The sequence below is a fragment of the Pseudophryne corroboree genome, chromosome 8, assembly GCF_028390025.1.
Source record: "Pseudophryne corroboree isolate aPseCor3 chromosome 8, aPseCor3.hap2, whole genome shotgun sequence".
Lineage (NCBI taxonomy): Eukaryota > Metazoa > Chordata > Amphibia > Anura > Myobatrachidae > Pseudophryne > Pseudophryne corroboree.
Window position 1 is genome coordinate 230,270,628 of NC_086451.1, and position 72,089 is coordinate 230,342,716.

The following is a 72,089-nucleotide window of genomic DNA, read 5'->3' on the forward strand; positions in this document are numbered from 1 at the left end:
TTCCAAAAAATACTCCCCAAACAGCACATGACGCAAAGAAAAAAAGAGGCGCAATGAGCTAGCTGTGTGAGTAAGCTAAGCGACCCTAGTGGCCGACACAAACACCTGGCCCATCTAGGAGTGGCACTGCAGTGTCAGGCAGGATGGCCCTTCCAAAAAATACTCCCCAAACAGCACGACGCAAAGAAAAAAAGAGGCGCAATGAGGTAGCTGTGTGAGTAAGCTAAGCGACCCTAGTGGCCGACACAAACACCTGGCCCATCTAGGAGTGGCACTGCAGTGTCAGGCAGGATGGCCCTTCCAAAAAATACTCCCCAAACAGCACATGACGCAAAGGAAAAAAGAGGCGCAATGAGGTAGCTGTGTGAGTAAGCTAAGCGACCCTAGTGGCCGACACAAACACCTGGCCCATCTAGGAGTGGCACTGCAGTGTCAGGCAGGATGGCCCTTCCAAAAAATACTCCCCAAACAGCACATGACGCAAAGAAAAAAAGAGGTGCAATGAGGTAGCTGTGTGAGTAAGCTAAGCGACCCTAGTGGCCGACACAAACACCTGGCCCATCTAGGAGTGGCACTGCAGTGTCAGGCAGGATGGCCCTTCCAAAAAATACTCCCCAAACAGCACATGATGCAAAGAAAAAAAGAGGCGCAATGAGGTAGCTGTGTGAGTAAGCTAAGCGACCCTAGTGGCCGACACAAACACCTGGCCCATCTAGGAGTGGCACTGCAGTGTCAGGCAGGATGGCCCTTCCAAAAAATACTCCCCAAACAGCACATGACGCAAAGAAAAAAAGAAAAAAGAGGTGCAAGATGGAATTGTCCTTGGGCCCTCCCACCCACCCACCCTTATGTTGTATAAACAGGACATGCACACTTTAACCAACCCATCATTTCAGCGACAGGGTCTGCCACACGACTGTGACTGAAATGACTGGTTGGTTTGGGGCCCCACCAAAAAAGAAGCAATCTCTCCTTGCACAAACTGGCTCTACAGAGGCAAGATGTCCACCTCATCATCATCGTCCGATTCATCACCCCTTTCACTGTGTACATCCCCCTCCTCACAGATTATTAATTCGTCCCCACTGGAATCCACCATCTCAGATCCCCGTGTACTTTCTGGAGGCAATTGCTGCTGGTGAATGTCTCCATGGAGTAATTGATTGTAATTCATTTTAATGAACATCATCTTCTCCACATTTTCTGGAAGTAACCTCGTACGCCGATTGCTGACAAGGTGAGCGGCGGCACTAAACACTCTTTCGGAGTACACACTGGAGGGAGGGCAACTTAGGTAGAATAAAGCCAGTTTGTGCAAGGGCCTCCAAATTGCCTCTTTTCCCTGCCAGTATACGTACGGACTGTCTGACGTGCCTACTTGGATGCGGTCACTCATATAATCCTCCACCATTCTTTCAATGGTGAGAGAATCATATGCAGTGACAGTAGACAACATGTCAGTAATCGTTGGCAGGTCCTTCAGTCCGGACCAGATGTCAGCATCAGCAGTCGCTCCAGACTGCCCTGCATCACCGCCAGCGGGTGGGCTCGGAATTCGTAGCCTTTTCCTCGCACCCCCAGATGCGGGAGAATGTGAAGGAGGAGATGTTGACAGGTCGCGTTCCGCTTGACTTGACAATTTTCTCACCAGCAGTTCTTTGAACCCCTGCAGACTTGTGTCTGCCGGAAAGAGAGATCCAACGTAGGTTTTAAATCTAGGATCGAGCACGGTGGCCAAAATGTAGTGCTCTGATTTCAACAGATTGACCACACGTGAATCCTGGTTAAGCGAATGAAGGGCTCCATCCACAAGTCCCACATGCCTAGCGGAATCGCTCTGTTTTAGCTCCTCCTTCAATGCCTCCAGCTTCTTCTGCAAAAGCCTGATGAGGGGAATGACCTGACTCAGGCTGGCAGTGTCTGAACTGACTTCACGTGTGGCAAGTTCAAAGGGCAGCAGAACCTTGCACAACGTTGAAATCATTCTCCACTGCGCTTGAGTCAGGTGCATTCCCCCTCCTTTGCCTATATCGTGGGCAGATGTATAGGCTTGAATGGCCTTTTGCTGCTCCTCCATCCTCTGAAGCATATAGAGGGTTGAATTCCACCTCGTTACCACCTCTTGCTTCAGATGATGGCAGGGCAGGTTCAGGTTTTTTTGGTGGTGCTCCAGTCTTCTGTACGCGGTGCCTGCACGCCGAAAGTGGCCCGCAATTCTTCTGGCCACCGACAGCATCTCTTGCACGCCCCTTTCGTTTTTTAAATAATTCTGCACCACCAAATTCAAGGTATGTGCAAAACATGGGACGTGCTGGAATTTGCCCAGATTTAATGTGCGCACAATATTGCTGGCGTTGTCCGATGCCATAAATCCCCAGGAGAGTCCAATTGGGGTAAGCCATTCTGCGATGTCCCTTCCAAAAAATACTCCCCAAACAGCACATGACGCAAAGAAAAAAAGAGGCGCAATGAGGTAGCTGTGTGAGTAAGCTAAGCGACCCTAGTGGCCGACACAAACACCTGGCCCATCTAGGAGTGGCACTGCAGTGTCAGGCAGGATGGCCCTTCCAAAAAATACTCCCCAAACAGCACATGACGCAAAGAAAAAAAGAGGCGCAATGAGGTAGCTGTGTGAGTAAGCTAAGCGACCCTAGTGGCCGACACAAACACCTGGCCCATCTAGGAGTGGCACTGCAGTGTCAGGCAGGATGGCCCTTCCAAAAAATACTCCCCAAAGAGCACATGACGCAAAGAAAAAAAGAGGCGCAATGAGGTAGCTGTGTGAGTAAGCTAAGCGACCCTAGTGGCCGACACAAACACCTGGCCCATCTAGGAGTGGCACTGCAGTGTCAGGCAGGAAGTCCCTTCCAAAAAATACTCCCCAAACAGCACATGACGCAAAGAAAAAAAGAGGCGCAATGAGGTAGCTGTGTGAGTAAGCTAAGCGACCCTAGTGGCCGACACAAACACCTGGCCCATCTAGGAGTGGCACTGCAGTGTCAGGCAGGATGGCCCTTCCAAAAAATACTCCCCAAACAGCACATGACGCAAAGAAAAAAAGAGGCGCAATGAGGTAGCTGTGTGAGTAAGCTAAGCGACCCTAGTGGCCGACACAAACACCTGGCCCATCTAGGAGTGGCACTGCAGTGTCAGGCAGGATGGCCCTTCCAAAAAATACTCCCCAAACAGCACATGACGCAAAGAAAAAAAGAGGCGCAATGAGGTAGCTCTGTGAGTAAGCTAAGCGACCCTAGTGGCCGACACAAACACCTGGCCCATCTAGGAGTGGCACTGCAGTGTCAGGCAGGATGGCCCTTCCAAAAAATACTCCCCAAACAGCACATGACGCAAAGAAAAAAAGAGGCGCAATGAGGTAGCTGTGTGAGTAAGCTAAGCGACCCTAGTGGCCAACACAAACACCTGGCCCATCTAGGAGTGGCACTGCAGTGTCACGCAGGATGGCCCTTCCAAAAAATACTCCCCAAACAGCACATGACGCAAAGAAAAAAAGAGGCGCCATGAGGTAGCTGTGTGAGTAAGCTAAGCGACCCTAGTGGCCGACACAAACACCTGGCCCATCTAGGAGTGGCACTGCAGTGTCAGGCAGGATGGCCCTTCCAAAAAATACTCCCCAAACAGCACATGACGCAAAGAAAAAAAGAAAAAAGAGGTGCAAGATGGAATTGTCCTTGGGCCCTCCCACCCACCCTTATGTTGTATAAACAGGACATGCACACTTTAACCAACCCATCATTTCAGCGACAGGGTCTGCCACACGACTGTGACTGAAATGACTGGTTGGTTTGGGGCCCCACCAAAAAAGAAGCAATCTCTCCTTGCACAAACTGGCTCTACAGAGGCAAGATGTCCACCTCATCATCATCGTCCGATTCATCACCCCTTTCACTGTGTACATCCCCCTCCTCACAGATTATTAATTCGTCCCCACTGGAATCCACCATCTCAGATCCCCGTGTACTTTCTGGGGGCAATTGCTGCTGGTGAATGTCTCCATGGAGTAATTGATTGTAATTCATTTTAATGAACATCATCTTCTCCACATTTTCTGGAAGCAACCTCGTACGCCGATTGCTGACAAGGTGAGCGGCGGCACTAAACACTCTTTCGGAGTACACACTGGAGGGAGGGCAACTTAGGTAGAATAAAGCCAGTTTGTGCAAGGGCCTCCAAATTGCCTCTTTTCCCTGCCAGTATACGTACGGACTGTCTGACGTGCCTACTTGGATGCGGTCACTCATATAATCCTCCACCATTCTTTCAATGGTGAGAGAATCATATGCAGTGACAGTAGACAACATGTCAGTAATCGTTGGCAGGTCCTTCAGTCCGGACCAGATGTCAGCATCAGCAGTCGCTCCAGACTGCCCTGCATCACCGCCAGCGGGTGGGCTCGGAATTCGTAGCCTTTTCCTCGCACCCCCAGATGCGGGAGAATGTGAAGGAGGAGATGTTGACAGGTCGCGTTCCGCTTGACTTGACAATTTTCTCACCAGCAGTTCTTTGAACCCCTGCAGACTTGTGTCTGCCGGAAAGAGAGATCCAACGTAGGTTTTAAATCTAGGATCGAGCACGGTGGCCAAAATGTAGTGCTCTGATTTCAACAGATTGACCACACGTGAATCCTGGTTAAGCGAATGAAGGGCTCCATCCACAAGTCCCACATGCCTAGCGGAATCGCTCTGTTTTAGCTCCTCCTTCAATGCCTCCAGCTTCTTCTGCAAAAGCCTGATGAGGGGAATGACCTGACTCAGGCTGGCAGTGTCTGAACTGACTTCACGTGTGGCAAGTTCAAAGGGCAGCAGAACCTTGCACAACGTTGAAATCATTCTCCACTGCGCTTGAGTCAGGTGCATACCCCCTCCTTTGCCTATATCGTGGGCAGATGTATAGGCTTGAATGGCCTTTTGCTGCTCCTCCATCCTCTGAAGCATATAGAGGGTTGAATTCCACCTCGTTACCACCTCTTGCTTCAGATGATGGCAGGGCAGGTTCAGGTTTTTTTGGTGGTGCTCCAGTCTTCTGTACGCGGTGCCTGCACGCCGAAAGTGGCCCGCAATTCTTCTGGCCACCGACAGCATCTCTTGCACGCCCCTTTCGTTTTTTAAATAATTCTGCACCACCAAATTCAAGGTATGTGCAAAACATGGGACGTGCTGGAATTTGCCCAGATTTAATGTGCGCACAATATTGCTGGCGTTGTCCGATGCCACAAATCCCCAGGAGAGTCCAATTGGGGTAAGCCATTCTGCGATGATCTTCCTCAGTTGCCGTAAGAGGTTTTCAGCTGTGTGCGTATTCTGGAAAGCGGTGATACAAAGCGTAGCCTGCCTAGGAATGAGTTGGCGTTTGCGAGATCCTGCTACTGGTGCCGCCGCTGCTGTTCTTGCAGCGGGAGGCAATACATCTACCCAGTGGGCTGTCACAGTCATGTAGTCCTGAGTCTGCCCTGCTCCACTTGTCCACATGTCCGTGGTTAAGTGGACATTGGGTACAACTGCATTTTTTAGGACACTGGCGAGTCTTTTTCTGACGTCCGTGTACATTCTCGGTATCGCCTGCCTAGAGAAGTGGAACCTAGATGGCATTTGGTAACGGGGGCACACTGCCTTAATAAATTGTCTAGTTCCCTGTGAACTAACGGCGGATACCGGACGCACGTCTAACACCAACATAGTTGTCAAGGCCTCAGTTATCCGCTTTGCAGCAGGATGACTGATGTGATATTTCATCTTCCTCGCAAAGGACTGTTGGACAGTCAATTGCTTACTGGAAGTAGTACAAGTGGTCTTCCGACTTCCCCTCTGGGATGACGATCGACTCCCAACAGCAACAACAGCAGCGCCAGCAGCAGTAGGTGTTACACTCAAGGATGCATCGGAGGAATCCCAGGCAGGAGAGGACTCGTCAGACTTGCCAGTGACATAGCCTGCAGGACTTTTGGCTTTCCTGGGTAAGGAGAAAATTGACACTGAGGGAGTTGGTGGTATGGTTTGCGCGAGCTTGGTTACAAGAGGAAGGGATTTACTGGTCAGTGGACTGCTTCCGCTGTCGCCCAAAGTTTTTGAACTTGTCACTGACTTATTATGAATGCGCTGCAGGTGACGTATAAGGGAGGATGTTCCGAAGTGGTTAACGTCCTTACCCCTACTTATTACAGCTTGACAAAGGCAACACACGGCTTGACACCTGTTGTCCGCATTTCTGTTGAAATACTTCCACACTGAAGAGCTGATTTTTTTGGTATTTTCACCTGGCATGTCAATGGCCATATTCCTCCCACGGACAACAGGTGTCTCCCCGGGTGCCTGACTTAAACAAACCACCTCACCATCAGAATCCTCATTGTCAATTTCCTCCCCAGCCCAAGCAACACCCATATCCTCATCCTGGTGTACTTCAACACTGACATCTTCAATTTCACTATCAGGAACTGGACTGCGGGTGCTCCTTTCAACACTTGCAGGGGGCGTGCAAATGGTGGAAGGCGCAAGCTCTTCCCGTCCAGTGTTGGGAAGGTCAGGCATCGCAACCGACACAATTGGACTCTCCTTTGGGATTTGTGATTTCGAAGAACGCACAGTTCTTTGCTGTGCTTTTGCCGCAAGTCTTTTCTTTTTTCTAGCGAGAGGATGAGTGCTTCCATCCTCATGTGAAGCTGAACCACTAGCCATCAACATAGGCCAGGGCCTCAGCCGTTCCTTGCCACTCCGTGTCGTAAATGGCATATTGGCAAGTTTACGCTTCTCCTCAGACGCTTTTAATTTTGATTTTTGGGTCATTTTTTTACTTATCTTTTGTGTTTTGGATTTTACATGCTCTGTACTATGACATTGGGCATCGGCCTTGGTAGACGACGTTGATGGCATTTCATCGTCTCGGCCATGACTAGTGGCAGCAGCTTCAGCACGAGGTGGAAGTGGATCTTGATCTTTCCCTATTTTTTAACCTCCACATTTTTGTTCTCCATATTTTGCGCACAACTAAAAGCCACCACAGGTATACAATGTAGATGGATGGATAGTATAGTATTACTTATACTTATGGACGACGAGTGAAGACACAGAGGTAGGTACAGCCGTGGCCTACCGTACTGCTGCTTAGTGCTTATATATAAATATAATATACTGTATAACGGACCTGGTGGACAGTGTCAGCAGCAGACTGCTAAACTAGTATGAAGAAAGAAAAAAAAAACACCACAGGTATACAATGTAGATGGATGGATAGTATTACTTATACTTATGGACGACGAGTGACGAGTCGACACAGAGGTAGGTACAGCCGTGGCCTACCGTACTGCTGCTTAAGTGCTTATATATAAATATAATATACTGTATAACGGACCTGGTGGACAGTGTCAGCAGCAGACTGCTAAACTAGTATGAAGAAAGAAAAAAAAAACACCACAGGTATACAATGTAGATGGATGGATAGTATTACTTATACTTATGGACGACGAGTGACGAGTCGACACAGAGGTAGGTACAGCCGTGGCCTACCGTACTGCTGCTTAGTGCTTATATATAAATATAATATATTGTATAACGGACCTGGTGGACAGTGTCAGCAGCAGACTGCTAAACTAGTATGAAGAAAGAAAAAAAAAACACCACAGGTATACAATGTAGATGGATGGATAGTATTACTTATACTTATGGACGACGAGTGACGAGTCGACACAGAGGTAGGTACAGCCGTGGCCTACCGTACTGCTGCTTAAGTGCTTATATATAAATATAATATACTGTATGACGGACCTGGTGGACAGTGTCAGCAGCAGACTGCTAAACTAGTATGAAGAAAGAAAAAAAAAAACACCACAGGTATACAATGTAGATGGATGGATAGTATTACTTATACTTATGGACGACGAGTGACGAGTCGACACAGAGGTAGGTACAGCCGTGGCCTACCGTACTGCTGCTTAGTGCTTATATATAAATATAATATACTGTATAACGGACCTGGTGGACAGTGTCAGCAGCAGACTGCTAAACTAGTATGAAGAAAGAAAAAAAAAACACCACAGGTATACAATGTAGATGGATGGATAGTATTACTTATACTTATGGACGACGAGTGACGAGTCGACACAGAGGTAGGTACAGCCGTGGCCTACCGTACTGCTGCTTAGTGCTTATATATAAATATAATATACTGTATAACGGACCTGGTGGACAGTGTCAGCAGCAGACTGCTAAACTAGTATGAAGAAAGAAAAAAAAAACACCACAGGTATACAATGTAGATGGATGGATAGTATTACTTATACTTATGGACGACGAGTGACGAGTCGGCACAGAGGTAGGTACAGCCGTGGCCTACCGTACTGCTGCTTAAGTGCTTATATATAAATATAATATACTGTATAACGGACCTGGTGGACAGTGTCAGCAGCAGACTGCTAAACTAGTATGAAGAAAGAAAAAAAAAACACCACAGGTATACAATGTAGATGGATGGATAGTATTACTTATACTTATGGACGACGAGTGACGAGTCGACACAGAGGTAGGTACAGCCGTGGCCTACCGTACTGCTGCTTAAGTGCTTATATATAAATATAATATACTGTATAACGGACCTGGTGGACAGTGTCAGCAGCAGACTGCTAAACTAGTATGAAGAAAGAAAAAAAAAAACACCACAGGTATACAATGTAGATGGATGGATAGTATTACTTATACTTATGGACGACGAGTGACGAGTCGACACAGAGGTAGGTACAGCCGTGGCCTACCGTACTGCTGCTTAGTGCTTATATATAAATATAATATACTGTATTACGGACCTGGTGGACAGTGTCAGCAGACTGGTAAACTAGTATGAAGAAAGAAAAAAAAAACACCACAGTGTTTTTGAGGCAGACAAACGTATACTGGACTGGTGGTCACTGTCAGCAAAACTGTGCAGTGTGCACTGACTGTACTCCTGCTATAACTGCTCCCCAGTCCCCACAATTAGGCAGTGTGAGCAGTGCACTCAGCACAGATATATCATGCAGCAGTGCAGCACACTGAGTGAGCACAGATATGGATTGGTGGAGCATTTTTTTTCAGGCAGAGAAACAACGGATTAAACATAAAACCCTGCACTGTATTCCCTAACAGCTGCTCCCCGTCCCCAATCCTCCCCACAATTTATAACTAACTAAGTTCTACTATAACTGAGAGGACGCCAGCCACGTCCTCTCCCTATCAATCTTAATGCACGTGTGAAAATGGCGGCGACGCGCGGCTCCTTATATAGAATCCGAGTCTCGCGAGAATCCGACAGCGGGATGATGACGTTCGGGTGCGCTCGGGTTAACCGAGCAAGGCGGGAGGGTCCGAGTCTGCTCGGACCCGTGCAAAAAAGGGTGAAGTTCGGGCGGGTTCGGATTCCGAGGAACCGAACCCGCTCATCACTAGTTTAAAGCCTATGTTGTATCTCTCCAGCAGACACAAGTCTGCAGATGTTCAAAGACCTGCTGGTGAGACAATTGTCAAGTCAAGCGGAACGTGACCCGCCAACAGCTCCTCCTTCATTTTCTACCGCCACTGGAGCTACCAGGAAAAGGATAACATTTGCAAAACCACCCGCTGGTGGTGTTGCAGGGCAGTCAGGAGCGATAGCAGACATCTGGTCCGAACTGAAGGACCTGCCAACGATTACTGACATGTCATGTACTGTCACTGCATATGATTCTGAAACCATTGAAAGAATGTTGGAGGATTAAATGAGTGACAGCATCCAAGTAGGCATGTCATACAATCCGTACGTATACTGGCAGGAAAAAGAGGCAATTTGGAGGCCCTTGCACAAACTGGCTTTTTTTTACCTAAATTGCTCCCCCCCTCCCCCCTCCAGTGTGTACTCCTAAAGAGTATTTAGTGCAGCCGGTCACCTTGTCAGCGATCGGCGTAGGTGGTTACTTCCATAAAATGTGGAGAAGATGATGTTCATCAAAATGAATTATAATAAATTCCTCCGTGGAGACATTTACCAGCAATTGCCTCCAGAAAGTACACAGGGACCTGTGATGGTGGATTCCAGTGGGGGGTGGTCTTCAGTATGCCGGCTGTCGGGATCCCAGCGCACAGTATACCGGTGCCGGAATCCCGACAGCCGGCATACCGACACTTATTCTCCCCGTGGGGGTCCACGACCCCCCTGGAGGGAGAATAAAATAGCGTGGCGCGCATAGCACGCCACCGTGCCTGCAGTGTGGCGAGCGCAGTGAGCCTGCAAGGGGCTCATTTGCGCTCGCCACACTGTCAGTAAGCCGGCGGTCGGGCTCCCGGCGCCGGTATGCTGGTCGCCCGGGAGCGCGATCGCCGGCATATCATACCACACCCCCAGTGGGGACGAATTCATAATCTGTGAGGAGGAGGATGTACACAGTGAAAGGGGTGAGGAATCGGGGGATGAGGTGGAAATCTTGCCCCTGTAGAGCCAGTTTGTGCATGGAGAGATTGATTGCTTCTTTTTTGGTGGGGTCCCAAACCAATCAGTTATTTCAGCCACAGTCGTGTTGCAGACCCTGTCGCTGAAATGAATGGTTTGTTAAATTGTGCATGTCCTGTTTATACAACATAAGGGTGGGTGGGAGGGCCCAAGGACAATTCCATCTTGCACCTCTTTTTTTATTTATCTTTGCATCATATGCTGTTTGGGGACTATTTCTTTAAGTGCCATCCTGTCTGACACTGCAGTGCCACTCCTAGATGGGCCAGGTGTTTGTGCCGCCCACTTGGGTCGCTTAGCTTAGTCATCCAGCGACCTCGGGGCAAATTTTGGGACTAAAAATAATATTGTGAGGTGTGAGGTGTTCAGAATAGACTGGAAATGACTGAGTGGAAATTATGGTTATTGCGGTTAATAATACGATAGGATCAAAATTACCCCCAGATTCTATGATTGAAGCTGTTTTTGTTTGTTTGTTTTTAAAAACACCCGAATCCAAAACGCATCTGAATTCGACAAAAATTTGAAAGGGAGGTTTTGCCAAAATGCGTCCGAATCCAAAACACGACCGTGGAACTGAATCCAAAACCAAAACACAAAACCCGAAAAGTGTCCGGTGCACATCTCTACCCAAAACTATATACATGCAATAATTACAATTTTCTTTACATGTAAAAAACTTAGCTATACACATAAACCAATTATAAAAAAACAATCGGGGGCATGGTCTGACTGCTCAAGGAAGCAGTCACACTCTGTGAGAACTCCTGCGGTTTGGGGCACTAAATCCCCCAAACACCCTTCTCCTGGACACCTCTCCTGCATCTTGCGCCTTCCCTGCCTCCCCTGACCCCCTTGGTGTGGCCTGGTGTGGACCGCGGAATTGGGGAGCAGATCTCGGTGCTCCCGTGGATTGCGGCCTACCTGTAGCACCCAGACCGGGACCTCAATTTTGCTCCCAGGCCGGCGGATCCAGGACGTGGACTCCTCCTCTGCCTCTTTGTGCCTACACTACTGCTGGACACTGCAGGGAGGCACCTCCTGCTGCCCGTGCTGTCTTCTATCCCCGAAATCACCGGGGCCTCAGTGGACAGACAGAGCCGCAGGACGCCCGGCGGCCATTTTGGAGGGGACTTGTATGTGCTCCATAATCTCCTGCCTGCTGTCAGTGTTAAAGGTGAGCCTTATTTCGGAGCTGGAAAGCCCTCAGGTTCCTTATACCATAACCCAGGAGCCATCTCTGCCTAGCAACACTGCATTTAATTGCACCACTGAGAATCACATTGTGCTGCTTTTTAGAAACCTTCCCCCTTGCGTTCCTCCTCTCCCCTCAGGCTCTGCTGCACCCAGCTACTACAAAGCCCTTGACAGAAGCTTGCAGGACTACTCTACAGATTTGGTGCTCTGCCACAATATACTATTACTGATTCTGTGGTGCTCTGCATATTTTTCTTTTTTTTTCTTTTACAATTATTCTTTTTTTTTTTCCTTTCACTTTATCACTCTCGTGAGAATGTGTAAATAACTTGAGCACACACTACAGCACTACTATTTTGTTAGTCTTTTTCACTGTTGCTCAATCTCAGTGCAATGTCCCCTTGCTCCAGCTGTGATACTCATGTCTCCTTTGCTGCTCCACCGGGGCTGATGCTGTGTCGATCATTCTAATGCCATGACCCCCTGACTCACCCGTACAATATGGGGCGGGGCGCCCTGTGGCTGTGACCTGGATTTTTCTCTATGTGTTGATGTGCTGATTATAGCTCTCCCTGCAACAAGTCCTGCTGTATTTCACTACGTATGTGGACATTCTCTTTTTGATGGGAAGAACCAGGAAAAGTGGGCAGACGTCTCGCACCAAGCCAACCGGATCTGCAACCTCACAGTCAAATTTACTCCGTTATTTGGTACCTGATGACCAGAACGACGACAATTGTTCTACTGCTGACTCTTCTCCTACTGATACCACTGATATCATGGCATTGTCACCTCAGAGTGGGTCAGATACACCTCCGGAACCCACCATGGCTGCTGTCTTAAAACATCTTAGATCTCTCCCTACCAAAAAAAGATTTCCCTACAAAATCTGATTTTCTGGATTTGGAAAAGAGAATTGGTGCTACAGTCAAAGCGGAAATATCTGCGCTTCAGGCTGATCTATCTCAAATTACACATCGTGTATCCAACGTGGAAGACCACCTCGGTGATTTGGATTCTTACCAGCAACAACTTGGCGATACCGTCCTTACACATGCTCAAGAGCTCAGGGCGCTCCAGCGCCGTATGGATGATTTGGACAATAGAGGGAGAATAAACGATCTTAGGATACGCGGCATCCCTGAGGATGTACAAGGGTCAGGCATCGTAGACGTGCTCACCAAGATTTTCAATGAAATTATTACTGCAAAATCAGACAATGTCATTCTCTTTGATCGTGCGCACCGCGCACTACGTCCAAAAGGCCTTCCCTCTGAAGCTCCCAGAGATATTATTTGCCACCTCCACTACTACCACGTCAAAGAGGATATTCTGGCGAGGGTGAGGAAATTAGACGGAATTGAATTTAGTGGTTCCAAAATCCAGATCTTCCCTGACGTTTCCTGGAACACCCTTCAATACAGACGGCTCCTCAGACCACTTACAGATGCCCTAAAACATAAGAATATTCGCTTTTGCTGGGGCTTCCCTTTGAGTATCCAAGCCTCTCATCAGTGGCGTAACTTTATCCCAGTTGCCCGGAGGCAAGAAAAATGTTTGTGCCCCCCTCTGCCGACTTCAACTTCATAAAACAAATTTAAACCTGACTTATGGTTATGTGAAAAATACAAAAATGCAAGTACACACATAGTCAGGAGGCACACATGGGTAAGGAGACACACACATGGGTACGGGCAGAGGCACACATAGGTTATGGGCAGAGGCACACATGGGTTACGGGAAGAGGCAGACATGAGTAGGGAGAGGCACACATTGGTAGGGAGAGGCACACATTGGTCGGGCAATGATATAGGGGGAAAACAAAGGCAGAGACAGTGAGAGACATCCACAGGCACACTGGGAGCGGGAGGGGGGCAGACACTGACTGTTGGTATGAGAGATAAACATGTAGGGGTAGAAGAAACAGGAGTGGGCTGTGGGGGGAATGCAGTGCAGTTAGGACAATGTGTGGCTAGACTGAAAGTAACTGTGGAGATCACTTACCTATTCATGCTGGTAACCAGCAGCCCCCATCAGAGCAGCATACTGGGCAAGCACAGCAGCAGTGTAAGATTCGTTATGCAGTCTAGCTAATCAGAGAGAGGAGGGGTGGAGTCAATGGCAGGGACTGGGCATCTGAATAAAACAAGTTGATACCGGGGCTGTGTAATGTAATGTGGCTGCGCGCTGCCTAATTACGGTAATAGGTAGTGCGCGGCCAAGTGTGACAGTGTATTTCAGTTGCGGCAGCCGGACCGAGGAGATAAAAGTATGGCCAGCGCGGGGGGGCATTTAACACCCTGCCAGTTCACCACTGACCTGCCACCTTCACCCATTCACAATTGCGGCACTGAATTGCATTGCTGGCTGCTGCCGAGGACTCGGGAGTTGGACAGGCAGGGGCATAGTGAGCCGGGAGAAATGTGTGAGGGCTCCCGGATGGCTGCCCTGTCAGCCCCTGACATATTGTTCACTCTGCATATTGTTCACTCTGCTATGAGACAAAGTATGAACACACTGAGCTTCCGTAGCCCTGCAGGAGATAGGCTGTACTAAGATCACATGCCCGCACTGCTGAATCCTCCACCGGCAAGGAAACCCACCCCCTACAAAAGCTTGCCCTCACCATTGTACTGTGATGGCTCTTCAGTAAAGTAGCAAGGACACGGAATGGGGGGACAATGGAGGCAGTGCCCCTTCAGGCCAGGAGCCCGGCGGCAAATGACTCCATTGTCTCCCAGAGTTCCGCCCCTGCCTCTCATGATGGTCATAATCTTAGTTTACAGTCTCCGGATGAGCTGGATCGATTTTGTTCTGCCCTTTCCATCGACAAGCCGTCCCTCCAGAATGGACACAATTACATAGTAGGTTAAATCCCCCCACACCTCCTCCCGCTCGGACACCTTGGGTACCCGTCTGCAACCACAAGAAATGTCTGACTTCACCACATTCTCGCCCAGAGGCATCTGGTACCTGAAAGCCATTGCTTTCCCATGTGGAATTTCTTTATACCTTTCTACGGTCTGTTCCAGGACTTACTTGCTAGGCCTGACACCATGCCGGCTGTTAACCTAAGTATTCCCTGGACTTGAGTTGTGAGTGTGTTTATGTTCTAGGCGATTAGGCTTTGCTATGTTGCCCTTGCTACATACTGTTTTTCTCTTTAATGCAATGTTGTTTTCATATTGATATTTTTATTGTTCACATACCATTTTCTGCTTGAGTGTTTACCCCCAGCAGGACATTTTGTATCAATATTTGTATTAACTTTCTATTTGCAGGATTGAGTTAAAGTTATGCCAACTAACTTGTTGCTATTTTAGATTATTAGGCCCTGGGTGGTGGCCGTAGACGCCCCACCCCAGTTGGGTCAGTCCACATTTTTTATTGATTCATGGGTGAACAAGCTTCACCTGTGTTATCCAATAGCGGACATTTGTTTTTCCATTTATTCTAATTATTGATGTTTCTTGTATGTTCTTTTGAATTCCACCCTTCTCTATTTTTTCTTTCTGTTTGTGTCTTTGTCTATTCCCCTTTTTTCTATTCCCCTTCTCACGATTGACTGTTTATTGTGATCCCTTTATAGGGTCGATTCTCCATTTTTTGATGTATCCCCTAGTGGGTTCTCCTGCGAATCTTCCGCGCTCCCTCTCAGACTCATTATGGCCTCTTTAACTGCGAGAGCATTGAAACTATGCTCTTACAATGTCAAAGGATTAAATATCCCTAAAAAACACTCTACTCTTCTCAGGGAACTCCACTCGGAAAGGGTTGATGTGGCTTTTGTGCAGGAGACTCATTTTAAACAGATGCTGCCCCTACCCTTAGAAACCATAATTTTCCTCACCGGTTCTGTAGTGATAGCCCTCTGGGTAAATCACTGGGTGTAGCTATACGCTTATCTTGCCTTATTTCAGAAACTGTTAGGGTCTCCTGCCCTGTGCTGCCACGTCGTCATGGCAACCGGGAGACAAGTGCTAGCGGAGTAACCTGAGCGCAGCTGATACTCCGGTTCGGGTCTTGTGCTGTGCAGTGGTTACAGGCTCTGTGCACGGCAGGGGATCCGGTGCTGGTTTTTGTGCTCACAGTCTGTGAGGTCTGAGTGGGGCGTGGACAGCACCTGCTTTATAAGGCCTCTTCTCAGGTTAAGCAGATGCTGCTGAATCTTTGTTGGTTAGTCAGTTCCTGAAAGTTAGCCAGTACTGTGTAGCTTTGTATTTGTTGTTGCTTACTGCAAATAGGCCTGGGGATTTGGTACTACACTCTGCCAATCCAGACCTAGCAGTAAGACTGGAGTCAGTCGTTTAGCTTGCTGGGGTTCTTTTACTACTCTGTGAACTTAGCAAGTTTGCGGCTGTATTCTAAGACTTGCCTGCCTAAATCCTGTCTCACTGTGCAAGGTGTCAGGTGTCAGTTTAGTGGCAGTAAGCTGAACCTGTGCACTGCAAGTGAGAATTAGGATTGTGGAGACTCTCCTTGTGTCTATCATTTTATCTCTGACCAAGGAGTTTACTGCCACACCCGTTGGTAACCCTTTAGGGTTTTGCTGTTGCCCTTAGCAACAGCATTTCGGGTTCTCTACGTATTAAAACACAACATCTTGCTTTTCCCATCTGAGCATTACTAATACTAGGGAGACACCCAGTTCCTTAGCCTCTGGGCTTCTCTGTTCACTTTGTGTGTATTTTGTTACCCTATCACCTTCTGTGTACGTAATGTCATATTCCCCAGTCTGTCTGTGAGTTCATTTGTTTTGCATACCTATCCGTTCAGACACCAGTACATTCCTGCAGGCACTGGTGTGCATAACAGTTCAAACACCAGTGCATTCCTGCAGGCACTGGAGTGCATAACAGTTCTGACACCAGTACATTCCTGCAGGCACTGGTGTGCATAACAGAAACTTCCCACCATGTTTTAGTAGCTGGAAGATGCCAGGTTATAAAGTGTAAGATTTTTAACCAAATATATACCTTGGTGAATGTTTACTCACCAAATCAATCACAAAGGAAATTCATGACCAAGGTTTTAGAGCCTTTGAGAGAGGGTTGTTTAATATTAGGGGGGGATTTCAACTGGACATTAGATCCCACACTTGATTGTTCTACTAGGCCCCTGCAACATTCCTCCAGGGATCACAGTAGGTTATGCCAACTTCTACATGATAGTCAGCTGGTTGATCTATGGAGATTACAAAATCCCACTGTTAAGGACTACACCTTTTATTCTACCCCTCAAGCTTCTTATTCTCGCCTTGATTTTTTCCTAGGCCAGATTACTTGGTCGGATCACACTCCCATATTTGCCTCCATTTGTCTCCCTACTTTTTCTGCAAAACCATGGTCATGGAAATGAAATGAGACTTTACTCCATGATACACGACTTAAGGATGGCCTGCTCCAAACTATTACTGATTACATCTCCCTTAATGACCTGCCTGACACACCCGCGGCTATGATCTGGGAGGCACATAAATGTGTAATTAGGGGTAAATGTATCCAACTGGGATCCCGGCTAAAAAAGGAAAGGGAGGCTCAGCGACGGCTGCTTTTGACTCGGATCCAATCTTTGGAGCTGTCTCACAAGCAGTCGCTTGATGGACAGGTGTTGCATGATCACACTGAGGCGAGATTAGCCTTTAAAAAACGTATTCAAGAGAAATCCAAATTTGAATTACAGAGATATCACCACAAATTCTATCTATGGAGTGATAAACCTGGTTCTATGTTAGCGAAAGCTCTGAAATCTCAACACCAAAGGTCTTATGTCCCCTCAGTTAGAGACCCAGAGGGGCGTAGAGTCCATGCCTTTCCGTAAATAGCAGGGGCCTTTCAATCTTACTTTACAGATCTCTATAACTTAAGGAAGACCCAATCTCCATCTGATGTTCTTTCATCTATGGAGGCAGTGAATGACTATCTCTCATCTGTGGACTATCCTCAGTTGTCAGGAGATGATGTGGAGTTTCTTGAATGACCCTTTGCTATAGAGGAATTGGAATTGGCCCTATCAGCTACTCCTCTTGGGAAGAGTCCGGGCCTGGATGGCTTCCCAGTGAGCTATTATAAATCATTCCAATCATCCCTCATGCCACTGTTCTTGAAAGCATGTAATGCAATAACTGCTGAGAATGCGTTTCCCCCCCAATCCCTGGAGGCGCATATCTCTATAATTCCCAAGGAGGGGAAGGACCCCACTCAATGCTCTAGTTATCGACCTATCGCTTTGTTAAATAATGATATTAAGCTCTATGCTAAAATGCTAGCTAATAGGTTAAATCAGCTCTTGCCGACTCTGATCCATGGGGACCAGGTGGGATTCGTGAGGGGAAGGGAGGCCAAGGATAACACCACAAAAATCACTGAACTTATCCATCACGCTGTTCATAACAGTGAGACTATGATTCTTCTATCCATGGACGTGGAGAAGGCCTTCGATAAGATTAACTGGCAGTTTATGGTAGGTCTCCTCCGCCGTTTAGGATTAGGGCCATATTGCTTGCATAGGATACTTGCTGTGTACCATAAACCTTCTGCGCGAGTACATGTCAGTGGGGCTTTATCGGACCCATTTGCGATTCGGAATGGTACCCATCAGAGATGCCATTTATCTCCCCTTATTTTTGTTTTATGTATGGAGGCAGTGGCGAGGGCGATCCGTGCAAACGGTAATATTAAAGGCCTGCAGCTTGGTGGCTCTGAATATAAGCTGGCTTTATTTGCCGATGATCTTCTGACTACTATAACTGCTCCAGTGACCTCTCTCCCTGCCCTTATGCACAAATTCAACAGATTTCGTCATGTCTCTGATTTTAAAATAAACTATGCAAAGTCTGTAGCAATGAATATTTCGGCGCCCCCCTCCATGGTGAATGGCCTTAAGGGCTTGTTTCCTTTTCTCTGGAATCCGACCCAGCTAAAATATTTAGGGATTCTATTGTCCCCTAATACGGATTCCCTGTTTCAACTTAATTTTCTTCCACTCTTGAAGCAATTCAAGGTGGACTTTCAAAATTGGTCCTTATTGAAGCTATCCTGATTGGGTAGAATGAATGTAATCAAAATTAATATTCTCCTAAAGGTCTTATACTTACTACAATCTATACCAAGTAATATACGGTCTTCCTTTTTTAGGGAATTGCAGAGTATGGTGGGCCGATTTATTTGGGGATCACTTGGACCCCGCATATCTCAAGCCACCCTAATTCGAAGCCGAGTTCAAGGCGGTCTTCAGCTCCCCTGATTTCTGGCGTACTATCATGCTATCCACCTTGCTAGGATTGTCGAGATGTCCAGACCACACATTGTGAAACATTAGCCCACTTATTGTAGACCACTCTGCTCCTGCCCTGACGGGTGTCCTCCCATGGATGTCCAGATGTCCTCATCTCACTCACTCTACCCTGGGCCCTACACTTCAATGCTGGCAAAAATATAAGAATCTTCTGGATTTTAAATCAGGAATTTCTCTATCCACGCCCCTGTTTAATAACCCTGATTTCCCCCCAGGTATGCCCCCATTTAGATTGCCCTCTTGGTCGACTGCGGGTATTTTTCACATCTGCCACTCAAACACTAGCATTTGCTCCTTTGAGGACCTCCAGCGGAAGTATGACCTTCCGGCTAATTCCTTTCAGTTTTATTTACAGGTTAGGCACTTTATTTACTCTTTTGGGAAGCACGCCTTGTCATATACCCCTACTAAATTTGAATCTTTGTGCCTGGCTGCCAACCCTCCTAGACATTTAATCTCACAGCTGTATCGTTTATGCCTCACTGATATGACTGCTGGTCCTCCCTCTGATGTCTCGGCATGGCAAGGTGAGCTACGTAGAGAATTGATGGCGGATCAGTGGACCTGTATTTTTACTCATACTTTTGCAACCTCCTCTTCCCTCCAAGTGCTAGCTACTCAATATAAACTTTTAGCCCGTTGGTATAGATGCCCAGTACAGGTTCACCAGATGCACTCCAACATACCCTCTACCTGTTGGCGGTGTAACCAGGAATTGGGCACCCCTCTCCACATATGGTGGGGATGTCCGGTCCTGACAAGTTTTTGGCTAAATATACGTGATATATGTTCAAAAATTACTGGCCTTACACTACCCAATACACCTGAGTTTTGGTTGTTTAACCTGATGGAGATACCTATCCCAGTTTATAAAACCTAATTTCTTTGACATTCGATGAACACTGCAAAAGCAATAATACCCTGTTATTGGAGAATGACCTCGTGCCCTCCCATTTCTCGCTGGTTTCAGAGGCTTGACCATTATATGGTAATGGACAATCTGTCGTCCTTTATGAAATCCCCCTCATTAAATTCTACTGCTACTTGGAGTGACAGGTTGGCCTTTAAAAATACATCTGATTACCAGGCCCATCTAATCTCCTTCCCTATCTGATGTTTTGCATACGTCATTGTGAACTTCCCATCCCCCTCTTTTTGTCTTATGTCTTTCTACCTTTATCTTTTCTGTCTTTTATTGTTTTTATTTACCTTTATCAGTATTCTCTATATAGTTGTATTGATGATGTCTGATTATATTATGTTTTTACACTGACAACTGTATCTATGATTGTACAGTTATGTTCAATGGAATATTTATTGATTTTGTGTTTATCTGTTTGCAGCCTTGACAGCTTTTGACTGTTTATTTGTTTTTTCTATACTAATAAAAAACAGATTGTACTAAAAAAACAATAATTTTTTATTTTCTATGCTGAATACATGAAGCAGCTAAGTTTCTCTTTACTGATGTAGCAAAAACCTTTTACATCATTAATGCTATGTCTTTGGAACCAGGGCCGGCTCTACCATTAGGCAGCTTTAGGTGACTGCCTAGGGGCGCCAGCTCCTAGAGGGCACCACTGAATTCATCTGGCAAAAAAACTGAAGGATGTCTCTGTATGCGGCCTCCTCCTGTTACACTGCGCTGGCTGCTGCGGGTCTAATCAGGTGCAGCCGCCACTATCAGGCTGTACCACATAATGCCTCAGCACTTCCTCTGTGCCGAAATGAGTAACATCAAATCATGTGAAGATACATAGGAGGCAGATGTAACTATGACTCCTAAGGGGCGCCCCCATGGTCGCTTCTCATAGCCCTGATGCACCTCCTGCAGGAGGTTGCAGGTTAGGGGGCATCAGGTCAGGGCCGGTGATAGGTTGTTCCGCGCCCCCCTGCAAACTATAAATTTGCACCCTCCCATACTCAACAAAGGGTCAGCGAACGCCTTTGGCGGGCATCGGGAAAAGGGGTGTGGTCTCACAAGTGAGGGGCATGGCTACACAATAGTACCCCCATTTAAAATTACGCCACACAGTAGCACAATCTTATTCATCTTATACGTAATGTCCCATCCGTAGTAGTAGCGTCCTTATATGCAATGCACCCCAGTAGTAGTAGCATCCTTATACATAATGCACACACAGTAGTAGTAGCGTCTTTATACTTAGTGCACCCCCAGTAGTAGAAGGCCCTTATACGTAATGCCCCCCCAGCAGTAGTAACATCCTTATACGTAGTGCACCCCCTGTAGCAGAAGCGTCCTTATACGTAATTTCCCCTAGTAGTAGTGTCCTTATACGTAATGCCCCCCAGTAGTAGTAACATCATTATACGTAATGCCCCCCAGTAGTAGCATCCTAATATGTAATCGCCCCCCTGTGGTAGTAGCATACTTACATGTACTTACTTACATGTAATGCCCCCCCCGTAGTAGCGTCATTATACATAATGCCCCCCCCTATAGTAGTAGCATCCTTACGTGTAATGCCCCCCAAGTAGTAGCGTCGTTATACGTAATGCCCCCCCTGTAGTAGTAGCGTACTTACATGTAATGCCCCCACAGTAGTAGCATCGTTAAACGTAATCCCCCCCAGTAGTAGTAGCGTCCTTATATGTAATACCCCCCCAGTAGTAGCATCGTTATACGTAATGCCCCCCCCAGTAGTAGTAGTGTCCTTACATGTAATGGCCCCCCCAGTAGTAGCATCCTTACATGTAATGGCCCCCCAGTAGTAGCGTCCTTACATATAATGGCCCTCCCCAGTAGTAGCATCGTTATACGTAATGCCCCCCCAGTAGTAGTAGCATCCTTACATGTAATGGCCCTCCTTAGTAGTAGCGTCATTATACGTAATGCCCCTTCCCCAGTAGTAGTAGCGTCCTAACATGTAATGGCCCCCCAGTAGTATTGTCCATAATGTGTGCGCACACTGACATACCTCACACACACAAGTCACACATATATACACACATTCACTCCCACCATACACCCCCACCATACACACACACATACATTTCTCTCTCACCCTCCACTTACATAAGTCATTTCTCTGGCCCTGAGCAGGTCCCCCTCACCAGATCCTCTCCAGGGGTGAGGGGGTGGATTTGGATGGGATATGGGGGGCCCAAAGCATTTTGTCGCACCTGGGCCCACCGCTCGCTAGTTCCACCACTGACTATAATGTACTGCCTTCCAATAGATGTGCAATGTAATTATATATTTATAAGAAGATATACTACAGTATATGTATACCAGTATGGAATAAAGGGTTACTGTGGATATCAATGGATACTAGTATTATATTATATATTTTTACATATTTATACCACAAAACTGATATATTTTAATCAGTATTACAATATAATTATCACTTATTATATTTAATATATAATATATGGTTCCATATCCGGAATGCTCCTGAGCATTCCGTACATGGGATACCCAACCTATATATTTGAGCCTGCAAGATGTAATAGTACTATCACAAGCTTCCTCAGGGATAGGAATATATTTATCATTTTTATATCATCCTGGGTGAATAGTGATCCTACACTGAGGTACAGTGTTAAAGATGGATTCAGTATTATTAGTTACAGATCTAATAATATGAATTATATAATTCAGAATATAATTATTCATATCTTATTATATGGAGGGCATTGTGTTTAAATTTTCCTGTGGGGGCCAATATGTTTGTTTTTGTTTTGTGGTGACTAATGTGTGTGTTTTTTTGGGGGGGGATGACTGTCGGGTAAATTTACTAAGGTGGAAGTTCTATTTCTCTAACGTCCTAAGTGGATGCTGGGACTCCGTAAGGACCATGGGGAATAGCGGCTCCGCAGGAGACTGGGCACAAAAGTAAAAGCTTGAACTAGCTGGTGTGCACTGGCTCCTCCCCCTATGACCCTCCTCCAAGCCTCAGTTAGATTTTTGTGCCCGAACGAGATGGGTGCATGCTAGGTGGCTCTCCTGAGCTGCTTAGAGTAAAAGTTTATTTTAGGTTTTTTATTTTCAGTGAGTCCTGCTGGCAACAGGCTCACTGCATCGTGGGACTAAGGGGAGAAGAAACGAACTCACCTGCGTGTAGAGTGGATTGGGTTTCTTAGGCTACTGGACATTAGCTCCAGAGGGACGATCACAGGTTCAGCCTGGATGGGTCCCGGAGCCGCGCCGCCGGCCCCCTTACAGAGCCAGAAGAACGAAGAGGTCCGGTGAAATCGGCGGCAGAAGACGTTCCTGTCTTTAACTAAGGTAGCGCACAGCACTGCAGCTGTGCGCCATTGCTCTCAGCACACTTCACACTCCGGTCACTGAGGGTGCAGGGCGCTGGGGGGGAGCGCCCTGAGACGCAATAAAAAAACAGAAATACCTTAGGATGGCAAAAGAAATACATCACATATAGCTCCTGGGCTATATGGATGTATTTAACCCCTGCCAGTTTTCCAGAAAAAAGCGGGAGACAAGGCCGTCGTGAAGGGGCGGAGCCTATCTCCTCAGCACACAAGCGCCATTTTCCCTCACAGTTCCGCTGGAAGGACGGCTCCCTGACTCTCCCCTGCAGTCCCTACAGAATCAGGGTAAAAACGAGAGAGGGGGGGCACTATTGGCAGCTAAATTATAAACAGCAGCTATAAAAGGGAGTAACACTTATATAAGGTTATCCCTATATATATATAGCGCTCTGGTGTGTGCTGGCAAACTCTCCCTCTGTCTCCCCAAAGGGCTAGTGGGGTCCTGTCCTCTATCAGAGCATTCCCTGTGTGTGTGCTGGGTGTCGGTACGATTGTGTCGACATGTATGAGGAGGAAAATGATGTGGAAGCAGAGCAATTGCCTGTATTAGTGATGTCACCCCCTAGGGAGTCGACACCTGACTGGATGGTTGTATTTAAAGAACTACGTGACAATGTCAGCACTTTACAAAAAACTGTTGACGACATGAGACAGCCGACAAATCAATTAGTGCCTGTCCAGGCGTCTCAGACACCGTCAGGGGCGATAAAACGCCCGTTACCTCAGTGGGTCGACACAGACCCAGACACGGATACTGAGTCCAGTGTCGACGGTGAGGAGACAAACGTTATGTCCAGTAGGGCCACACGTTACATGATCACGGCAATGAAGGAGGCATTGAACATTTCTGACACTACAAGTACCACAAAGAAGGGTATTATGTGGGGAGTGAAAAAACTACCAGTAGCTTTTCCTGAGTCAGATGAATTAAATGAGGTGTGTGATAAAGCGTGGGTTTCCCCCGATAAAAAAGTGCTAATCTCTAATAAATTATTGGCACTATACCCTTTCCCGCCAGAGGTTAGGGCGCGTTGGGAAACACCCCCTAAAGTAGATAAAGCGCTCACACGTTTATCTAAACAAGTAGCGTTACCGTCTCCTGATACGGCCGCCCTCAAAGAACCAGCGGATAGAAGGCTGGAAAATATCCTGAAGGGTATATACACACATACTGGTGTTATACTGCGACCAGCAATCGCATCAGCCTGGATGTGCAGTGCTGGAGTGGCGTGGTCTGATTCCCTGACTGAAAATATTGATATAGAGCATTTGAAGGATGCATTACTATATATGCGTGATGCACAGAGGGATATTTGCACCCTGGCATCAAGAGTGAGTGCTATGTCCATTTCTGCCAGAAGAGCGTTATGGACGCGACAGTGGTCAGGGGATGCGGATTCCAAACGACATATGGAAGTATTGCCGTTTAAAGGAGAGGAGTTATTTGGGGCCGGTCTATCGGACCTGGTGGCCACGGCAACGGCCGGAAAGTCCACCTTTTTACCCCAGGTCACCTCTCAGCAGAAAAAGACACCGTCTTTTCAAACTCAGTCCTTTCGTTCCCATAAGTACAGGCGGGCAAAAGGCCACTCATTTCTGCCCCGGGGCAGAGGAAGAGGAAAAAGACTACACCAGGCAGCCTCTTCCCAGGAGCAGAAGCCCTCCTCTGCTTCTGCCAAGTCTTCAGCATGACGCTGGGGCTTTACAAGCGGACTCGGACACGGTGGGGGCCCGTCTCAAAAATTTCAACGCGCAGTGGGCTCACTCGCAAGTGGACCCCTGGATTCTGCAGGTAGTATCACAGGGGTACAAACTGGAATTTGAGACGTCTCCCCCTCGCCGGTTCCTGAAGTCTGCTCTACCAAAGTCTCCCTCCGACAGGGAGGCAGTTTTGGAAGCCATTCACAAGCTGTATTCCCAGCAGGTGATAATCAAGGTACCTCTCCTACAACAGGGAAAGGGGTATTATTCCACGCTGTTTGTGGTACCGAAGCCGGACGGCTCGGTGAGACCAATTTTAAATCTAAAATCCTTGAACACTTACATAAAGAGGTTCAAATTCAAGATGGAGTCACTCAGAGCAGTGATAGCAAACCTGGAAGAAGGGGACTATATGGTGTCTCTGGACATCAAAGATGCTTATCTCCACGTCCCAATCTACCCTTCTCACCAAGGGTACCTCAGGTTTGTAGTACAAAACTGTCATTATCAGTTTCAGACGCTGCCGTTTGGGTTGTCCACGGCACCTCGGGTCTTTACCAAGGTAATGGCTGAAATGATGATTCTTCTTCGAAGAAAAGGCGTTTTAATTATCCCTTACTTGGACGATCTCCTGATAAGGGCAAGGTCCAGGGAACAGTTAGAAGTCGGAGTAGCACTATCTCAGTTAGTGTTACGTCAGCACGGGTGGATCCTAAATATTCCAAAATCGCAGCTGATTCCAACGAAACGTCTCCTGTTCCTAGGAATGATTCTGGACACAGTCCAGAAAAAGGTGTTTCTCCCAGAGGAGAAGGCCAGGGAGTTATCCGAGCTAGTCAGGAATCTCCTAAAACCAGGCCAGGTGTCAGTGCATCAGTGCACGAGGGTCCTTGGAAAAATGGTGGCTTCTTACGAAGCGATTCCATTTGGAAGATTCCGTGCAAGAACGTTTCAGTGGGATCTTCTGGAAAAATGGTCCGGATCGCATCTTCAGATGCATCAGCGGATAACCCTGTCGCCAAGGACAAGGGTGTCTCTTCTGTGGTGGCTGCAGAGTGCTCATCTACTAGAGGGCCGCAGATTCGGCATTCAGGATTGGATCCTGGTGACCACAGATGCCAGCCTGAGAGGCTGGGGAGCAGTCACACAGGGACAAAATTTCCAGGGCTTGTGGTCAAGCATGGAAACATCTCTTCATATAAACATTCTGGAACTAAGGGCCATTTACAATGCCCTAAGTCAAGCAAAACCCCTGCTTCAGGGTCAGGCGGTATTGATCCAATCGGACAACATCACGTCAGTCGCCCACGTAAACAGACAGGGCGGCACGAGAAGCAGGAGGGCGATGGCAGAAGCTGCAAGGATTCTTCGCTGGGCGGAGAATCATGTGATTGCACTGTCAGCAGTGTTCATTCCGGGAGTGGACAACTGGGAAGCGGACTTCCTCAGCAGACACGACCTTCACCCGGGGGAGTGGGGACTTCATCCAGAAGTCTTCCAAGAGATGGTAAACCGTTGGGAAAAACCAAAGGTGGACATGATGGCGTCCCGTCTCAACAAAAAACTGGACAGATATTGCGCCAGGTCAAGGGACCCTCAGGCAATAGCGGTGGACGCTCTGGTAACACCATGGGTGTACCAGTCAGTGTATGTGTTCCCTCCTCTGCCTCTCATACCAAAAGTACTGAGAATCATAAAAAGGAGAGGAGTAAGAACTATACTCGTGGTTCCGGATTGGCCAAGAAGGACTTGGTACCCGGAACTTCAAGAGATGCTCACGGAGGACCCGTGGCCTCTACCTCTAAGAAAGGACCTGCTCCAGCAGGAACCTTGTCTGTTCCAAGACTTACCGCGGCTGCGTTTGACGGCATGGCGGTTGAACGCCGGATCCTGAAGGAAAAAGGCATTCCAGAAGAAGTCATCCCTACCCTGATAAAGGCCAGGAAGGATGTAACCGCAAAACATTATCACCGCATTTGGCGAAAATATGTTGCGTGGTGTGAGGCCAATGAGGCCCCTACAGAGGAATTTCAACTGGGTCGCTTCCTACATTTCCTGCAAACAGGACTGTCTATGGGCCTAAAATTAGGGTCCATTAAAGTTCAAATTTCGGCCCTGTCGATTTTCTTCCAAAAAGAACTGGCTTCAGTGCCTGAAGTCCAGACGTTTGTCAAAGGGGTACTGCATATACAGCCTCCTTTTGTGCCCCCGGTGGCACCTTGGGATCTCAATGTGGTTTTGGGGTTCCTAAAATCACATTGGTTTGAACCACTCACCACTGTGGAATTAAAATATCTCACATGGAAGGTGGTAATGCTGTTAGCCCTGGCTTCAGCCAGGCGTGTCTCAGAATTGGCGGCTTTATCTTATAAAAGCCCTTACCTGATTTTTCACACGGATAGGGCAGAATTGAGGACTCGTCCTCAATTTCTCCCAAAGGTGGTTTCAGCGTTTCACGTGAACCAGCCTATTGTGGTGCCTGCGGCTACTAGGGACTTGGAGGACTCCAAGTTACTGGACGTAGTCAGGGCCCTCAAAATATATATTTCCAGGACGGCTGGAGTCAGGAAATCTGACTCGCTGTTTATCCTGTATGCACCCAACAAGCTGGGTGCTCCTGCTTCTAAGCAGACGATTGCTCGTTGGATTTGTAGTACAATTCAGCTTGCGCATTCTGTGGCAGGCCTGCCACAGCCAAAATCTGTAAAAGCCCATTCCACAAGGAAGGTGGGCTCATCTTGGGCGGCTGCCCGAGGGGTCTCGGCTTTACAACTTTGCCGAGCAGCTACTTGGTCAGGGACAAACACGTTTGCTAAATTCTACAAATTTGATACCCTGGCTGAGGAGGACCTGGAGTTCTCTCATTCGGTGCTGCAGAGTCATCCGCACTCTCCCGCCCGTTTGGGAGCTTTGGTATAATCCCCATGGTCCTTACGGAGTCCCAGCATCCACTTAGGACGTTAGAGAAAATAAGAATTTACTTACCGATAATTCTATTTCTCATAGTCCGTAGTGGATGCTGGGCGCCCATCCCAAGTGCGGATTGTCTGCAATACTTGTATATAGTTATTGTTACAAAATTCGGGTTATTATTGTTGTGAGCCATCTTTTCAGAGGCTCCTTCGTTTATCATACTGTTAACTGGGTTCAGATCACAGGTTGTACGGTGTGATTGGTGTGGCTGGTATGAGTCTTACCCGGGATTCAATATCCTTCCTTATTATGTACGCTCGTCCGGGCACAGTATCCTAACTGAGGCTTGGAGGAGGGTCATAGGGGGAGGAGCCAGTGCACACCAGCTAGTTCAAGCTTTTACTTTTGTGCCCAGTCTCCTGCGGAGCCGCTATTCCCCATGGTCCTTACGGAGTCCCAGCATCCACTACGGACTATGAGAAATAGAATTATCGGTAAGTGAATTCTTATTTTAAGATGGGATGTTGCCCATAACAACCAATCAGATTCTACTTCTCATTTATCTAGCACCTTTTAGAAGGTAATACCTGGAATCTGATTGGATGCTATGGGCAACATCACATCATAAATAGAACTTCCACCTTAGTAAATTTACCCCAGTGTATTTTATTTTTTCTTATGCAACGGTTTTTGTCTGCCCGAGTCTGAGTTGTACCGTGCATGCATCCCAATGGAAAATTATGCAGTGGAGATTCACAAGCATGTACCAAGATGTGCTGCAGACAGTTTAGTCCTCTGTGTGGGACTGGGACAATTATGTATGTTTTAGTTAGGTTTTTTCCTGTGAAGGTCAATGTATTTTATTCTTTTCCTGTGGGGCCAATGGGTTTTAATTTTTTCTTGTAGGTCACTGTATAGTATTTTATTATTTTCCTGTTGGGGTCAATGTGTTTTATTTTTTCCTGTGTGGGATAATGTATTTTTTTCGGTGGGGGACAATTTTTTTTTTATGCGAACTTCCTGCCGGGAAGGGGAGACGCCGGCAGAGGAGAAACACTCGCTACCACAACCAGGGGCCCTCACCATCATGTTTGGTAGATGATAAAGAATGTGTATGCACTCTGACCTTATCTGGACTTTTAAATAATCACAAAAAGAGCTTTAAACATCTACACATTTTAAAACATTTTTTACCTTGTTTTTTTCTTTTAGCAATTGACTAAATTATCTTTATCAATCTATTACATCACACAAGCGCTCCTTTTATACACATATATTTATTTATAATTACTATGGAACAGCTACAGATCAAAGAGCAGCACACTCATTTCTAGTATTTTTAATGCGGAGGCTATTGTGTTTTATTTTTCCAACTTATAATCAGGCCATATGAAGAGGGATACTGCCCCCCTCAACAGACAGCACCACCAATAGGGTTGCTTCCATAATTTCCTGGGCTGGTGTTTCATTAAAATCCGCTTGTGGGAGTGAGTATACACTGAAATCTGGTGTGTAACCAGAGGAAGTGTTATGAACCACAAGCAGTGGTTCATTCCTGTTTGCTTTCTGTTCATGAATTTTGTGTTATATTTCTGTTTGCATGCCAGGATTTCTCTTGTACTTGTTTAGAAGACTCTTGTTGGCCACCTGTGGTGAGTCTGTGTAACTGCAGCCTGTTTTCTATGTGTTAAGCCTCACCTGTCAGATAATTTGGTCATTATGTGGTGAGTCTGTGTACTGCAGTCTGGCTCTTGTCTGTGTAGCCTCACCTTCCAGTATTTTGGCCATTACCTTGTGCCTGGCTTCCAGCTATACTGATTGGGGCGTGCTTCCTTTATTACTCAGCTGGCCCTGCATCCAGAGCTGGTGATAGAAGTTTGTTGTTGTACCTGTATGTTCCAGTTCTTGGTTAGCTTCCTGCAAGCTTGTTCCTGGTCCCTGTCAGCAGCTTCCTGTGGAGCCTGTCTTCCTGCCTCTGGTGTGTTCCTGCATCCAGCTTGTGTACTCCAGTGCCTGTGTCCAGTTTCCTGAGTCCTATCTGAAGGATTGTTTCCTGCTGTCCTCCGAGTTGCCTTCCAGTAAAGTGGTCTGGTATCCGAAGCTTCTGGGTTCCGGTCGTTTCCTGCGCACACTTGTCGTGGTGTCGTGAGTAGTGGCTCTGTCGCACTTTATGGCTCAAGTCATATTGTCTTTATCTGTTTATGGTTGTGTCATTTTTATGGAGGTTTCTGCATTGCTGTCCTCGCCTTATTGAGACGGGTTCATATTTGGCAGTTAGGGTGCATTACTTGATTTGCTGTTGTTCCAGGTGGCAGCGGTGCACATGAACTACTTTGTTATTTTTGTATCCTTCTCTGTTTTAGTCATGTCAGTCTTAGTTAGTTTTTCTCTTGTTCTTCTCTGTCTCGGTTAATGCCTTGTCACCTATTAAGACCGGGGGTCATTGGAGTCTGGGCGGACCTAATTCGCCCATTCAAACGTGGCTGCCATGGGCACAAGAAACCATAGTCTTGCAGGCATTAATTGACCACTGGGAAGGACAACAGAGTCAGGGAATTTTGTTAGGGGAAGCTGCGTATCTCAGTTCTATCGCAGCTTCACGTATCTGTACTCGGAACCCATCTATTGCCACCCAATCTTTTGGGTTCCAAGTACGTTGAACATAACAGGAAGCGCCTCATAGCTATAAGAGATAATGCACTATTGTGCACACTTTTTCAAGTATATCTCAAAATAATCCTGTAAGGAAGGGTATCCATTATAAGTTTTACAAGAAACATCACCACAGATAAAATCCACCATAATTTGCAAATAATATTTATTATGATTTATAAGACTACACAATTGAACCAGAGAAGAATTGCTTCTGTAATTAAATATCCACTGCGGCAACTCACTGGATACTTAGTTATGTGGTATAAATCTGCCTCCGATAAGGAATAGGGTCATAGTGTGAAAAATGTGATAATTACACTAGAGATGAGCGGGTTCGGTTCCTCGGAATCCGAACCCGCCCGAACTTCATTTTTTTTTTACACGGGGCCGAGCGACTCGGATCTTCCCGCCTTGCTCGGTTAACCCGAGCGCGCCCGAACGTCATCATCCCGCTGTCGGATTCTCGCGAGGCTCGGATTCTATCGCGAGACTCGGATTCTATATAAGGAGCCGCGCGTCGCCGCCATTTTCACACGTGCATTGAGATTCATAGGGAGAGGACGTGGCTGGCGTCCTCTCCGTTTATAGAGAAGAGAGTGAGACTAGAGTAGAGAGAGACACAGTAGTAATTTTGGGGAGCATTAGGAGGAGTACTACTACTTGCTGAAGTGATAGATAGATAGTGTGACTGTATAATGTATATCTGACTTGTGGGGGAGACACTGACAGTGGGGAGCAGTTAGAGTCTGAGAGCAGGACTCAGGAGTACATATAACGTACAGTGCACACTTTTGCTGCCAGAGTGCCACACTGCCATTGTGACCACACTGACCATCAGTATAATATATATTGTGATTGTCTGCTTAGGAGTACTACTTGCAAGTTGCTGATAGTGTGACCAGTGACCTGACCACCAGTTTAATAATCACCACCAGTTTAATATATATATATATATATATATATATAATTGTATATAATATATATATAATATTGTATACCACCTACCCGTTTTTTTTTTTCTTTCTTCTTCTTTATACATACTACTATAGTAGCTTACTGTAGCAGTCTGCGGTGCTGCTGAGCTGACAGTGTCCAGCAGGTCCGTCATCAGTCATTACATAATAAATATATATACCTGTCCGGCTGCAGTACTAGTGATATTATATATATATATATATATTGATTTCATCTCATTATCATCCAGTCTATATTAGCAGCAGACACAGTACGGTAGTCCACGGCTGTAGCTACCTCTGTGTCGGCAGTCGCTCGTCCATCCATAATTGTATACCACCTACCCGTGGTTTTTTTCTTTCTTTCTTCTTTATACATACTACTATAGTAGCATACTGTAGCAGTCTGCGGTGCTGCTGCGCTGACAGTGTCCAGCAGGTCCGTCATCAGTCATTACATAATAAATATATCTACCTGTCCGGCTGCAGTACTAGTGTGATATTATATATATATATATTGATTTCATCTCATTATCATCCAGTCTATATTAGCAGCAGACACAGTACGGTAGTCCACGGCTGTAGCTACCTCTGTGTCGGCAGTCGCTCGTCCATCCATAATTGTATACCACCTACCCGTGGTTTTTTTTTTCTTTCTTCTTTATACATACTACTATAGTAGCTTACTGTAGCAGTCTGCGGTGCTGCTGAGCTGACAGTGTCCAGCAGGTCCGTCATCAGTCATTACATAATAAATATATCTAACTGTCCGGCTGCAGTACTAGTGTGATATTATATATATATATATTGATTTCATCTCATTATCATCCAGTCTATATTAGCAGCAGACACAGTACGGTAGTCCACGGCTGTAGCTACCTCTGTGTCGGCAGTCGCTCGTCCATCCATAATTGTATACCACCTACCCGTGGTTTTTTTTTTCTTTCTTCTTTATACATACTACTATAGTAGCTTACTGTAGCAGTCTGCGGTGCTGCTGAGCTGACAGTGTCCAGCAGGTCCGTCATCAGTCATTACATAATAAATATATCTACCTGTCCGGCTGCAGTACTAGTGTGATATTATATATATATATATATATATATATATTGATTTCATCTCATTATCATCCAGTCTATATTAGCAGCAGACACAGTACGGTAGTCCACGGCTGTAGCTACCTCTGTGTCGGCAGTCGCTCGTCCATCCATAATTGTATACCACCTACCCGTGGTTTTTTTTTTTCTTTCTTCTTTATACATACTACTATAGTAGCTTACTGTAGCAGTCTGCGGTGCTGCTGAGCTGACAGTGTCCAGCAGGTCCGTCATCAGTCATTACATAATAAATATATCTACCTGTCCGGCTACAGTACTAGTGTGATATTATATATATATATATATATATTGATTTCATCTCATTATCATCCAGTCTATATTAGCAGCAGACACAGTACGGTAGTCCACGGCTGTAGCTACCTCTGTGTCGGCAGTCGCTCGTCCATCCATAATTGTATGCCACCTACCCGTGGTTTTTTTTTTTCTTTCTTCTTTATACATACTACTATAGTAGCTTACTGTAGCAGTCTGCGGTGCTGCTGAGCTGACAGTGTCCAGCAGGTCCGTCATCAGTCATTACATAATAAATATATCTACCTGTCCGGCTGCAGTACTAGTGTGATATTATATATATATATATTGATTTCATCTCATTATCATCCAGTCTATATTAGCAGCAGACACAGTACGGTAGTCCACGGCTGTAGCTACCTCTGTGTCGGCAGTCGCTCGTCCATCCATAATTGTATACCACCTACCCGTGGTTTTTTTTTTTCTTTCTTCTTTATACATACTACTATAGTAGCTTACTGTAGCAGTCTGCGGTGCTGCTGAGCTGACAGTGTCCAGCAGGTCCGTCATCAGTCATTACATAATAAATATATCTACCTGTCCGGCTGCAGTACTAGTGTGATATTATATATATATATATATTGATTTCATCTCATTATCATCCAGTCTATATTAGCAGCAGACACAGTACGGTAGTCCACGGCTGTAGCTACCTCTGTGTCGGCAGTCGCTTGTCCATCCATAATTGTATACCACCTACCCGTGTTTTTTTTTTTTTCTTTCTTCTTTATACATACTACTATAGTAGCTTACTGTAGCAGTCTGCGGTGCTGCTGAGCTGACAGTGTCCAGCAGGTCCGTCATCAGTCATTACATAATAAATATATCTACCTGTCCGGCTGCAGTACTAGTGTGATATTATATATATATATATTGATTTCATCTCATTATCATCCAGTCTATATTAGCAGCAGACACAGTACGGTAGTCCACGGCTGTAGCTACCTCTGTGTCGGCAGTCGCTCGTCCATCCATAAGTATACTAGTATCCATCCATCTCCATTGTTTACCTGAGGTGCCTTTTAGTTGTGCCTATTAAAATATGGAGAACAAAAATGTTGAGGTTCCAAAATTAGGGAAAGATCAAGATCCACTTCCACCTCGTGCTGAAGCTGCTGCCACTAGTCATGGCCGAGACGATGAAATGCCAGCAACGTCGTCTGCCAAGGCCGATGCCCAATGTCATAGTACAGAGCATGTAAAATCCAAAACACCAAATATCAGTAAAAAAAGGACTCCAAAATCTAAAATAAAATTGTCGGAGGAGAAGCGTAAACTTGCCAATATGCCATTTACCACACGGAGTGGCAAGGAACGGCTGAGGCCCTGGCCTATGTTCATGGCTAGTGGTTCAGCTTCACATGAGGATAGAAGCACTCAGCCTCTCGCTAGAAAAATGAAAAGACTCAAGCTGGCAAAAGCACCGCAAAGAACTGTGCGTTCTTCGAAATCCCAAATCCACAAGGAGAGTCCAATTGTGTCGGTTGCGATGCCTGACCTTCCCAACACTGGACGTGAAGAGCATGCGCCTTCCACCATTTGCACGCCCCCTGCAAGTGCTGGAAGGAGCACCCGCAGTCCAGTTCCTGATAGTCAGATTGAAGATGTCAGTGTTGAAGTACACCATGATGAGGAGGATATGGGTGTTGCTGGCACTGGGGAGGAAATTGACAAGGAGGATTCTGATGGTGAGGTGGTTTGTTTAAGTCAGGCACCCGGGGAGACACCTGTTGTCCGTGGGAGGAATATGGCCGTTGACATGCCTGGTGAAAATACCCAAAAAATCAGCTCTTCGGTGTGGAAGTATTTCAACAGAAATGCGGACAACATTTGTCAAGCCGTGTGTTGCCTTTGTCAAGCTGTAATAAGTAGGGGTAAGGACGTTAACCACCTCGGAACATCCTCCCTTATACGTCACCTGCAGCGCATTCATAATAAGTCAGTGACAAGTTCAAAAACTTTGGGCGACAGCGGAAGCAGTCCACTGACCAGTAAATCCCTTCCTCTTGTAACCAAGCTCACGCAAACCACCCCACCAACTCCCTCAGTGTCAATTTCCTCCTTTCCCAGGAATGCCAATAGTCCTGCAGGCCATGTCACTGGCAATTCTGACGATTCCTCTCCTGCCTGGGATTCCTCCGATGCATCCTTGCGTGTAACGCCTACTGCTGCTGGCGCTGCTGTTGTTACTGCTGGGAGTCGATGGTCATCCCAGAGGGGAAATCGTAAGACCACTTTTACTACTTCCACCAAGCAATTGACTGTCCAACAGTCCTTTGCGAGGAAGATGAAATATCACAGCAGTCATCCTGCTGCAAAGCGGATAACTGAGGCCTTGGCATCCTGGGTGGTGAGAAACGTGGTTCCGGTATCCATCATTACTGCAGAGCCAACTAGAGACTTGTTGGAGGTACTGTGTCCCCGGTACCAAATACCATCTAGGTTCCATTTCTCTAGGCAGGCGATACCGAAAATGTACACAGACCTCAGAAAAAGAGTCACCAGTGTCCTAAAAATTGCAGCTGTACCCAATGTCCACTTAACCACGGACATGTGGACAAGTGGAGCAGGGCAGGGTCAGGACTATATGACTGTGACAGCCCACTGGGTAGATGTATGGACTCCCGCCGCAAGAACAGCAGCGGCGGCACCAGTAGCAGCATCTCGCAAACGCCAACTCTTTCCTAGGCAGGCTACGCTTTGTATCACCGGTTTCCAGAATACGCACACAGCTGAAAACCTCTTACGGCAACTGAGGAAGATCATCGCGGAATGGCTTACCCCAATTGGACTCTCCTGTGGATTTGTGGCATCGGACAACGCCAGCAATATTGTGTGTGCATTAAATCTGGGCAAATTCCAGCACGTCCCATGTTTTGCACATACCTTGAATTTGGTGGTGCAGAATTTTTTTAAAAATGACAGGGGCGTGCAAGAGATGCTGTTGGTGGCCAGAAGAATTGCGGGACACTTTCGGTGTACAGGCACCACGTACAGAAGACTGGAGCAACACCAAAAACGCCTGAACCTGCCCTGCCATCATCTGAAGCAAGAAATGGTAACGAGGTGGAATTCAACCCTATATATGCTTCAGAGGTTGGAGGAGCAGCAAAAGGCCATTCAAGCCTATACAATTCAGCACGATATAGGAGGTGGAATGCACCTGTCTCAAGCGCAGTGGAGAATGATTTCAACGTTGTGCAAGGTTCTGCTGCCCTTTGAACTTGCCACACGTGAAGTCAGTTCAGACACTGCCAGCCTGAGTCAGGTCATTCCCCTCATCAGGCTTTTGCAGAAGAAGCTGGAGACATTGAAGGAGGAGCTAACACGGAGCGATTCCGCTAGGCATGTGGGACTTGTGGATGGAGCCTTTCATTCGCTTAACAAGGATTCACGGGTGGTCAATCTGTTGAAATCAGAGCACTACATTTTGGCCACCGTGCTCGATCCTAGATTTAAAACCTACCTTGGATCTCTCTTTCCGGCAGACACAAGTCTGCTGGGGTTCAAAGACCTGCTGGTGAGAAAATTGTCAAGTCAAGCGGAACGCGACCTGTCAACATCTCCTCCTTCACATTCTCCCGCAACTGGGGGTGCGAGGAAAAGGCTCAGAATTCCGAGCCCACCCGCTGGCGGTGATGCAGGGCAGTCTGGAGCGACTGCTGATGCTGACATCTGGTCCGGACTGAAGGACCTGTCAACGATTACGGACATGTCGTCTACTGTCACTGCATATGATTCTCTCCCCATTGAAAGAATGGCGGAGGATTATATGAGTGACCGCATCCAAGTAGGCACGTCACACAGTCCGTACTTATACTGGCAGGAAAAAGAGGCAATTTGGAGGCCCTTGCACAAACTGGCTTTATTCTACCTAAGTTGCCCTCCCACAAGTGTGTACTCCGAAAGAGTGTTTAGTGCTGCCGCTCACCTTGTCAGCAATCGGCGTACGAGGTTACTTCCAGAAAATGTGGAGAAGATGATGTTCATTAAAATGAATTATAATCAATTCCTCCGTGGAGACATTGACCAGCAGCAATTGCCTCCACAAAGTACACAGGGAGCTGAGATGGTGGATTCCAGTGGGGACGAATTGATAATCTGTGAGGAGGGGGATGTACACGGTGATATATCGGAGGATGATGATGAGGTGGACATCTTGCCTCTGTAGAGCCAGTTTGTGCAAGGAGAGATTAATTGCTTCTTTTTTGGTGGGGGTCCAAACCAACCCGTCATTTCAGTCACAGTCGTGTGGCAGACCCTGTCACTGAAATGATGGGTTGGTTAAAGTGTGCATGTCCTGTTTATACAACATAAGGGTGGGTGGGAGGGCCCAAGGACAATTCCATCTTGCACCTCTTTTTTCTTTAATTTTTCTTTGCGTCATGTGCTGTTTGGGGAGTGTTTTTTGGAAGGGCCATCCTGCGTGACACTGCAGTGCCACTCCTAGATGGGCCAGGTGTTTGTGTCGGCCACTAGGGTCGCTTATCTTACTCACACAGCTACCTCATTGCGCCTCTTTTTTTCTTTGCGTCATGTGCTGTTTGGGGAGTGTTTTTTGGAAGGGCCATCCTGCGTGACACTGCAGTGCCACTCCTAGATGGGCCCGGTGTTTGTGTCGGCCACTAGGGTCGCTTATCTTACTCACACAGCTACCTCATTGCGCCTCTTTTTTTCTTTGCGTCATGTGCTGTTTGGGGAGTGTTTTTTGGAAGGGCCATCCTGCGTGACACTGCAGTGCCACTCCTAGATGGGCCCGGTGTTTGTGTCGGCCACTAGGGTCGCTTATCTTACTCACACAGCTACCTCATTGCGCCTCTTTTTTTCTTTGCGTCATGTGCTGTTTGGGGAGTGTTTTTTGGAAGGGCCATCCTGCGTGACACTGCAGTGCCACTCCTAGATGGGCCCGGTGTTTGTGTCGGCCACTAGGGTCGCTTATCTTACTCACACAGCTACCTCATTGCGCCTCTTTTTTTCTTTGCGTCATGTGCTGTTTGGGGAGTGTTTTTTGGAAGGGCCATCCTGCGTGACACTGCAGTGCCACTCCTAGATGGGCCAGGTGTTTGTGTCGGCCACTAGGGTCGCTTAGCTTACTCACACAGCTACCTCATTGCGCCTCTTTTTTTCTTTGCGTCATGTGCTGTTTGGGGAGTGTTTTTTGGAAGAGCCATCCTGCGTGACACTGCAGTGCCACTCCTAGATGGGCCCGGTGTTTGTGTCGGCCACTAGGGTCGCTTATCTTACTCACACAGCTACCTCATTGCGCCTCTTTTTTTCTTTGCGTCATGTGCTGTTTGGGGAGTGTTTTTTGGAAGGGCCATCCTGCGTGACACTGCAGTGCCACTCCTAGATGGGCCCGGTGTTTGTGTCGGCCACTAGGGTCGCTTAGCTTAGTCATCCAGCGACCTCGGTGCAAATTTTAGGACTAAAAATAATATTGTGAGGTGTGAGGTATTCAGAATAGACTGAAAATGAGTGGAAATTATGGTTTTTGAGGTTAATAATACTTTGGGATCAAAATGACCCCCAAATTCTATGATTTAAGCTGTTTTTTAGTGTTTTTTGAAAAAAACACCCGAATCCAAAACACACCCGAATCCGACAAAAAAAATTCGGTGAGGTTTTGCCAAAACGCGGTCGAACCCAAAACACGGCCGCGGAACCGAACCCAAAACCAAAACACAAAACCCGAAAAATTTCAAGTGCACATCTCTAAATTACACACTGGCGTTTAGTTAAACAACAGTTACACTGCATTTCAGATGTAAACATGTGGTGGATAACTGGAGGTTGTAATTACAGTGATGGTTGTACGTCAATGGGAATATACCCCAGTACGTTCACTTGCAATGGAAATGAATAAATGGAGAAGGCAAAGATGGAAAAGCAGAATGGTAATGCAAATGCCTCAACTGCAAGTCAAATGTTAACCGGTATGGGGTCATTGGAACCAAAGTGCTCCAACTTCATACCCCATTTACATATGTTTGTTGAAAACGGCTAACTATATAATATGTGGGCAACTGCCACAAATTTCCCACACACTCAATGATTCAATGAATTCTAATCAAAATAGCTATCGCCAACATTCTTTTAATGTAACTATGTAACTATTTGCACACATATGGAAAGATCTAAATAATTTAGAATTATATTGAACATAAAAATTATTTACAGTACTGTAGGTCAGGGGTGGCAAAACTCAGTCCTCAGGGACCCATAACAAATCATGATATCCAGGTATACCAGCTAATGTGCAGGGCTAGCATTACTAATGGACATATTTTAAAAGATCCACAGGTGATCTGTGAAACATGAACTGCTAGGCATCCTGAGGACCAAATTTTGCCACCACTGCATAGGTTAATTAGCATCAACATACCAAGTATTGTAGCCGGTACATAGTGGGTGTTAAAGCTGCATAATCACATTTCAAAACAATTTCTTTCCATACAGACCTATAAATGAAAATATTTTGTGTGCCCAAATGTAACCACAATTGTAACATCTTAGCATTGTGAGAAGAAATCATTTTATATGTAGGCACCTTAATGATTTCACATCTGGTAGATTCTGATTTATCCATGCCACAATGTGATATGCCAAATAATGTTATTATAATTAGGCAACTTTGAAACCAAAAATATATGATCATCATGATAAATGACCACATTTTGTGATAAATCATCCTTTTACCATAGTAATACAAAGCTGAGAATATTTTAAGATGGAGCTTGATAATGCCTTAAAATTGGATATGCATCCCCAAAGCCCTAATGATGCTGGTATGGATTGTTCCTGCCCTATTTGATTAAGACAGGGATCCACAGGGTAATTAACCTGGAGTTAGCTGCAGGATGACACGGTAGGGCAGGAGTTAACAGAAGGCAGACTAGAGTTGAGTTATGCAAACTGGAACAACTACTGTACTTCCTTCTTAATTTATTATTGCCATTCCTTGTGCTTAAACACCTTTCTTATTAATTTAACCTGTTCAAAACAGATACCGGCAATCATAAATTAAGAGGGAAGTCAGGGCCGGTTCAAGGGCGCAGAGCGCCCCGGGCAGGAAAGGGGCGTGGCCTAATACAGGGGGCGTGGTGAGTCACGCCCCCTGTACATTGAAAGCGCCGCTTGAATGCTGAGCGGTGCGCGATGACGTCATCGCGCACCGCACAGCAAAAGGTCCTCTCCACGAAGAGAAACTAGACGCATAGCGTCTAGTTCCCTTCACAGGAGGCGCCGAGGACGGGGACGGCAGCGGGCAGCGGAGGCGGACGGGGGACACAGCGGGCAGCAGTGGCGGATCTTGCCACGGTGCGGCGCCCTCCGGATGGCGCCAGCGCCCTCCGGAAGGCGGCGCCCCGGGCAAAAGTCCTGCTTGCCCGTGGCAAGAATCGCCACTGAGGGAAGTCCAGGAGCAGAGCATTTTGTCCCTCCTGGAGAGGGTCATGTTGGGAGGTATACAGATGCAGAGTTCAGACACACAGGCCAGGGTTCAGGAACAGTTAACTGCACAGTGTGCAGCGACCATGTGAAAGGCTCACTAGGTGCATAAATTTAGTAATATCACTGGCAGGAAGAAAATCTCCAGAATCTATAATAAAAGGCAGGCGGACCAATAACAAGAGTCATCAGGCTGGAGTCAGGTAACAAGGTATTCAAAACAGGTATATTGCTGAAGGTAGCAGCCAGTGTGCAAGTTACTAAGCAAAGCAAACAGGAAAGAGCCTCAGCGGCATCTAAGTTGCTAGACAGCGGCTGAGAGCCAAACAGATGGAAAGCCGCTTGGCAGACATAACAGTTACAGAGAAGCTGTGGATTTGAAAAGCTGCATTTTTGCAGCTATATGTTTATCATCCACTGGGAGATATGGATTTTATTTATTTATTTATTTATTTATTTATTTATTTATTTATTTTTATTTGATGGTTGAAGAGTAAAATTCTCTGTACAGAAACTTTGTGAACGGCAAATTATTCCTTAGCAGAGCTCAGCTCATGGCCCATTCCTTATTCAAACAATTCCAATCATTGATTTTTTTTTTCTGTAGCGGTCTCTACTTTCCATAGGTCAGAAGCTTTGATTGTTTGATATAGTGAATAATGTCATTATCCTGACTTTACGCCTCTTATTCTAGTACCTTGTCTTATGGCTTACCTCTGCTGTCTGTTTTGCAGATCAGTATTTCCTGCTCGCTGAGCTTTAGTCCAGCACACCAGCATTCCTTAGAAGCTTGCTTAGCATACAAGCTGCAGTTGTTATGCACACCAGTGCCTGCAGGAATGTACTGGTGTCAGAACTGTTATGCACTCCAGTGCCTGCAGGAATGTACTGGTGTTTGAACTGTTATGCACACCAGTGCCTGCAGGAATGTACTGGTGTCTGAACGGATAGGTATGCAAAACAAATGAACTCACAGACAGACTGGGGAATATGACATTACATACACAGAAGGTGATAGGGTAACAAAATACACACAAAGTGAACAGAGAAGCCCAGAGGCTAAGGAACTGGGTGTCTCCCTAGTATTAGTAATGCTCAGATGGGAAAAGCAAGATGTTGTGTTTTAATACGTAGAGAACCCGAAATGCTGTTGCTAAGGGCAACAGCAAAACCCTAAAGGGTTACCAACGGGTGTGGCAGTAAACTCCTTGGTCAGAGATTGAATGATAGACACAAGGAGAGTCTCCACAATCCTAATTCTCACTTGCAGTGCACAGGTTCAGCTTACTGCCACTAAACTGACACCTGACACCTTGCACAGTGAGACAGGATTTAGGCAGGCAAGTCTTAGAATACAGCCGCAAACTTGCTAAGTTCACAGAGTAGTAAAAGAACCCCAGCAAGTTAAACGACTGACTCCAGTCTTACTGCTAGGTCTGGATTGGCAGAGTGTAGTACCAAATCCCCAGGCCTATTTGCAGTAAGCAACAACAAATAGAAAGCTACACAGTACTGGCTAACTTTCAGGAACTGACTAACCAACAAAGATTCAGCAGCATCTGCTTAACCTGAGAAGAGGCCTTATAAAGCAGGTGCTGTCCACGCCCCACTCAGACCTCACAGACTGTGAGCACAAAAACCAGCACCGGATCCCCTGCCGTGCACAGAGCCTGTAACCACTGCACAGCAAAAGACCCGAACCGGAGTATCAGCTGCGCTCAGGTTACTCCGCTAGCACTTGTCTCCCGGTTGCCATGACGACGTGGCAGCACAGGGCAGGAGACCCTAACAGTACCCCCCCTCTGACGAGGGGTCAAAGAACCCCTACCACCGGGTTTATCGGGGAACTGCGAGAAGAAAGAGCGTATCAGTCTGGGGGCATGAAGATCACAACTGCGCACCCACGACCGCTCCTCCGGGCCATACCCCTTCCAGTGCACCAAAAATGACAGCCGACCCCGAACCATCTTGGAGTCAAGAATCCTTTCAACAACAAACTCCCTCTGGCCACGTATCAGAAGAGGGGAAGGTCTTCCACTGGAAGAAGGATTACTAATCGCCCGTTTTAAAAGGGAACAATGAAATGTTTTATTGATACCCAAAGAACGGGGCAGATCTAACTGAAATGCCACCGGATTGATAACCCTGGTGATCTTATAAGGGCCGATGAACCGGGGGCCTAACTTATGAGATGGCTGTCTCAACTTCAAATTCTTGGTAGACAACCAGACGAAGTCTCCTAATTTGAAGCTGCAGGGTCTTTTCCGCTTATCAAAAACCCTTTTGGTCACTAATGACACAGACACAAGGGCTTTCTTTACTTTCCGCCAAATACCTCTAAGGACCGAAACCACAGAGGAACCACCAGGCGTGGAGTCCAGGGGGTCAAAAGAATTGGCCTTAGGATGATGCCCATACACACAAAGGAAGGGAGAGATCCCTGTAGCAGAGTGAGCCGCGTTGTTATAGGCAAACTCCGCCATGGACAGATGAGCAACCCAGTCAGTCTGACACTTGGAGACATAACACCTGAGGAACTGCTCCAAGGACTGGTTCACCCTTTCAGTCTGCCCATTAGACTGCGGATGGTAGCCTGACGACAAGCTGACAGAAATCTGGAGATCGGAACAAAATGCCCTCCAGAATTTGGCCACAAACTGGGATCCGCGGTCAGAGACCACATCAAGTGGCAAGCCGTGGAGACGCACAACATGCAGCATAAATAATTCAGACAGGCGTCTGGCCGATGGCAGCCCAACCAGTGGAACGAAGTGCGCCATCTTCGAAAACCTGTCAACGACAACCCAGATGGGTGTCATCCCCGAGGATTTGGGCAAATCCACCACAAAATCCATTGAAATGTGGGTCCATGGCTTAGATGGGATAGAGAGTGGATGTAATGGGCCAACAGGAACCCCTCTAGGAGTCTTATTTCGGGCACAGATGTCACATGCCCGAACCCACTGATCCACATCCTTAGCCACCGAGGGCCACCACACCGCCCTAGATAGCAACTCCCGAGTTCTGGCAATACCCGGGTGACCTGCCGACTTCTTGGCATGGAATTCCAGGAACACTCGCTGTCTTAACCTAGGAGGCACAAACAAAAGACCTACCGGAAGGTCTGGAGGAGCCTGCTCCTGTGCTCTAAGGACTAATGATAAGAGGTCCTGGGTAATGCCCACTTTAATACATGATGGGGACACAATGGGCAACGGCTCCTCGGTGGTCTCCTGGATTGGAGCAAAACTCCGCGAGAGCGCATCAGCCTTGATGTTTTTTGACCCAGGGCGATATGTTATCAAAAAATTAAAGCGAGCAAAAAACAAAGCCCATCGTGCCTGCCTGGCATTGAGACGCTTCGCTGACTCTAAATATGCCAGATTCTTATGGTCGGTGAGAATTGAGACCACAAACTTAGCCCCCTCAAGCCAGTGTCTCCACTCCTCGAGTGCATCCTTAATAGCCAACAATTCCCGGTTACCCACGTCATAATTCATCTCGGCAGGCGAAAATTTACGGGAAAAGTAAGCACAGGGATGAAGGCGATTATCAGACACTCCCATCTGAGAAAGCACTGCCCCAATTCCCATCTCAGAGGCATCCACCTCCACCACAAAAGGACGCTCTGGATCTGGGTGTCGCAGCACCTTGGCCGATACAAATGCCCTTTTGAGACGGGCAAAAGCCGCTTTAGCCTCACAAGACCAATGAGCAACATCCGCCCCTTTCTTAGTGAGTGCCACCAAGGGCGCCACTATAGACGAAAATCCAGCGATAAATCGTCTATAAAAATTCGCAAAGCCAAGGAAACGCTGAAGCGCCTTCAAACTAGTGGGCTGCACCCAATCCAGGACTGCCGGTACCTTGGAACCCTCCATTTGGAAACCTTCTGGGGAGATAATATATCCTAGAAATGCGATTTGCTGAACTTCAAATTCGCACTTCTCCAGCTTCGCCCCAAGCCGGTGGTCTCTGAGTTTCTGGAGGACTAAGCGTACATGCTTCCGATGTTTTTCTCCAGGGAATGGGAGAAGATTAGGATGTCATCTAAGTATACAACTAAGAATCTATCCAAATATTCCCTGAGCACATCATTCATGAAATCCTGGAAGACTGCCGGGGCATTATAGAGCCCAAAAGGCATCACCAAATATTCATAATGCCCTGAGTGGGTATTAAAGGCAGTCTTCCATTCATCCCCCTCTCTTATTCGGATTAGATTGTACGCACCGCGTAGGTCAATCTTAGAAAAAATGGTGGCAGTACGAAGCTGGTCAAACAAGACCGAAATGAGGGGCAGTGGGTATGAGTTTTTAATCGTGATACGGTTCAATTCCCTGAAGTCGATGCAGGGTCGCAACGAACCGTCCTTTTTACCCACGAAGAAGAACCCCGACCCAACTGGAGACTGTGAACGTCTGATAAATCCCTTAGCCAAGTTCTCCTGAATGTACTCTGCCATAGCCTGAGTCTCAGGACGTGACAGGGAGTACAACCTGCTCTTGGGAAGCTTAGCATTTGGCAACAAATCAATGGCACAGTCATAGGGGCGATGGGGAGGTAGTACCTCTGCAACTTTTTTGGAGAACACGTCCGCAAAATCTGCATAACACCCTGGCAATCCTGGCAAACTTAGCTGCGAGAGCCTGACTGGAAGGCTCAAGCAACTCCTGAAACAATCAGTACCCCAACTAAGAATCTCCCCAGAGACCCAGTCAAATTGAGGATTGTGGGCCCTTAACCAGGGTAACCCCAACACCAATGGGGCAAAAGTACAGACAGTCACATAAAAGGACAATTTTTCAGAGTGTGTGGCTCCAATAAACAAAGAAATCTGGCTAGTGCAAGAGGTAATTTTACCTTGGGATAATGGTTCCCCGTTTAACCCACAAATCTCAATTTCCGATGCCAAGGGTACTAAGGGAACAGAGTGTTTCAGGGCGAATTGGCGGTCCATAAAAACCCCGTCGGCCCCACTGTCCACAAAGGCCTCAGTCTTGACAGTTTGACCGAGGATCTTCAAGGTCACCGGAATGATAAAAGTCTTCTTGGGAAATTCTGACTTCTGGCCTGACAGGATATTTCCCATCACCCTCAGGCCCTGAAGTTTTCCGGCTTTTCTGGGCATGATACTACCACATGACCTTTATTCCCACAGTAAAAACACAACCCCTGCTGTCTCCTCCGCGTCTTCTCACGCGAGGAGAGGCGGGTAGCCCCAATCTGCATAGGCTCCTCAGAAAATTCCTCAGAGTCTGAGGTTCCCTTGGGAAAGAAGGAAACCTCAGTCTCCCTTTCAAGCCTACGCTCTCTCAGCCGTCTATCCACCCGGATGGATAACTGCATGAGCTGATCCAAGCTATCAGGCAAGGGATTTTGTACCAGTTGGTCCTTTATCTGGTTAGAAAGACCTCTTCGGTACTGGTGTCTCAGGGCTGGGTCATGCCACTGGGTATCATGGGCCAACCTCCGAAACTCCGTACAGTAAACCTCAACTGGCCTTCGCCCTTGCTTTAGGATCGAAATCTGAGCCTCGGCTGAGGCCGTCTTGTCAGGGTCATCATACAACATGCCCAGTGCCGTAAAAAAAGCATCAACACTTTTAAGCGACGGACAGTCAGGCTGCAACCCATATGCCCAGACCTGTGGGTCTCCTTGTAGCAAGGAAATCACTATGCCCACCCGCTGAATCTCCGACCCAGAAGACTGAGGCCTAAGCCGGAAGTATAGCTTGCAGCTCTCCTTGAAACAAAAGAACTGCGAGCTATCTCCAGAAAAACGATCCGGGAGATTTACTTTCGGCTCCTTAACCCCTAAAGGTGCTGCTGCTGCGGGTGCTCCGCCAGCGGCCTGGGAGGTGTGCATTTTAATGGACAAATCATTAAATTGTCGAGTCAGGACCTGCACCTGATCGACCACCTGTTGCAACGTATTTTGAGGGGTATGCTCCATATTCCCACAAAATTTCAACAGGAGTATTAGGCTGCTGAATATGTTATGCACACCAGTGCCTGCAGGAATGTACTGGTGTCAGAACTGTTATGCACTCCAGTGCCTGCAGGAATGTACTGGTGTTTGAACTGTTATGCACACCAGTGCCTGCAGGAATGTACTGGTGTCTGAACGGATAGGTATGCAAAACAAATGAACTCACAGACAGACTGGGGAATATGACATTACATACACAGAAGGTGATAGGGTAACAAAATACACACAAAGTGAACAGAGAAGCCCAGAGGCTAAGGAACTGGGTGTCTCCCTAGTATTAGTAATGCTCAGATGGGAAAAGCAAGATGTTGTGTTTTAATACGTAGAGAACCCGAAATGCTGTTGCTAAGGGCAACAGCAAAACCCTAAAGGGTTACCAACGGGTGTGGCAGTAAACTCCTTGGTCAGAGATTGAATGATAGACACAAGGAGAGTCTCCACAATCCTAATTCTCACTTGCAGTGCACAGGTTCAGCTTACTGCCACTAAACTGACACCTGACACCTTGCACAGTGAGACAGGATTTAGGCAGGCAAGTCTTAGAATACAGCCGCAAACTTGCTAAGTTCACAGAGTAGTAAAAGAACCCCAGCAAGTTAAACGACTGACTCCAGTCTTACTGCTAGGTCTGGATTGGCAGAGTGTAGTACCAAATCCCCAGGCCTATTTGCAGTAAGCAACAACAAATAGAAAGCTACACAGTACTGGCTAACTTTCAGGAACTGACTAACCAACAAAGATTCAGCAGCATCTGCTTAACCTGAGAAGAGGCCTTATAAAGCAGGTGCTGTCCACGCCCCACTCAGACCTCACAGACTGTGAGCACAAAAACCAGCACCGGATCCCCTGCCGTGCACAGAGCCTGTAACCACTGCACAGCAAAAGACCCGAACCGGAGTATCAGCTGCGCTCAGGTTACTCCGCTAGCACTTGTCTCCCGGTTGCCATGACGACGTGGCAGCACAGGGCAGGAGACCCTAACAGCAGTCTGTGTTACTACTGTTGAATCTCCTTTCAGGTTGATTGGCCACCTGAGAGTTCTCCTGTGTGAGTTATCTGCAGAATCTTGATCTCAGCAGTGTTATCCCTAATCAACTGGTGCCCCTGCAAAGTGTTCTCAGTGTTCTGTGAATAATGCAAAGTGTGTCTTCCCGCAGTGTTCCACTTCCACTCAGCATTCTGTTAAAAAGACTGAATGCCAGAGTTCCCTCCAAAACCCAGACATGGGTGCAGCCATGTTGGGTTCGGTCAGCTGACTCTCCACAGCCAATCCAGATGCTACTCTAAGACCAGCTGATCGCAGCAGCCAATCCCTGCTTTCCAGCAGGTATAAAAGGGTCAGTCCATGAAATCTCAAATTGCCAGTGCAATGATGCCCATAGCCTAGCTGCGTATCTCTTGTGAAGCGCCTGCAGATTCTCATCCCTCTTAGTGACTTCAGTGCAGACGTCCAACCTGCTGCACCACCTGGCTCTGTCGGTTCCAGTCCAATACTCCCTGCCATGCTACTTAACTCACAGTCCTGAACCTATACCAGAGTCTTATAACTGTTCTGCACGTCAGGAGCAACTCCCTTGTGGGGGTTCCTGGTGAAAACCACCAGCGTGATTATACTCCGTGCCTTTGCTCTGGTTCTGCCCAGTACTAGTTTAAGTTCACCTGTAGCTTATGAGCAGAACTATATCAAACCAGCTATCTTCAAAACTTTGATCTCAAGATCTGCACCAGTCAACATCTGAAGTCAGAATCAAAAAAGACCCAAAACCATGACAAATACAACAGTTTCAGTCTATTAGTGTTACAATCCAGCACGACGATGTGGACTACAACCTACTAGCAGGGGCGTAGCGAGGGTGGAACGAGTGGAGCTTGAGCTCCAGGTGCCGCTGGGGTCAGAAGGCACCGTCTCTCTGTAACAGAGCTGGGAGTCAGGACTCAGGGTAGGAGATGACTAGAAGAGAGGGAACGGGTGGCCGCCACACTGCCTGCATGTTCCATGCCACTGATTGCACGGGGGCCCAGCCTGTCAATCACATAGAAGCTCCGCCCCCCATGCTAGAACGAGGAGCTGCTGCCCTCTTCTTGGTGAGAATTGATGTGTGTATACTGTGTGTTTATGTCTGTGTATACTGTGTTTATGTCTGTGTATATTGTGTGTATGTGTGCATATGTATGTGTGTGTATATTTGTGTGTGAATGTGTTGATATGTGTGTGTATACTGTATGTCTGTGTTTATGTGTATACATGTATGTCTGTGTATATGTGTGCTTATGTATGTATGTCTGTGTATATGTGTATATTAGTATACAGTATCTGTGAGAATATGTGTGTTTATGTATGTCTGTGTATATGTTTGGGTTTATGTATGTCTGTGTGTATATGTGTATGTCTGTGTATATCTGTGTGTTTATGTGTATATATGTGTGTGTGTGTGTGTGTGTGTGTGTGTGTGTGTGTGTGTGTGTGTGTTTATGGATGTCTGTGTGTATATGTGTGTATGCTGTATGTTTATGTGTGTCTGTGTGTGTGTGTGTGTGTGTGTGTGTATATATGTATGTATGTCTGTGTATATGTGTGCGTTTATGTGTATATGTCTGTGTATATGTGTGTTTATGTATGTCTGTGCTTATATGTGTGTGAATATATATATGTGTGTTGTGGTGGGGGAGCGCCGTGATGTGACCCTGCTCCAGATGTCATGTCTCCACCCTATGCCTACTAGACCCACCAATCTGTTTCCTAGTTCAGGCTGTTATCATGTTGTTTACCCATGGAGTGTTTCTTTGGAATTTAGCCAGAGGCACTGCAGATTCTTAAATGGAGTCCGATGGTCAGACAGGTTCCCAGCAGGCAGCAGGGCAGAACAAAGGATTCTTCCAGAAAAGTATAGATGAGCAATCCCCAGCCACATTGTAAAAGGCTTACCCGCCTGTCTGATGTCATCTATTACATCACTCCCAACCAATGGGCTTGCTACAAATAACCAAAGCAACTGTGGAAGGAGGCGGGAAAAACACAGAGTGAGTCATTCTTTGGTGCTTTGTGTTAGGACTGGAGATGAGAGGTTTATCTCTCCCAGGTCTAGAGAAATCTGCCGAGAACCTGTTAAGCAGCTGTATGCAGTGCTATCAGGACAATACACTGGGTGAGACTGGTCATATTTGCAGTAACTGCCACTGATGTATTGGGACTCTGCAGGGGCTGTTAAGAAGGACTGGTAACTACCTGGCTTGTTATTCAATTGGTTACAATTTGTAATGGTTATGTACATTACTATATTGCACTATTTGTGTTTTCTGTGCTATAACGTGTTTGTTTTTATATTTCTCTCCTCCCTACCTGTGTGACTGCTGAAACTAAGGATCCGGTCATACTTTTTGAACAATGGTGCCAATACCCGGTATCCTCACATTTTTGGCAGAACAGTGTTATCACACAGACCCAAAGAATGGGTGTAGCATAGGGGCACGCATCCGATACGGCCAGGCTCCATAGTGACAAGAGGTAATAGTTAACCAATACCAGTCTCCTTAAGGGAACCGTTAGGGAATCTAACTGAAGGATGGCGAGTGAACCAGAACTAGTAGAGAGATGGCAGAAAAAGAGAGATTCTACTGAAGGGCAAAAAAGCAACACCTGCAGGGGTTCTGCTTGATGCATAGTATAGCCTATGATGGGCCTGAGATCCAGGAGGTGTTGTTGACCTGATTAATGGAATGGGAGAAGGCCCATTATAGACAAAAAGAGGAATCAGAAGATGAAGTGGAAAAACTGGGATCCCCACAGATTGATCCAGGAAATAGATCCTCCAAAGTAATGGTGGCAAATCCTGCAGTGCTACACGATTGGCTGTGAGCATTTGGGGAGGAAGCCACTCACAAGGAGGGAGCTGGAGAGATCCAGGCGGTGTTAGGAATTTCAATTGCCATGTCCAGGGAAGATCGGTAAGTGATCCGAATGGAAGAGCGAACAAAGCTGCAACCCAGTGTTTAAGGAAATGTAGACGAACATCGAAACCCACCTACAGGTATTTGAGAATATGATATGTGTCTATGGGATGGAAGAGGAGGAATGGTGCAAATATCTGGGCCCTAGTCTGACAGGAAAAGCATTGGAAGCATACCAGACACTGAACCCCAGGGAGTGTGAGGTGTACGAGACTGTGAAGTGGGCTCTGCTTTTCAAGTTACAGGTAACCGCAGAGATGTACCGCTTTAAGTTTTGGACTATGAATACAAGTGGGACCCAATCACATGCTGAATTTGCGAGTCAGCTGCGGAGAGCCTGCAGTAAATGGATGGAGGGAAAGAAAGCGATCTCTGTTGAGCAAATTATGGACACAATAATCAAGGAACAGGTAATGCTGAAAATGGCCCCAGAAATCTGGGAGTGAATTGCAGATTGCAATCCAACCACACTTGAGGAAGCAGCTAGATTAATGCACGAGTATGTCACCAACTATCCAAAATAGAGGGCCCTTAGTGCTCCTGACTATGGTGCATTCCGGAAGTCAGGAAAGCCAGTTCTCTTAGAACATTCAGCTGCATCCGTCCCACCTAGCAAGGAGAACCCAATTCTCGCTCCAACGTTTCAACCACCGAGACTACGAGCACCATATATGCCACCTCAAGGTGCTACTGGTGTAACCAGACTGGACATCTTCAATAGGTTTATCCACGGTCATGGGGCCCTTTCCCTGTGGCTCAAGCTGCCCAGTCTCAGTAGTGGATTATGCATCTGACAATTAGCAGATCGGAGTGGAAAGTAAGGAACCTTATCCCAATGATATAGAATTGGAGAGAGTCTATGTGGTGGATTTGTACTTGAGGGAGGGATGTCAGGCCCTAAGCAACATGCAGGGACACATGCAGATGGTGTGGGTGGAAATTCACAAAGTTCAAGGTCTCCAAGACTCAGGGGCATCTCTTACATTGGTGGAGCCAGACCTGGGGGTAAATTTACTAAGGTGGGAGATTTTTAGAACTGGTGATGTTGCCCATGGCAACCAATCAGATTATATCTATTATCTGCTAGAAGCAGCTAGATAAATGGTAAGTTGAATCTGATTGGTTGCCATGGGCAACATCACCAGTTCTAAAAATCTCCCACCTTAGTAAATTTACCCCCTGATCTCTACCACACAAGTATTTCCAGGTCAGTATGTACGAATTGCCACAGTTGGGGGTCAGCAAACAGACATTCCAGTTGCGGGGGTACATCTGGATTGGGGTGTGGACCATGGAATTTTGGACATTGGTACTTTAAAGGGACTTTCTGCAAAGGTCATCCTGGGGAACAATTTGGGTCAAGGGCAGGTGACCCACTTTGTACAAGCAGTTACCAGGAGTCAGAAACAGAAACAAGACCTTTGTGCACACCACAGACAGCCCACCGACTGCATCAATGACCGAGGATTTCATCCAACCCAAACCTCCATTGGTGCGTAACCCTGATGTGTTACCTGCTGTACCATTTGTGGATTGGGGGGCGGTAGATCGGATAGAATTTATTATTTATTTATTACCAGTTATTTATATAGTGCACACATATTCCGCAGCGCTTTACAGAGAAAATTTGCCCATTCACATCAGTCCCTGCCCCAGTGGAACTTACAATATAGATTCCCTATAACATGTACACACAGACACATTCATTCACTAGGGTTAATTTTTTTGTTGGGAGCCAATTAACCTACCAGTATTTTTTTGGATTGTGGGAGGAAACCGGAGAACCCGGAGGAAACCCACACAAGTACAGGGAGAATATGCAAACTCCGCACAGTTAGGGTCATGGTAGGAATCGAACCCATGATTTAGGTGCTGTGAGGCAGTAATGCTAACTATTACACTGTCCGTACTGCCCTATTTATACAGGCCCAATGGACAGACTCATCCCTAGACAAGCTTAGAAGTGCAGTGGACACAGGGGGGAGGACTTAAGGGGGAGCAAAATGGTATGGGATAAATCGTTATTGTACAGAATAGTCAAACCTGTATCAGAACAGGAACTCTGCACTGAAGTAAAACAATTAGTGGTACCTCAGGCATATAGGAAGCAATTTTTAGCCCTTGCCCATGACATTCCTGCAGCAGGACACTTTGGGACCAGAGAAACTTTGGCTCGGTTACTCCGTAATGTTTTCTGACCTCATATCTCACAGGATGTAAAGCGCTATAATGCCTCCTGTGACACCTGCCAACAGATAAATAAGCCACCACAGAAGCCACATCCACATCCCCTTCCAGTAATCTAGGAACCATTCACCCGGGTTGCCATTAATTTAGTGGGCCTGTTAGCCATCCCTAGCCATACAGGGAAGAAGTTTATTCTGACCCTGGTGGATTTCGCAACCAGATACCCTGAGGCAGTAACTTTACCCTCTATAGATGCAGAGCATGTGGCTCAGGTGCTGATATATATTTTTTGTCAGGTTGGATATACCAAGGAGGAAGTCACTGATCAAGGGACACTATTCCAGGGAGAGCTCCTACCAACTCTATGAAAAAAAATAAGGAGTACAACCTTTTTCGAACCACCCCAAATACTCTCAAACAAATTATTTATGCAAAAGATTTAATGGGACCCTCAAGCACTTTCTCCACGCATATGTGCAGCCTGAGTGGAGGGACTGGGAGCAGGCCCTGCAGCAACTACTATTTGCATATCGGGAGGTGCCCCAGTTGTCCACTGGTTATTCTCTTTTTGAACTGCTCTATGGTAGGAAGGTCCATGAAAGTTGGGAAGGGACCGTCAAAGAGAATGTAGAGGAAATGAGAAATAGAATGAGGAGGCAATGAGAAATAGAATGAGGAGGCTAATGTGCTTATCGCAAGAGCACTTACAGGGGGCTCAACGGAGGCAAAAGGAGTGGTATGACATGCATGCGCAGGTCCGAGAACTAAAAGCAGGCCAAAAAAGTAATGTTTCCTTTCCTCATCCATAAAAATAAGTACAGGCAACCTGGGATGGACCCTACATGGTAGTCTGACGGCAGGCCCAGTTACCTATCTAGTAGCCTTAGACAAAGGGGGAAGGCATTGTCACACATTCCACATCCACCAATTAAAACAGTATGTAGACAGACATGTAGAGGTTATGGTGATATGCTGCCCACCTATGGAGACCCCAGAACTAGATCCCCTCCCAGACCTGTTAGGAGCTACTCAAGACAAGGGGTAGAAGTGGTACAGGTGGGACAACATTTACTGTAGATCTGGTTGAAAAGCAGGGGATGTGGTGGGTATTAGAAAGTGAGAGGGCACAGTTCACCTACAAGCCAGACCCCACTCATCTGGCCACTCACCTTGTAGACACAGGGAACGTGAAGCCCATCAGATGGGTTGCATATAGGATGATGCCTTATGTGCTTAACCAGGTGAGAAAGTAGATTGAGGAAATGTTGGTCTTAGGAATCATTGTGCTGTCTAAAAGTCCCTGGGCAGCTGGCGTGGTGTTGGTGCCAAACAAGAACTGCAGCACTTGGTTCTGTGTAGATTACTGAAAATTTCATGAGGTGACCAAAACTGATGCTTACCCAGTGCCCCACATAGATGAGTTACTAGACCAATTAGAGGGAACTGGATTTGTGTCCATTATACACTTGAGCAAAGGATACTGGCAGATACCCCTTATGAAAGCACAAGAGCAGTCAGCCTTCATCACCCCATTGGGTCTGTTTGAATTTATGGCCATGCCCTTTGGGATGAAGAATGCACTTGCTACATTCCAGAGAATGGTAGATACCCTTTTAGAAGGATGTCAAGCCTTCGCCCATGCTTATTTAGATGACATTGCCATTTTCAGTCCGACCTGGGAAGAACACCTTGTTCATGTAACAGAGGTACTAAGATGGATCAGACAGGCCAGACTGACTATCTATGTGGACAAACTCCGAATGGGGATGGCGGGGGTACTTTACCTGGGACATCATGTTGGGGGAGGAGTAATCCGTCCTGATCCAGCCAAACTAGAGGCCATATCTCAATGGCCTAGACCCTCAAACCAGAAGCAAGTGAGAGCATTCCTTGGGTTTGCTGGATATTACCGGACGTTTGTCCCTCAGTATAGTACCACTGCCAAACCCTTGACTGACCTGACCAAAAATAAATTCTGTAAACAGATAGTGTGGACTCCTGACTGTGAAAAATCCCTTACCACATTAAAGACAGCATTGACCCATGCCCCAATGCTAGTAGCTCCAGACCATACTTGTAAATTCCTAGTACAGACAGATGCATGATGGTGTGGGTTGGGGGCTGTGCTAAGCCAAGTGGGGGAGGATTGTAAAGAGCACCCCATCATATATCTATCTCGAAAACTGGTGGATAGGAAAATGGCTTATGCAACTATAGAAAAAGAATGCCTAGTGATAGTCTGTGCACTAAAGAAACTGCAACGCTATCTATATGGAAAGGAGTTTACTGTGGTAACTGATCATAACCCTCTCTACTGGTTACAACAATTGTTGGGAGAAAATGGGAGATTACTGAGGTGGAGCTTGTCATTACAAGGATTTAACTTTAAAGTTTCTCACAAAAAGGGAAAAGATCATGCCAACGCAGATGGACTCTCACGTCGAGAAGAGAGGATACTAAATACCACAGACCACCAGGCCGAGTCGACATTTGTGAACCTGAGTGCAATACAGTGCCTGCCTCCTCGATTTAAGAAGGGGGATGTTTGTGACAATCCAGCACATGGATGTGGACCACAACCTACCACACCCACCAATCTGTTTCCTAGTTCAGGCTATCATGTTGTTTTACCCATAGAGTGTTTCTATTGATTGGTTTAGTGGATTTAGCCAGAGGCATTGCAGATTCTTAAATGGTACCCGGTGGTCAGATGAGTTCCCAGCAGGCAGCAGGGCGGGACAAAGGATTTTTCCAGAAAAGTATAGATGAGCAATCCCCAGCCACATTGTAAAAGGCTGACGCGCCTGTCTCATGTCAATCGCTTGTCTGATGTCAATAATTACATCACTCCCAACCAACAGGCATGCACAAAATATTCAAAGCAACTGTGGGAGGAAGAGGGGAAAACACAGAGTGAGTCATTCTTTGTGTAGGACTGGAGGTGAGAGGTTGACATCTCCTAGTTCAAGAGAAATCTGCAGAGAACCTGTCTGGGAAGGACTTGAGCAGCCAAATTAGTGTGCAAAACTGCTGTACCCCAGGAGTTTAACCCAGTAAATATCAGAAGGAGACAGCAAGCAAGAGGATTTTAAGCAGCTGCATACATTGCTATCAGGACAATACACTGCATATCTTCCAACTGTCCCGAATCCAGCGAGACAGTCCCACTACTTAAACACTGTCCCGCTGTCCCACCCACAGGCAGCAGTGTCCCGCGGGCGAGGGGGGCAGTTGGGAGATCCTTTGATCACCCGCTGCTCTGCTCTGCAAAGCAGCGAGTGATCTCTGAATAGATGCCGTGCACATTATCTATACACCTACAACGCCCAAAAATAGGTCCGTGGAGCAAGATCATGCCCACTCGGCTGAGACCACCTGAGGCCACACCCCAATCTTGGGTCACGCGCGGCTACACTGCACAAGGGTCCCGATTCAGCACATGTAAAAGTTGGGAAATATAACACTGGATGAGACTGTTCATATTTGCAGTAATTGCCACTGATGTTTTGTGACTCTGCAGGGGCTGGTAAGGAGACTAGTAACTACTAACTACCTGGATTGTTATTCAATTGGTTACAATTTGTAATTTGTTATGTACATTACTATATTACACTATTTGTGTTTTCTATGCAATAAAGTGTTTGTTTTTATATTTTTCTTTTCCCTACCTGTGTGACTGCAAACCTAAGGATCCGTGCATACTGTATTTAGTGAACTACGGTGCCAATAACTGGTATCCTCACAGGCAGTTACATAGAGGTAATCTGGCAGTGGATGATTAAAACCTCCATGTACAGGTATTCCTCTCACCGGAAATATAGGGCCAGCCTAAGCACAGACTCTCAGTGTGCTGAAACATGAGACTCGCAGGCTGCAAGGAAAGATGAGGCGGGCACACAATTACTTTACTTAATATCACTTGCATGTTTGTCACACTGGTGCTGTAAAACTATTTATTTCTTTGTTCAGAGCACCTTAAAATATGTGCTTTTACGCCAGTGCATTTCAAGATGGCAAAAATAAATACACAAATTTAAACATAAAATGTTCCAAAAAAAAAGCACAGATTGAGAAAGATACAAGTGTATCGAAACGCACTGGCAAGGAAAGCTAGCCGACAGTTGGACACTTACTTAGGTTCTGGATGTTGAAACGCCCCCCAAAATTCATGCGCTTATGTCTACCTTTCACAGTAGACATCACCATCTGGTAGAAGTCACATCTTCTGCATTTTAATACTTGACTGTTACATACCCTTGTGTCTACCTAAGCGAGTAGACAATTTTATTTGGTAGGAGTATTTTATCTGTTTTTCAAATAAATATATTATATGGGTTTACGCTACAGATAGTCTTTTTTTCAATTGACATGATATTTGGAATGCCTAGGACTCCTACTAGCAGTGGATCATCTTTCCAGTACCGTGAAATCTGCTCTTTGAGGCCTTATTTGTCTATCATTAGATAGACCACCTTTTCTGGTACGAGTTACTGAGATTACATATGCTAAGATGAAAAGAAACCAACAGTACTATACTATGTCTTTGTATGTTTCATCTTTTTGAGGCACTAAAGAGCATCAAGGAACAACAGTAGAGACCCTTTTTGAAAATCAATAAAGGACTGTAATTATCGCCAGTAAGTATTGTGTGCGCTTTTGTGTGGTGGTATCTTTCTATATTGTCTATTTCTGGAGTGTGTGTGGTTCTCTGTCCACTAACACAATAGCAGCCAGTTTATTTGCTTTACTATCACTTAAGGCCAGTACTCACTGGCCGATGTGGGAGAGATGTGTGCTGAGCGAACCACTCAGCACCCATCTCTCCCACCGCTCAGCACAGCGCGATGTGTGCTGAGCGTGCGGGGGGAGACGGAGGGGCTGCTCATTTCACCCAGCGGGTGAAGTGAGCAACCTGCTAGATTGGCCTGCACGGGGGCTGCGCATCGCTATCGCTGTGGGGGCTACACACGGAGCGATCCTGCTTAAAATCTAAGCACTCTAGCTCCGTGAGTACCCTCCTTAATACAGCAATATCCATTACATTTGTTTTAGATGTCTCTGGTGCACTTAATCACAGGTTGAGATGCCATGCTCTAAATCAGGGGTTCCCAACTATGGTCCCCAAGGCACACTACTAGTCATGGTTTTAAGGATAGAGAAAGAAAGAAAGAAAGAAAGAAAGAAAGAAAGAAAGAAAGAAAGAAAGAAAGAAAGAAAGAAAGAAAGAAAGAAAGAAAGAAAGAAAGAGGAGAGAGGTGTGAGTGAGGAAGAGGGGAGGGACAGAGAAAGATAGCAATAGGATGAGAGAGGGGAGGGGGGAGAGAAAGAGATAAAGGTGAGAAGGAGGAAAGAGATAAGGGGGAGGAGAGAGAGAGGGGTGAGAGAAAGCGAGAGGGCAGAGATGGAGTGAGAGAAAGAAAGGTTGGAGAGAAAGAGAAATAAAGAGGTGAGAGGGCAGAGAGAGAAAGAGAAAAAGAGAGAGGAGAAAGAGAGAGATTAGATAGAGATAGTGGAGGAGAGAGGGAGAAAAATAGAGAGTGAGGGGAGAGGGATGTGTGAGAGAGAGGGAGAAGGCAGGAAGAGAAAGAGAGGGGAGAGAGAAAAATAGGGGGGAGAGACAAAAATAAAGAAAAATAAAGAAGGGGTAGGTGAGGGGGAGAGAGAAATAAAGAGGAGAGAGGTGCGAGCATGGAAGAGGGGAGGAAGAAAGAAAGAAAGAAAGAAAGAAAGAAAGAAAGAAAGAAAGAAAGAAAGAAAGAAAGAAAGAAAGAGAAAGAAAGAAAGAAAGGAAGGAAGGAAAAGAAAGAAAGAAATAGGGAACGAGAGAGGGAGAGGGAGGGAAAGGGGAGATACACAGATGCCCTCAGCAGTGCCAGACACACGGATGCCCTGAGCAGTGCTAGATACATGGATGCCCTCAGCAGTGCCAGATACACGGATGCCCCCAGCAGTGCCACATACGTGGATGCCCTCAGCAGTGCCAGATACACAGGTACTGCCCCACAGTGCTGCTTACCGCTGCCGCTTCTGTGTCTGAGGCCTCGGACTCTGCCTCACACAGTCATTGCCGCCGCCCGGGCTCTACTGCCTGCTGCTTTATCTGAGGGCCAGGGAGAAGAGCGCAGCATGCACCTCTCCTCCCTTCAGTCCGATCCTGTGTCTCCGCCGCTGCCTGGGATCACCTGTTACCGTGGCTGCACCTCTCCTCGCCTCCGTCCAACTCTTGTAAGCCCCGCCCTCACACAAAAGCGGGCATGGCTAATACTCGACAGGGCCTACCGGTGAGTTCATCGGCTCCCCGGTGGCCTAGTCCAAGCCTGCCTACTACATTAAGAAGGCACTCATTAGTTACTATGTTATTACCAGTTATTTCTTTATTTCTCTGACGTCCTAGTGGATGCTGGGAACTCCGAAAGGACCATGGGGAATAGCGGCTCCGCAGGAGACTGGAGACTGGGCACAACTAAAGAAAGCTTTTAGGTCACCTGGTGTGCACTGGCTCCTCCCACTATGACCCTCCTCCAAGCCTCAGTTAGATTTTGTGCCCGGCCGAGGTTGGATGCACACTAGGGGCTCTCCTGAGCTTCTAAAAAGAAAGTATATAATTAGGTTTTTTATTTTACAGTGAGACCTGCTGGCAACAGGCTCACTGCAGCGAGGGACTAAGGGGAGAAGAAGCGAACCTACCTGCTTGCAGCTAGCTTGGGCTTCTTAGGCTACTGGACACCATTAGCTTCAGAGGGATCGACCGCATGGAACTGGCCTTGGTGTTCGGTCCCGGAGCCGCGCCACCGTCCCCCTTACAGAGCCATAAGCAAGAAGAGGTCCGGAAAATCGGCGGCAGAAGACATCAGTCTTCACCAAGGTAGCGCACAGCACTGCAGCTGTGCGCCATTGCTCCTCATACACACTTCACACTCCGGTCACTGAGGGTGCAGGGCGCTAGGGGGGGGCGCCCTGAGCAGCAATAAAAACACCTTGGCTGGCAAAAATACCACAATATATAGCCCCAGAGGCTATATATGTGATAATTACCCCTGCCAGAATCCATAAAAAAGCGGGAGAATAGTCTGCGAAAAAGGGGCGGAGCTATCTCCTTCAGCACACTGGCGCCATTTCTCCCTCACAGCTCCGCTGGAAGGAAGCTCCCTGGCTCTCCCCTGCAGTCTACACTACAGAAAAGGGTAAAAAAGAGAGGGGGGGCACTAAATTTAGGCGCAGTATATATAACAGCAGCTATAGGGGAGATAATTCAGTTAGTCCCTGCATTATATAGCGCTCTGGTGTGTGCTGGCATACTCTCACTCTGTCTCCCCAAAGGGCTTTTGTGGGTCCTGTCCTCTGTTAGAGCATTCCCTGTGTGTGTGCGGTGTGTCGGTACGGCTGTGTCGACATGTTTGATGAGAATAATGATGTGGAGGCGGAGCAGATGCCTATAGAAGGGATGTCACTTCCTGCGGGGCAGACACCTGAGTGGATGGACTTATGGAAGGAATTGCGTGCACGTGTCGACTCCTTACACAAAAAAATTGACGACATGCCAAATGCGGGACAGCCGGCTTCTCAGCTCGTGCCTGTCCAGGCGTCTCAAAGGCCATCGGGGGCTCTAAAACGCCCGCTACCTCAGATGGCAGACGCGGATGTCGACACGGATACTGACACCAGTGTCGACGACGATGAGTCTAGTCTAATGTCCACTAAGGCCATTCGTTGCATGATTGAAGCAATGAAAGAGGTGTTACAAATTTCTGATATAAACCCAGGTACCACTAAAAAGGGTATTATGTTTGGGGAGAAAAAACTACCCGTAGTTTTTCCCCCATCAGAAGAATTAAATGAAGTGTGTGAAGAAGCGTGGGCTTTCCCTGATAAAAGATTGGTAATCTCTAAGAAGTTACTAATGGCGTTCCCTTTCCCGCCAGAGGATAGGTCACGTTGGGAGACACCCCCTAGGGTGGATAAAGCGCTCACACGTTTGTCTAAAAAGGTGGCACTACCGTCTCCGGATACGGCCGCCCTCAAGGAATCTGCTGATAGAATGCAGGAGGCGATCCTGAAGTCTGTATATACACACTCAGGCATTATACTTAGACCAGCTATTGCGTCAGCATGGATGTGCAGTGCTGCCGCTGCGTGGTCAGATTCCCTGTCAGAAAATATTGACACCCTAGACAGGGACACTATTCTGCTAACAATAGAGCATATAAAAGACTCAGTCTTATACATGAGAGATGCACAGAGGGAGATCTGCCGGCTGGCATCTAAAATAAGTGCATTGTCCATTTCTGCTAGGAGAGGCTTATGGACTCGCCAGTGGACAGGCGATGCAGATTCAAAAAGGCACATGGAAGTTTTGCCTTATAAGGGTGAGGAGTTATTTGGGGATGGTCTCTCGGACCTAGTTTCCACAGCAACTGCTGGGAAGTCAGCATTTTTACCCCATGTTCCCTCACAGCCTAAAAAGGCGCCGTTTTATCAGGTACAGTCCTTTCGGACTCAGAAAAACAGGCGTGGAAAAGGCGGGTCCTTTCTGTCCAGAGGCAGAGGTAGGGGAAAAAGGCTACAACAAACAGCAGGTTCCCAGGAGCAAAAGTCCTCCCCCGGTTCTTCCAAGTCCGCCGCATGACGGTGGGGCTCCACAGGCGGAGCCAGGTACGGTGGGGGGCCGCCTCAAAAATTTCAGCGATCAGTGGGCTCGCTCACAGGTGGATCCCTGGATCCTGCAAATAGTATCTCAAGGGTACAAACTTGAATTCGAGGAGTCTCCACCCCACCGGTTCCTAAAATCTGCCTTGCCGATTACTCCTTCAGACAGGGAGGCTGTGCTAGCGGCAATTCACAAGCTGTATTCCCAGCAGGTGATAATCAAGGTGCCCCTACTTCAACAAGGACGGGGTTACTATTCCACACTGTTTGTGGTACCGAAACCGGACGGTTCGGTGAGACCCATTTTAAATTTGAAATCCTTGAACACATACATAAAAAAATTCAAGTTCAAGATGGAATCGCTCAGGGCGGTTATTGCAAGCCTGGACGAGGGGGATTACATGGTATCCCTGGACATCAAGGATGCTTACCTGCATGTCCCCATTTACTATCCTCACCAGGAGTACCTCAGATTTGTGGTACAGGATTGCCATTACCAATTCCAGACGCTGCCGTTTGGACTCTCCACGGCACCGAGGGTGTTTACCAAGGTAATGGCGGAAATGATGATACTCCTTCGAAGAAAGGGAGTTTTAATTATCCCGTACTTGGACGATCTCCTAATAAAGGTGAGGTCCAAGGAGCAGTTGTTGGTGGGAGTAGCACTATCTCAGGAGGTGCTACACCAGCACGGTTGGATTCTGAATATTCCAAAATCACAGCTGGTTCCGACGACACGTCTACTGTTCCTGGGTATGATTCTGGATACAGTCCAGAAAAAAGTGTTTCTCCCGGAGGAGAAAGCCAAGGAGCTGTCATCTCTAGTCAGAGACCTCCTGAAACCAAAACAGGTATCGGTGCATCACTGCACGCGGGTCCTGGGAAAGATTGTGGCTTCTTACGAAGCAATTCCTTTCGGCAGGTTCCATGCCAGAATCTTTCAGTGGGACCTGTTGGACCAATGGTCCGGATCGCATCTTCAGATGCATCGCCTTATAACCCTGTCTCCAAGAACCAGGGTGTCTCTGCTGTGGTGGCTGCAGAGTGCTCATCTTCTAGAGGGCCGCAGATTCGGCATACAGGACTGGGTCCTGGTGACCACGGATGCCAGCCTTCGAGGCTGGGGGGCAGTCACACAGGGAAGAAACTTCCAAGGACTATGGTCGAGTCAGGAGACTTCCCTACACATAAATATTCTGGAACTAAGGGCCATTTACAATGCCCTAAGTCAGGCAAAATCCCTGCTTCTACACCAGCCGGTACTGATCCAGTCAGACAACATCACGGCAGTCGCCCATGTAAATCGACAGGGCGGCACAAGAAGCAGGATGGCAATGGCAGAAGCCACAAGGATTCTCCGATGGGCGGAAAATCACGTACTAGCACTGTCAGCAGTGTTGATTCCGGGAGTGGACAACTGGGAAGCAGACTTTCTCAGCAGGCACGACCTCCACCCGGGAGAGTGGGGACTTCATCCAGAAGTCTTCACGCTGATTGTAAATCGATGGGAACGGCCACAGGTGGACATGATGGTGTCCCGCCTAAACAAAAAACTAGAGAGATATTGCGCCAGGTCAAGGGACCCTCAGGCGATAGCTGTGGACGCTCTAGTGACACCGTGGGTGTACCAGTCAGTTTATGTGTTCCCTCCTCTGCCTCTCATACCAAGGGTACTGAGAATAATAAGAAAACGAGGAGTAAGAACAATACTCGTGGTTCCAGATTGGCCAAGACGAGCGTGGTACCCGGAACTTCAAGAGATGATCTCAGAGGACCCATGGCCTCTGCCGCTCAGACAGGACCTGCTGCAGCAGGGGCCCTGTCTGTTCCAAGACTTACCGCGGCTGCGTTTGACGGCATGGCGGTTGAACGCCGGATCCTGAAGGAAAAGGGCATTCCGGAGGAAGTCATTCCTACGCTGATTAAAGCCAGGAAAGATGTAACTGCAAAGCATTATCACCGCATATGGCGGAAATATGTTGCTTGGTGTGAGGCCAAAAAGGCCCCAACAGAGGAATTTCAACTAGGTCGATTTCTGCATTTCCTACAAGCAGGAGTGACTATGGGCCTGAAATTAGGCTCCATTAAGGTACAGATCTCGGCTCTGTCGGTTTTCTTCCAGAAAGAACTAGCTTCACTACCTGAAGTTCAGACGTTTGTGAAAGGAGTGCTGCATATTCAGCCCCCGTTTGTGCCTCCAGTGGCACCTTGGGATCTCGTGGTGTTGAGTTTCTTAAAATCACATTGGTTTGAGCCACTTAAAACCGTGGATCTAAAATATCTCACGTGGAAAGTGGTCATGTTATTGGCCTTGGCTTCAGCCAGGCGTGTGTCAGAATTGGCAGCTTTGTCATGTAAAAGCCCTTATCTGATTTTCCATATGGATAGGGCGGAATTGAGGACTCGTCCCCAGTTTCTCCCTAAGGTGGTATCAGCTTTTCACTTGAACCAACCTATTGTGGTGCCTGCGGCTACTAGGGACTTGGAGGATTCCAAGTTACTGGACGTAGTCAGGGCCTTGAAAATTTATGTTTCCAGGACGGCTAGAGTCAGGAAAACTGACTCGCTATTTATCCTGTATGCACCCAACAAACTGGGTGCTCCTGCTTCTAAGCAGACTATTGCTCGCTGGATTTGTAGCACAATTCAGCTGGCGCATTCTGCGGCTGGACTGCCGCATCCTAAATCAGTAAAAGCCCATTCCACAAGGAAGGTGGGCTCATCTTGGGCGGCTGCCCGAGGGGTCTCGGCTTTACAACTTTGCCGAGCTGCTACTTGGTCAGGGGCAAACACGTTTGCAAAATTCTACAAATTTGATACCCTGGCTGAGGAGGACCTTGAGTTCTCTCATTCGGTGCTGCAGAGTCATCCGCACTCTCCCGCCCGTTTGGGAGCTTTGGTATAATCCCCATGGTCCTTTCGGAGTTCCCAGCATCCACTAGGACGTCAGAGAAAATAAGATTTTACTCACCGGTAAATCTATTTCTCGTAGTCCGTAGTGGATGCTGGGCGCCCATCCCAAGTGCGGATTGTCTGCAATACTTGTACATAGTTATTGTTAACTAAAGGGTTATTGTTGAGCCATCTGTTGAGAGGCTCAGTTGTTTTCATACTGTTAAACTGGGTATAGTATCACGAGTTATACGGTGTGATTGGTGTGGCTGGTAGGAGTCTTACCCGGGATTCAAAATCCTTCCTTATTATGTCAGCTCGTCCGGGCACAGTGTCCTAACCGAGGCTTGGAGGAGGGTCATAGTGGGAGGAGCCAGTGCACACCAGGTGACCTAAAAGCTTTCTTTAGTTGTGCCCAGTCTCCAGTCTCCTGCGGAGCCGCTATTCCCCATGGTCCTTTCGGAGTTCCCAGCATCCACTACGGACTACGAGAAATAGATTTACCGGTGAGTAAAATCTTATTTTATATAGTGCACACATTTTCCACAGAGACTACAGAGACTATTTGGTCATTCCCATCAGTCCCTGCCCCAGTGGAGCTTACAACCTACAGAATGTTCACTATCACACATACATGTACACTCATACACACTACGGGTTATTTTATTTCTTTTTATTCCGGGCTGGAACCAGAATTGCTAGAATCTGGGCTGGGATCGTAAATGCTAAATACAGTGGTATGGAGTACATGATTCTCAGTAGCAAATACTGAAATTACATGCTGAGGAGCACAGGGGTACATGTTTGGTTAGTCGGTGTCAAAGTCCGAAAAATATCACGCTGCACATTGCCATATATGCACCTCATGCGTGTGCACGCTGCACGAGCATGAGCTCTCCCGTGCGTGCGTATACTCGCGGTCGCGTGCACTCGCGGTCGCGTGCACTCGCGGGCGCACGGTATGCGCATTTACGGTAGAGTTTGTGTGCGTCTAGCGGGCGATTGAATCATAACATATTTTAGTCATATAATGTATTTTGTAGATTATGGTCCCTTTGATAGAATCTGAAAGTTTAGTTAATATAGCATGTTCGGGGACAGAGAGATCCCTCTTTGTTTGATACGAAGGGTCAGACAGTGGTTACACAGTGGTGTTTAGTATCCATCGGAAGAGAATATAATTAGCAATATTCCGGTGTTGGTTTGAAGCGGATTACTCGCTCGTGCGTATAGTTATGGACATAAGAAGTTTATGGACATTTACTATATTTGCACTTTATTACCCATGCGGCGGGAAACCCAGTTTCCCTCCCACCTGAGCAGTTTGAAATAGTCACAGCCCACCTGTATGAACCAACCTATGACCTTTTGTTATAATGCAGAGACGAATTCCTGTGTCCAATGAACAATAAGAATGTAGGGACCATTGTACTGTACTGTGTGTAAGTGTATATAAAGACAAGCCGATCTGGGCCAGCTCTCTACTCTTCTCAACGGTTCTCATCACTGATAATCGGGAGCTGGATATCCAGAAAGGCGCTTGCGATTGTTCTCCTTGTGCGTAAGTTCTCTGCAACCATATTTATCTCCTATTTTGTTGTAAGCCATTCTCTCTCTCCTTTCCCCCTTAAATGTAATTGTGTCTTTGTTGTATTTTAACGTGTAGTAACTCGGTTAGGTATTTTATGTTAGTTTGGTAGTGTATAACTTGTATTGTGTATCCTTTTGCAATTGAACGTTCATTCATTCCCTTAAAAGGTGTTAGACCCTTAGACCGGTATTTGAGTGTTTTTTATATTGCTAAAGGGTTCTCAGAGCATAAGAATCGCTCATACAGCTTTCTAACTAACAAGGTTACACTGTGTTGCATTTACACCTTATCACTGCACAAAGGTTTACAATATAAGTACATTGTTTAGGATATTGTTACAAAGTTTTAACTCTGTGAGCGTCAGCGCCGCTCGTGATCTCCTCGTGGTCTCGAGCGTCCGCTACACTGATAGCGTATCATTACGTTAGTCGGCAGCCTATAGCATGCTTGCCTTTACGCATTAAGCCGTGAGCGAACGTGCCGCTCGTGCGTCTCGTCCACGGCTAAGCGTCCACTACGCTGAGTACGTACCCTTACGGTACCACTTACTCTAATAGCGTACTGAGTCTTTCAACCTTTCAGCGTGTTTTATATAGGATATATATTAGGCTTTTACAATTGGGGACTCGCCCGCTCTTCACATATCTGCACTAGGTAATTTCAGCAGACATTATCGGTCAGCAAAAGGCGGGAGGTAATATTCCTCGTAGTGCTGATCAGATAAGCGTCTGCTTCGCGTAGTAAGGAGTGCTGAAGGAATCCGGAAATCCGGAACCAAAAGGTAGGAACAGTACGTTATTGTCTTTTAAAACCTGTTTAGTTTCTGTTTTGCGAACGTACGCATAAGCACACACACCTGTATTCCTTGTTTAGGATTATTTGTCCGTACCTCATTCTCCTGATTGCCACACACTAGTGATAACGTGTTGAGACATTTGTTGTTATTAATAGTTAAAGGATAAATATTTAAGGGAATAATTGTAAAAGGCACGCACACAATCTCGCCTAGAATACAAGGGAAATTTGAGTGGTGTTCAGTGAAGAATTACTGTTAAAGATCATTCACATTGATAAACGTGTAGTGTGTTACTGTGGACGTACTTGGTTTGCGTACACGTGTCCTTACAAGGGCAGGGCGTACGCAAGGCAAGGGTCGACGCACGGAGCGTATATTACGCAACGAAGCGTACGGATACGCCCACAAAATAATACAAACCGCACGATAGTATCGTTTTAATAGGCGATAAGGAAGTAACGCGAAAATAACGCAAATCTATCTCAAATCCAAAAGTTTAAAGTTAAAAGAAAAAAGACTTTCTCTGTTGTAATTCTTCTGGGTTAGACTATTACTGAATGAAAGGAATTCTGTACAGAAATAAGAGTGTTCGAATGTAAGAGTGTGTATATATAAGATTTCTCTTTTATTACGGAAGTGGGAACCATAGGCCAGTAGAAAGAGGTACACCAGCGAGAGTGATAGCGTGGGGTGGCTTGGGAGGCGTCCCTTGTTAATCTCGACATATTTATGAGCAGTAGAGTCTGCTGTACATAACAGACCAGGAGGTCAAGGACCAGGAGGTTCAGGTACAGCAGACTAAAAGTAGAGAGCACAACCGAAGAAGGTTGGTGCGAGACCCATATAGGCCAAAGAAGCTCATTGCTGAAGGAATTCGCAGCCGAAATTTTCGATTCCACTGATCGTTCCGCACATAAGATTAGTTGCTTATGTGCAGATACGATTGTACCGCATGTGATTGTGTGCATTAGCGTGTCTTAAATTCAGAAGAATGCTACTTGCACATTGTTAATGTGATTTGTGTAATTTTTTTTATTTTAAGGGAAGTAGCCTGATTACTCAGGGACATTCCAGCGACTGATACTTGCTGGGGAGGGTAAGACACTCCCACACGCCCGAGCAAGTAGACGTACTTAGGTGCCCTAGGTTGGGTACGGAACCTCTGGGAACTTTGGTCGCCGTATTGGCCAGCGTGGGCGGAGTTAAGTGGGCGGACCTCGTTGCAAAACCCCCACCGCAGCTTTACCCCGAGCATCTTGGTTTTTGTAAGGGTTGCCGAAGACCCTGATTTGAAGTCAGAGGTAGTGAAAGCAGCACCTGCAGAGATGGGGGCCAGTTGTTTAGGTAAGGGGCGATCAACCCAGGTTCAAGTTGATTTGGTAAACCGACCAATCGGGTCGGCAAGGTATATCATGTGTGAGAAATATGGTCATCACACAGAAATGTTGTGCAATGAATGGGAAAGGATGACTGTGCATGACGGGGAAACGTTTCCCCGGGTAGGTAGTTTTAACCCAGAAGTGTTACAGAATTTAAGGAGAAGAGTTTGCCTGATTAAATCTTCAAAAAGGCGTATTAGACATTATGATTATTTAACATTGTGGCAACAGGAAGGTGAAATACAAAGGGGGTTGGCGCAAGCCACTGGATCTAACCCTATCAGGAAACTGATAGCCACTGCACCCCCACCACCGTACATACCTGGAGAGAAATTGGTTGCAGAGAATGGCACTCAGGGTTATGTTAAATGTGTAGAAGTTAAGGATAATGTAACCAAAGTAATTAATGCTAACACTAATCCGTGCAAGTTGTACCCTGTTTTGAACTTTCCCCAGGATTGTGACCAAGAGGATGAGCCCACAACAATATCAGCACTCTCCCTAGCAGCCACCATATCAGAAACAGCAGTGGGCACAACCCAACCCGTAAGATTAGTAGCAAAGGCCCCTAGCGGAGGGACAGGTGAGGTCGTATCGACTGGTAAGTACGGCACCATACACTATGCTGAAACCATTTCACCACATGTTGTAGAATCTACTCAGAATATGTTATTGGACTTAATCCCGTTAGGGTAATAGCAGTGCCAAATGGGAAAACCGAAGCTTCAGGAGCAACTCCTGTCAGAAACATCGCCATGCACTGTCCCTTTTCCCGAGCAGAATTAAGATCAATGATGTCTGAATTCCCTGATCCTAGGAAAGACTTAGTTGCATGTCAAAAGTATATTAGGGAGCTAGGAAATTCTGCAGAGCCAAATAACAAAGATTGGAGGACAGTTTTGAGGGCATGTTTACCCCCCAGTGTTGATCCGTTAAAGTTTATTGCTGATTGCAAGTTAGATGAGGAAGTACCACTAACAGACGAGTATAATCAGGATAATGTAAAAAGAATCAACTTACAGGGTGGGGTATATTTTCCTGCAGTAGTAAAGTGGAATAAAATCTTTACAATAAAACAAAAAGAAGGTGAATCCACACCAGAGTATTTTCACCGGGCTCTGCAGGATATGGCTAGGTACACTGGTATAGATGACATTAAAACTAATGTACACCACAGGGAAGTAGCTGTTTCAGTATTAATGGACGGTCTAAAGGAGGTTTTATGGAATAGAATACAAACCACTAGGCCTGATTGGAGAGGTATGTCGGTGGATGCATTGGGAGAGGCTGCTGCAGGGCATGATCGGAATATCATCAGACACAGGGAGTCACAGAGTGATAAGTTAATGGCTGTAAGCATACAGGCCCTCACTACCCGGCCACCTCAGCCCAGAACTGTGACCCCTGTGGGTAAGTCAAGAGGTATAAAATGTTATAGTTGTCACAGAGAGGGACACATGTCACGTGATTGTAAAGCAAGACAAATGCAAAATTCATATCAATCCCCTAGACAACGACCTGATACGAGACATTAGGATCAAGGACCGAAAGGGCGGAGCTATGAGCCACATGCAGGGGAAACAAAAAGGTATCCCCCAAGAAGAGACTGGCAAATCTCTGATAGTTCCCATCTACCCCCACCACCAGTAATTGCTGCCAGCGCGATTCAGGGAGGTCACCATACCCAATAGGGGTGTGGCCACACCTGTAATCTGCAGCCAGTGAAATTGATTGCAAGTCTTGGAAGTGAACCCGAGATCACAATTGATGTAGCTGGTAAATCATTAAATTTCCTTGTAGATACGGGGGCGGCCAAATCAGTGATAAATTCGACAGTGGGCATGAGAACCACTGGTAAGACAATTCCAGCCATGGGAGTAATGGGAGTAGTACAGCACTACCCTGTTAGCAAACCAGCAGAGATTACAATAGGGCCCTTGCATACCAAGCATTCCTTTTTGCTGGCTGCATCGGCACCGACTAATCTCCTGGGAAGAGATTTATTGTGTAAAATGGGGTGTGTCATTTATTGTACTCCTGAAGGTGTATTCTTAGACATACCTGAGAATCACGCTCAGGAAGTACGAGACATGCTAGACTCCCCATCAAAATTAATGTCACATACCATTATGATAAATAGGAGTTCATCCCAGGTAGAAGAAATGACATCCCAAATACCAGAGTCACTTTGGACTAAAGATGGACAAGACACTGGATTAATGGCAAACGTAGCTCCAGTAGTTGTGCAAGTAAAAGATGGTAGGATAGCTCCAAAAATCCCACAATACCCTCTGAAGCCAGAGGTGGAGTTAGGAGTATACCCCGTAATAGAGCGCTTGCTACAACAGGGCATTCTGGTGAGAACATCCAGCACTGCCAATAGTCCCATCTTCCCTGTGAAAAAGAGTGGGGGGAGGGGTTACAGGCTAGTGCAGGATCTAAGGGGGATTAACAAAATAGTTGAGAGTCAGTTCCCCGTAGTGCCAAATCCAGCTGTCATCCTTATGCAAATCCCTCCCACTGCGAAATTTTTCACTGTTATTGACCTCTGCTCCGCCTTCTTCTCGGTACCTCTGCACCCTGACAGCCAATATTTGTTTGCATTCACATACAGAGGAGTCCAATACACATGGACTCGATTACCACAAGGTTTCATAGACAGTCCAAGTATATTTTCACAGGCTTTGCATGATTGTTTACATTCTTTCCAACCAGGGAGTGGATCAGTATTGATCCAGTATGTGGATGATTTACTACTATGTTCAGATTCACTGGAAGCATCCCTGAAAGATACGAAACAGCTCCTGTTTCATCTTTCAGACACAGGACACAAGGTTTCCAAAGACAAGTTGCAATTATGCCAGACTAAAGTAAAATATCTGGGACACTGTCTGACACAAGGACTGAGACACCTGACCGCTGATAGAATTCAAGCAATTCGAGACATGACACTGCCACAAACTCAGCAACAGATCAGAACATTTTTAGGAATGTGTGGGTATTGCCGTAACTGGATCACAGGTTTTTCCATTCTAGCATTACCTTTGCAGGAGATGGTCTCATCAAACAAACCTGATCGGATTTCGCATACAGACGAATCCGAGATGGCATTTGAGAGACTTAAACAGTGCCTAACGCAGGCACCAGCATTAGGTATGCCAGACTATGGAAAACCCTTTGAGCTGTACGGAACAGAAAGTGCTGGTTGCGCGGCAGGCGTCCTAACCCAAAAGCACGGTGATGCCAGCAGGCCGGTAGCATACTACAGCGCTCAGCTAGATACGGTAGCGCGATCCCTCCCCACATGCTTGCGAAGTGTCGCTGCGATAGCATTGCTAGTAACGAAAAGCGAAGATGTAGTGCTAGGACACAACCTCACAATCCATACACCTCATGCGGTGTCAGCCTTACTAAATTCTGCTCAAACCAGACATGTCTCATCCGCACGGTTTACAAGGTGGGAATTAGCACTAATGGCCCCTGTAAACATCACCATAAAGAGATGCAGTGCACTAAATCCAGCAACGTATCTCCCAGGTGTACCTGGACAGGCACAAAGGGTGGGGGATGAGAGTGATGGTGAAGGAGGATTTGGTACAGACACTGACTCACATGATTGTATGGAATATTTGACCCAAAATTTCACGGCAAGGCCTGACATCAGTGACAACCCACTGGAAGATGTAGATCTTACTTTCTACACTGACGGTAGTTGTCACAGACAGACGGACTCGGGAGACTTGTGTACTGGATACGCAGTCGTAGATGACCAAGGCACCATAGAAGCAGAACCGCTAGGCCCACCTCACTCAGCCCAGGTTGCTGAACTGGTTGCCCTAACCAGAGCATGTGAATTGGCTAAGGGAAAAACAGCCAATATCTATACCGACTCTAGATACGCCTTCGGGGTAGTCCATGATTTCGGAGCCCTATGGCGCCTCAGAAATTTCATGACGGCAGCTGGTACACTGGTAGCGCATGCAGCTCACATCAAAAGGCTTCTAACAGCGATACAGGAACCTGACAGAGTGGCTGTTATCAAGTGTAAAGCACATACATATAGCCAAGACCCGGTATCACTTGGTAACAGCCGAGCAGACGAAGCTGCTAAGTCAGCAGCTGGTACCCCTAGACAGACAGACACCACACAACTGATGGTATTTAGTACCGTCAACACACAGAAATTGTGTGAAATGCAAAATTTGTGTTCCACACAGGAAAAGGCAGTTTGGAGGGCAAAAGGATATGGCCAGGAGTACTCAGGACTCTGGACAGATGGGCAGGGTAAACCAGTGGCACCCAGAGCATACCTTCCAAGTTTAGCGGAAG